Consider the following 65603-nt stretch of genomic DNA (forward strand, 5'->3'; position numbering starts at 1 on the left):
TGCTAAACATATTCCGAAGTTGTTACTTCGATTTATCCGGACTTTAATCGAAAGATTTCTGTCAGGATATGGGTTTTAGAACTCTAATTATGAGAGTACAATTAGGTTTACCTATATTTGAACTAATAAGAACACGTAAATATTTGGGTACTTTCAAGCATACAAGATAGATAAAGTTGGTAGGGTAATGTACATGGGACATTCTATCCCTATGAAAAGATGTGTGGTTGCAACTTTTTGTGTCTTACAAGATGGAGGTATCTTAGTGACCAACATGATCAAACATGACTTGATATATCAACCAGATGCATGAGAATCCATGTATGTCTATTTCATATTACCATATTCTCTTCCTACGAGGACCTCTTTATCGAGCAATTCACATATCAAACCCCTTTCAACAAATCATACATTTGATGATTGAATCTCTTTTTGTTACAAAACATGATCCTTTTTGGAAAGATAGTATAGCTTTTTGACTTTTCGCCATAGTTTCTTGCAATTGGTGGGGGATAGGTCCACTTGATGGACTATCTTGCACCAAGTGGATCTCTCCTCTGGGATGGGGGAGGGCCACACACACACACTTACATAGGAAGTTCTATGATGTGGATGAATTACACACCTCTTTGACTATACACCTTTTTAGATAAATTTACCTTATCTTGGGCTTAAGGCCATTCTTTGTGTCTATCTCTCTTTTACTTTCTTTGTGTTCATGCCCTAGAGTCGGCTCTTTTTGCTTGCTCGTGAGACACAATCCCTAATAACTCACCTGGGATCCCAATATATGGTCCACGGATGCTTGGGCACATACAAAATTGCTTATTAATACAATTACATACATGCTAAGTACTGCCTCAAACACATGCACATACACATCACCTATGATATGCAATGGTCATACATCGGGGGTACTTCTCGCTCTCGGTTTTTTTGTGCATATGTACCCTTGTTCATCAATTGATATACTCAGTACCTAGAACAAAGTAGTAGGAAAGAAAATCTCCTCCTCCGAGAAAAAGTTATTAGACACTACCCAAGCATTGATGAGCATACATGGTAAGCATTAACGCACCCAACAATTCTTTGGTATATTTGACAAGCTATTAATAGTTGGTTACTATATTCCACTTCTTATCTATCTATCTCTCATGCTTCCTATACGATACATACTCTCTCTTTGTTCTCAGTCTACCGTGCTCGCTCTTGCATGATGTAATCCACACGATCCAGTGCTGGTGTTCTGGAGATAATCCTCAATGCGGGGGACCATGAAGGATTGGTGTATAAAACCCTTCGGTATGCCTCACTCCGTTTACGAATCTCACTTGGCCCTCTCTGTGCTCTGGTATGAGAGTTGGTTGTTTTCTGCATTGATACGATCCTCTTTCCATGCAAACCCTTTTTGGGTTGGTGCTTGGTCGTCAACCCAAGTTAGGTTGGCGGTCATCCACTTGGCCATCATGTATAGTGCAGGTCCTCTATATTTTTCACATGATATTCATATCGAGCCCACCCTTGATACTTGCATAAAAGTTTATTGAACACACACACACACACACACACACACACTTGCAGGCACGATCATCAAGAAATTCCTCCCTTGCTTGGGCTCATACACCTAAGGCATCATTGATCTTATTGAAGTATCATCATGGTCTTCGTCATAACATTCACATAGGCTGTCATGGGAGATGCTCTCAGAAGAAGATTTATCAGGTAGATGGTTTCACCTAATTAGAATTTCTATGTTAATTTGTAACTTTGATCATTTTTTAACGAAACAATGATTTACTCAAAAGTCAGCATACATATAATGCACTCTTTAAAGTAAGTATAGTTTTTGTTGTCTATCAATATACACCTTATGGAATTTGAGATTGATATTGTACGAGTGATGATAAGACTTCATAAGCCATGTCTCAAACCCTGTGGTGGTTGGCAAGCAGGTGCTCTTGCACAACAAACATTTGGAATATACGATGTTGAGCTTCCAACTTTTTTGATTTTGGAAGAAATCGTTCAGAGAAAATGGTGTGCATTGGAGCAAATATTGTTTCCTTGTTCTTTGTATAAACCTAAATAGTACTTTTTTCTCTTCAAGAATCAAAGTTAGACTGAGGTAAGTATGTTTTTGGGATGCATGAAGGTAGTGTTATCCATTTTTTAAAATAAAATTGAGTATATAGAACAAAAACATCAAAATAGAGGATATAAGCAAGCCTCCGTTATAAGGATATGTCATACTTATATGAGAATAGTGCAAAGTGATTTCTTATATGTTGTAAAATCTTTTTTATGGTGTGACCTTAATCCTCCTCTGAGGGTCTCTACAAGAGATGGCATACATTTGTGAGCTTTTTTGACATTTTATCCAAATTAGAGGGGAGATGCTGCCAAAATTTTGTAAATCTAAGTAAAATAGGAGCTTTAAGTGTGTCAGCTACTAGGACATATGCCTAGCTAACATATTAGTAGATGATTGCCAGCAAAAAGGTTTTAGGAGACTTCTCATGTTCTATGTCTACCGGACATGCTGCTACTTTTTCATCACATTATTATTTTTTGGGTAGGTTTATTTCATGAATAGCTTAGATGATGGTCTATTTATGAAAGAAGCTTTGAGAATGCTCTGTTTTTTTAATTCTTAAGCGATAAGTTATTTTCCAAGCTAAGGATAATAAATAATTTTGCAATATACATAAGACTCTACAGTCAGAGGTTATCTTACTTGAAATCTCAACCTAATGGTCAATCCTAAGGGTAAGTTGTAATCTAGGTCTACATGGATGACAACTCGATCTAGTGTCGACATATGCAACATGCACAACATAGCCAGTTCTAACTGTTTGTTTTTGTATGGATGCAAGTAATAGCTGGATTCTTCTCCTTGTAGGTTTAGGGGAGGCGACAAGATGACAATTTGTTATGATCAAAGATCATATTGACTATCAGATGCAGAGTGTTGTATTTGACAAAGATAGGACGTATTCTATGCACGAACCATGTATTCACTTTCATGATGCCTTGTTTTTTAATGTACTATTTAATGCAATTGTTTAAGTATGGTTCAATTATGAGGGTACTTTCATACATAAACACACACACACACTCTCTCTCTCTCTACTAGTGTTTGGTCGGACTAGTACCATACTTAGCAAATGTATTTAAATAATACATTAAATACTAATACAATTACTCCAATCTATCATGACTTCAATCAAACAATTTCTCTCAAGATATGGTTATTCATACCCTAAGAATTGGAGTACGTACTTACTTGCTTTATGCTAAACATATTCTGAAGTTGTTACTTCAATTTATCCGGACTTTAATCAAAAGATTTCTGTCAGGATATGGGTTTTAGAACTTAATTATGGGAGTACAATTAGGTTTACCTATATTTAAACAAATAAGAACACGTAAATATTTGGGTACTTTCAAGCATACAAGATAGATAAAGTTGGTAGGGTAATGTACATGGGACATTCTATCCCTATGAAAAGATGTGTGGTTGCAACTTTTTGTGTCTTACAAGATGGAGGTATATTACAGTGACCAACATGATAAAACTCGACTTGATATATCAACCAGATGCATGAGAATCCATGTATGTCTATTTCATATTACCATATTCTCCTCCTACGAGGACCTCTTTATCGAGTAATTCACATATCAAACCCCTTTCAACACATCATACATTTGATGATTGAATCTCTTTTGTTTACAAAACATGATCCTTTTTGGCAAGATAGTTAAGCTTTATGCTTTTAACCATAGTTTCTTGCAATTGGTGGGGGATAGGTCCACTTGGTGGACTATCCTGCACCAAGTGGATCTCCCCTCTCGGATGAGGGAGGGGCACACACACACACACACACTTACATAGGAAGTTCTATGATGTGGATGAATTACACACCTCTTTGACCATACACCTTTTTAGATAAATTTACCTTATCTTGGGCTTAAGGCCATTCTTTGTGTCTATCTCTCTTTGCATTTCTTTGTGTTCATGCAGTAGAGTCGGTTTTTTTTTGCTTGCTCATGAGACACAATCCCTAATAACCCACCTGGGACCCCAATATATGCTCCACGGATGCTCGGGCACATACAAATATTTCTTATTAATACAAATACATACATGCTAAGTACTGCCTCGAACACATGCACATGCACATGCACATCACCTATGATATGCAATGGTCATACATCGGGGGTACTTCTTCTCACTCTCGGTCTTTCTGTGCATACGTGCCCTTGTTCATCAATTGATATACTCAGTACCTAGAATAGAGTAGTAGGGATGAAAATTTCTTCCTCCGAGAAAAATTTATTAGACACTACCCAAGCATTGATGAGCATACATGCTAAGCATTAATGCATCCAACAATTCTTTGGTATATTAGACAAGATATTAATAATTGGTTACTATATTCCACTTCTGATATATCTATCTCCCATGCTTCCTATATGATACATACTCTCTCTTTGTTCTCAGCCTACCGTGCTTGGGCTTGCATGATCTAATCCACACGATCTAGTGCTGGTGTTCTGGAGATAATCTTGAACGTGGGAAACCATGATGGATTGGCGTATAAAACCCTTTGGTATGACTCACTCGGTTTATGAATCTCGCTTGGCCCTCTGCGTGCTCTAGCATGAGAGTTGGTTCTTTTTGTAGTGATACGCTCCTCTTTCCATGGAAAAAGGTTTTGGGTTTGTGCTTGGTGGGCAACCGAGGTTAGGTTTGCGGTCATTCACTCAGCCATCATGTATAGTGCAGGTCCTCTATATTTTTCGCATGTTTTTCATGTCGAGCCCACCTTTGCTCCTTGCATAAAAGTTTATTGAACAAACAAACAAACACACACACACACACACACACAGAGGCAAGCATGATCATCAAGAGATTCCACCCTTGCTTGGACTCATACACCTAAGGCATCATTGATCTTACTGGAGTATCATCATGGTCCTCGGCATAACATTGACATAGGCTGTCACACGGGAGATGCTCTCAAAAGAAGACTTATCAGGTACTTTAGAATTTCTCTTTTAATTTGAAACTTTGATCATTTTTTAACGAAACAATGATTTAATCAGAATGCAACTTACATATAATGCACTCTTTAAAGTAAGTTTTTGCTACCCATCAATATACACCTTATGGAATTTGAGATTGATATTGTACGAGTGATGACAAGACTTGATAAGCCATGTCTCAACCCCTCTGGTGGTTGGCAAGCACGTGTTCATTCACAACAAACATTTTTTGAGCTTCCAACTTTTTTGACTTTGGAAGAAATGGTTAAGAGAAAATGGTGTGCATTGGTGCAAATCTCGATTCCTTGTTCTTCGTATAAACCTGTATAGTACTTTTTCTCTGAAGCATCAAAGTTAGACTCAGGTAAGTATGTTCTTTTTATTCATGAAGGCCGTTAGCACTCAGAGAGGCCACTTGGTTGGTAGTAGGCCTAATGTTTCCTGGGGTCCCATGGCAGAGGGTCCAGCACGCACTTTAGGTTGTAGAGTGCGCAGGTGATGGAAAAGGTAGGAAAGAGGACTACTCACACACACTAACACACATCGAGACACACACACACACGATCGTTACCCTGCAGTAGCCATTCAACGTGCTACTCTCACTCTTATTCCTTTTGAACTATTATCCGAAGTATATTTACAACATAGTACAGTCAGTGTTCGGCCGCCCATAGCACAACGGCCATATTCTTTAACATCATATTTTTTAATACTCTCCCTCAAGCTTAGAATGAGCGTGCATATGATGGATTCCCAATGCTTCCAAAGTAGCAAAACTTCTCCTTTCCAAGAGCTTTTGTAAATATATCCGCAACTTGATCATTTGTCTTCACATAGACCAAATCAATCTCACCTGCCAAAACGTTTTCTCTAATGAAGTGATAATGTATTTCAATGTGTTTGGTGCGAGCATGGTAAATTGGATTCTTTGCCAACATGATGTTGCTAATATTGTCACAATATATAATGACACTGTCAAGATTGTTAAAACCAAAGTCTACCATAAGTACTCTCCACCATGACTCTTCACATACTGCCAAAGCTGCTCCACGATATTCAGCTTCTGTACTTGATAATGCTACAGTTAATTGCTTCTTGCTACTCCAACTTATCATACCATTGCCAATGGAAAATGCATAACCACTTGTAGATCTTCTATCCATAAAATCTCCTACCGAATCTTCATTTGTGTAACCATAAAGACAAAGCTTCCCATTCTTTTCATAAAACATTCCATAATGACAGTGGCTTTCACATATCTCATAATCCATCTCACTGCATCAAGATGACTTTTACATGGCTTTTGTCTAAGTTGACTCACAGCACCCACTGCATAACTCAAATCTGGCCTTGTTATTATCAAGTAAATAAGACTTCCAACCATCTTGCGATACATAGTGACATCCTCACTGTAATGTCCATCATCAATCAACTTCACATTTTGATCAAGAGGTGTATCAACCGTTTTGCACGCTATCATTCCATACTTCTCAAGCATATCAATGCGTATTGTCTTTGTATCATCCAAAATCCTGATAAAGTGTCGACAATTTTAATTCCAAAAAATATCTCAACTCACCAAGGTCCTTCATGTTAAAATCTCTCAACAAACTCTTCTTGACATGCAAAATTTGCTCATCATTACTTCTAGTGAGAATCAAGTCATCAACATAGATAACAATAACGACGATCTCTCGATCAACATGCTTCAAAAACAATGAGTGATCAGCAGTAGATTGTTTAAATCCAATCTTCTTCAAGAATCTAGTTATCTTTTCACACCAAGCTCTAGATGCTTGCTTCAAACCATACAATGCTTTCTTCAACTTACACACATAATATGGAAACTTTGGATGTTGATAACCCTCTGGCTGTATCATATAACTTCTTCTTCCAAGTCACCATTCAAGAATGCATTATCGACATCCATTTGCTGTAACTTCCAACCGAACATACTTGCCATTGCTACCACCAATCTGACTGTTGTCATCTTTGCAACTGGACTAAATGTCTCATTATAATCAAGACCTTTTGTTTGTGCATAACCTTTAGCAACAAGCCTCGCTTTGTATCTTTCCACACTACCATCTGACTTGCACTTGATTTTTTATACCCATTTTGAACCAATTGCTTTCTTTCCACTTGGCAAGCAAACCAAATCCCAAGCGTCATTCTTCACAAGAGCATCCATCTCATCATCCATAGCTGACTCCCATTTTGATTTTCCAATTGCCTCTTGAAAACATGTAGGCTCTTTATGTTGCACACGTGAAACCATGTATGCATAATGTGTACGCATGTAACCGTTGTGTCAATCTATCACTGGATAACGCACCCTCTCTGATCTTCTCAATTGTGGTGCACTCTTCTCTTCAACTCTTGCATATGGGGGTACATATTTCTCAGCATGCTTACTGCCAGGTGTCCTCAAATGTGGTAAACCATGCTATTCATCAAAGCTTTCATCTCCAGAACTCTCCTCAACCACTTTCTTCTTGCCTTTCTCGTCTTGCTTCTTATCTCACAAACGACCGCTCCATGGGTTGACACTTCCTGTACTCTCCTCTGCCATATGTGGTCTTGAAATAGTTCTTGTTGATGGTTCTAGCTTATTAACAACATGATGCACATTCTCTTTCTCTTCATACTCATCTTCTATCATCACTGGCTTTGGTTTATACCATGGTTCATGCTCACAAAATCTGACATCACTACTGACATAAACTTGTCGTAGGATCATAGCACTTGTAACCTTTCTTTTCAAATGGATAGCCCAAGAATATACACTTCACTACCTTTGGCTCCATCTTCTTTCTTGCTTCATTTGGCACATGAACATAGCGAACACATCCATAAACTTTCATGTAAGAAACTATTGGCTTGATCCCATAAAGTCTCTCATAAGGTGAAATTTCATGAATGGCAGCTGTTGGTGTTCGATTCATAATGTGTACTGCTGTATGAAGTGCTTCAACCCAATATGTTAATGGCATATTCATCTCATTCATCATGGCCCTTGCAATCTCTGCTATGACTCTATTCTTTCTCTCAGCAACTCCATTTTGTTGTGGTGTGTATCTGCAAGTAATCTGTCTTCTTATGCCTTGTTCACGTAAGTAATCATCAAAACTTGTGTGACATGTACTCTCCACCTCCATCTGTACGTAGGCATTTAATTTGACAACCATTCTCTTTCTCAACCATAACTTTGAACTCCAAGAATACCTTGAATGCCTCTGACTTTGCCTTTAGAAAGTAAACCCATGTCATTTTGTTGTAATCATCTGTGAATGTGATAAAATATCGACAACCATTTGGTGTAGCATGATCACAAGGTCCCCAAATATCTGAATGAACAATTTCCAAAGGACTTTGGCTAATTCTCCCCCTCTTTGGAAATGGTAAACGAGATTGCTTTCCAAATTGACAAGCTTCACAAACATGATCAAAATTCAATCTGCCAAACATTGGTAACCCACGTACAATTTGATTTGATTGCATATGCTTTAGTCTTCTAAAATTGACATGACCAATCCTCTTATGCCATAACTCTGCCCAATCATCTTGAGTGGCTGATTTGTTTGCATATATACCGTTGTGTAAACATGGATCTCCAGCATCCGATGAGAACAACCGACCTTTCTTTCTTCCACGTGTCAATATCTTGCCTGGTTTGCCTTTGTGAAACTCCTCTATGAAGCAGCCATAATAGTTAAAACGGGCTTGCAACCCTTGATCTGTCATTTGTCCAACTGATGCTAAATTCTTTATGATTGAAGGCACATATAGAACATCTCCCAATGTGTTGTATGTCTTGTCTTTTTCTAGCAATGGAACTGAACCAACATGCGTAATCAAATGCATAGTATCATCATCTGTAGAAACAAACTCATCCTCTTCTAACTTCTCTTTTCTGTCAAACCATTCACCATGATATGTCATATGATTTGTGGCACCACTATCTAAATACCAATCATCTGTATGATGTGGCTCCACCATGCTTCCAACAACATGCTCCATAGGAAATAAATGTCCACTCGATCTATTGTCATATATATTTTGATCATGAGGATTGTATCTAGCAAATTTTCCTCCATGTCTTCCATAACCTCGGCCTCTTCCACCACGATCACGATTTTGATTTAGCCTTGTGTAACATTCTCTTTCAAAGTGACCATAAATGCCACATCTGTTACAATATCCATCTCTTTGAGGATGTACAAATCGTCCACCTCCACGTCCACGAGGTTGGGCTCTCCCCTTGCCTCTATGGCTTTAATCATTGTAACTTTGAATTTGTTGGTTTTGCCATTGACCTCTTCCAGCATTGTTTCCACGGCCATAGTTTCCTCTTCCACCTCTATTGTTTCCACGACCTCTAGAGTAAAAAACGTGATCTCTGGAATTGTTTTTTGATGTAGAAGGACCTGACTTTCCTAACTTCACCTCTTCTTGCAAACAAAGGTTTACTAACTCTTCAAAATTAGGCATGTCTCTTCAAACAGATATAGATGTATCCAATGACTTATATTCCGGTCCCAAACCATTCAATGTCACTGAAACTAAGTCATCATTTGGAACTTCAACATTAATGCTCGCAAGATCTTCCTGTATTTGCTTTATCTTTGTCACATAATCTGATATTGATCTATTTCCTCACCATACACAATGTAACCTTTGCTTCAAGTGAACTTTTCGTGGTCTGTATTGGAGCTGTTCATCCTTGCTAGTATCTCCCATGCTTCCTTTGGAGGTTGATCCTTCTTCACATGTGGTATAAAGAATTCACTAATGCACAGTGAAATCCAATGCATCACTTTCCTTGAATTCTCGATCCACTTCTTGTAAGCTTCTACTCCTACTTGCCATGTTTTATGTGCTTCAACATTCTCTCTGTTTGGTTCCAAACCAACCTCGGGACACTCTTGTTCACTTGTAATGTAGTCCCATAAACCTTTGCCCATGATAAAGTTCTCCATCCTGTAAGACCATATGTTGTAGTTCTCTCTGGTTAGCTTCTCTCCAACAATCTGTGTGACTTGAGTTGAACTTTCTGCCATCTTCACTCTCTCAATTGCTTCCAAAGGATTTTGACAAAAATTTGGCAGAGTTCTATTTGTATTTGGACAATATCTCAAGTGACAATCTCAACCAAAGTGCTCATAAACACTGACAGAAAATCTCTCACTGCCAAGGGAAAATCCACTGACTCACTTTGCCACAGACTGACTCAATACTATGCATAAATACTCTAAAACAATGTCCACATGGACCTATATGAAAATGCAATCCATACGCTATCCTGTACCACATATCCATACATCCACCTTCATCCCATAGTCGTAAACGACATATGAGGTCTTTAACGGGGCCAGTCGGGGGTTCGCTCCAATACCTAATCCACCTTGCCAAGGTACCAAAGCTCCCAAGGAAAGGCTTCAAAAAACCTCACTCGACCCTCACAAAGGTTGCAGTTTTCCAAAATACATTAACCGCATATCCATACATAACCACAAAGTACTCAATCTGACAATATAACCGCCTCAACTTCTTCCCACAACCTTTCTTACATAGGCTGTTGTCCATAACGGACCCACAACAACCAAACATAATCTTTGATAATAGAATATCATGATGCAAAAGCTCTATGTCGCTCTCCAAAACCTGTGTAAATGTTGAATTCTTCACCTGTAACCTGTAAATCTACTACCCAGTGCAAAACTGAAAATCTCATATGCCTGTGTAAGCTGGCTGTTTGCTGCTGCAGAAAATTTTTGTTGCAGATTTTGCAAAATCTGAGTATGCCAATGCATCCAGAATGCCCAAAAACATAAAGATAGACTCCTGGATCACTGTATTCCGAGTCGGGTGAGGGAGTTATGACCAAAAAAAACTCTCTTTTTTGTTGTTTTTCAGAGCTGCGGAAACTTGTGTATTGACTACAGCTCCTTAAACTGAGCTCTGATACCACTTTGTAGAGTGTGCAGGTGATGGAGAAGGTAGGAAAGAGGACTACGCACACACACTAACACACATCAAGACACACACACAATCGTTACCCGACAGCAGCCATTCAACGTGCTGCTCTCTTCTTCTTTTTGAACTATTATCCAAAGTATATTTACAACATAATATAGTCAGTGTTTGGCCGCCCATAGCACAACGGCCATATTCTTTAACATCATATTCTTTAACATAGGTGACTGGCTACAGTTCTCAGGCTTGTCAGAGGAGCTGCAGGGCATCCAGCTACAGGGCATGAGAGGTGCAGAGCATGTGTCAGGACATCTCAGAGGCAGTACCAGCTGAGTGGCTTGCTCCTCTCAAGTCAGCAGCGCCCAGATGGATGGGGGCCTTCACACGACTGGAGGTTCTCATCGCAGTTTGGGCTTGCTCAGAGACTGTACCCTCCCTCTTTTTTGAGCTACAGGGTGAGGGTCGGTTACACCGAGTTTTAGTAGAGGCCCCATAGGTGGCAGAGTGCTATTTTCAAAGGATCCGAGTTGTGGGCATCTGTGGGAGGACTTGTGTCATAGATCTTGACCCAACAACTCTAGAGACTGCTGGCATTTGGAGACTATGGGCTTGGAAGAGCTATCCACTAGCATGAGTGCAGTGGGATCCTGGAGAGTGGTTTTGGAGGGATCATTTCTCCTCAACAGACCATCCAGGTGTCCCTTTCTTGTTGTACATTGTTCGACTGGGACATCACATACTAGTAGCTCATAGAGAGCAGCACCTCATTGGCAGGAGGAGGGTCTCACAGTCGAGTTCTTGTCAACTTTTTGGGAAAGGTTGTGGGACTCCAGACAGCCAAGGTGAGTCACTTTGTTCCAGTGGCTGGTTGCACATTGAGCTACAGCAACTTGGAGTTGGCTTGTACATAGTGGTTTCTCGGCATCATGTGCAGCTTGTACCATCTTGTGGAGAGTCAGTGTCACTGTCTTTGGGACTATCCTTTGGCACAGCGGGTTTGGCTTCGTGTTCTTTGACTAATGCCATCTCTTTCCACAGCTCGGCAATACACTTGGGGGACAGTTGCTTGGTCCACTCTCACGGGCCCGGCACTTCATTTTGAGCTATCCTCCACCAGCAGGATGATCGTGATGCAGGGGGTTCGATCTACACTCCAGCCTGCTATATAGAGCTTACTCCATAGGAGTGGTGCAATGAGAGAGAGGAGTGTAGGGAGCTCATATGTGGCCTGACACTCTAGTTCATCTGGTGGGCTTGCAGCTTTCGCATATTTGAGTCTCACCAAGTACCACCAGCTGAGACTATTTGGGATCTTGGCTTGAGCTGATCCATACTCTCAGAGGACAGTTCGAGAGACTCCAGGGTAGCTCCGACCGCAAGCGGGAGCACAGAGAGGCTTTCCTTTGACTCTGGTGCCCTGGGCCTTTTTCCACCATGGTCTAGGGTGTGCTCAGATGGCACTATCATCCACCTCTATGGCTCTTCCCTCCTCCCATCTCTTGATTTAGCCTCATTGTACATATGTTGTTTTTTCATTGGGATAGTCTCCCTCTCATGAGTGTTGTAGCCCTCTCTTGTAGAGGTGGTTGTAGCCCTATGGGCAGTTTCATTAACTAATAGAAGGATCTTTTTCTTGGGAAAAAAAAATTCTCATTTATATCCTGGCACCAGCAAGAAAAGTGTTCATCTCAACTTCCTCATGCATAATCTTCGACTCTAGCTCTTTAGGTAGCAATGCAATTACAGCCTCATTGTGACTTACATAAAGACCAGCATGAATATCCCAAGCTTGTTTTGTAGATTTTGTTGAACAAATGTGAGGAGTAGTAGTGCGCTTCAAAGACAACACAATCAATGCATGAGCGTGCGCATCTCTTACATCCCAACAAGCCTGTTCAGTCATAGGCAAAATATTTCTAACAGCAGCAATCATGCCACCAAAACTTGCAACATCCTCAACATCGCCTACATCCTCAGGACTAGGACGTACATCAATGCCTTTCACAATATTCCAAACGCCCTTTGACACAAGGACGTGTTGGATCATGTAAGCCCACATAGGTTAATTTTCCCCATCCAATCTATCCTCAGCAACAAACATCTTGAACACATCTATGTTGTTGTCAACCATGGAAAATGCCTGCACCTGATGTGAAAACTGTTTGAAAAGAGGAGAAACGAAGCGGGACCAATACATGCTATATAACACAACCCGTAGAAGATTTTAAGCTGAATGTCATTCAGCAAAACATATTCCTTTTTGTTAACTTTGTATGTGGGAAATGTTGCTGTGCAATGCAAAGGATCAACATCTTCATCCTCAATGTCAACATTCTCCACTTTAGTGATGTTTTCTGCTTTAAATTTTGCAATGTCTAGCATCTCAGTGCTTTGTAGCTTCTCTTCCTCTTCATGGAACTCCATCTCTATCTCCTCTTTCTCCTGGTCCTCCTCAGCCTGGGAAATCTGCTTTGGAATCTCTTTGCCCTCTGGTGTTGGGAGTACACTGAAGAAAATGATAAGTCCAAGGTCAAAATCTACCAACTGGCAATGCATATTACCATGAAATTTTGCAAGGCTTTATGATCTTTTGCCAGTCTGGATGAAGGCTTGACCACTTCTTTGCAATACCTGTCCTTGACAAGCTACCTGCTTTGCATATATCAACAAAATGAACAAGATTGTCAAGCCTGTGATCTCTGATCAATTCTGTATATATCTCTTTCAAGTCACTAATTTGTGTAGAGAAGCCATCCACAAGTGCTTGAAGATCAAAGGCAGCATTAAAAATCTGTTTGACACTTTGAAATCTTGTAAGTTCATTAACTTTGTAAAGAAAAGACATCAGCCTGTCATCAGCGGTCTCTTGTATATCCTCTGTATCCATTATGACAATCCACAAATGCTCAGCTGAAAAAGAGAAAAGAGAAGTCTATCAAGACATTAACCACCCTTCTTTATATCAAGTCTACAAACAAATTAAAAGCATAAAATTGTCAAGCAAATTAAGCGCACAAATTAAGCGCAAGCAAAAAAGAATTACATAAAATTGTGACATGCTAAGTTTGTCACTTGCTATGCGAACTTTGAGAAGTTAAGAGAAACTCGGCACTCACTAACTACGCGCACAGAGTGACACTTGGTACGCGATTTCCTATTGCTAGGAAGAGGTTGACGTCCCCCAAAATCGCGCACGGGTGTCGCGGTGTGTCGCTTGGAGGGTTGGAGGCTTAAATTCGAAGCCTTGTGAATGACAATAAGCGAAAAAACGGGTTGGGTAGGTTCCTTTTATGGCCAAAAACGCCGCCTCGGGGGGTGTGCAAATCGGTTGCCGCCTCGAAGTTTGGTCCAACGGCTAGTTTTTATGCGCCTAGGGATTTGCGCCATGCACCCTATATAAACCTCCTCAGATCCCAAACTAAGCGCATTTTGAAGGAGGTTTTACCCGGTTCTCGCACTTCCACAACCCAAAACTTCGAGCGCTTTGACCGTCACACCGTGCGCGATATTCGTAAGTGAGAAGACTTTGCCTCCTTTGTCATTTTGCGTACAGAGTTTCAAAGCAATGTGTTCCACTATGTCCACAAATGTGATCATGTTTACGATGTGTACCGCAATGTGTGCCACTATTTTCACCATGCATACAATATGTGTCTCAAGAGGTTTAAGAGGTTTTCACCGCTTGGGACTCCCGTCACCCCGTGCGCGAATTTGGTAAGTGAGAGGACTGTGCTCCCTTCGCAATTTCGCGTACGAAGTGTCACCGCCTATGTGTAATGCTCCGTCACCCCGTGCGCGATCACCGTAAGTGTGAGGACATTGGTCCCTTTGTGATTTCGCGTACGGGGTGTCACCGCAATGTGTTCCACTATGTACGGAAATGTGTGCCACTAAATATACATCGTTTACTTTTTTTACTAATGTTTGTTGTGTAACAATCATTCCTATCCCTTTTGAAGATGGCAAGGACCAAGAAGACTGCAAGGAAGGTTGATAAGCCGGTTGATAAGCCTCTATCCAAAGATGAAGAAGAAGCTCAGCCTAGCAAAGCTTTAGCTGGTACTTCAAAACCAAAGGAGAGCATATCTCAGAGGAAGGACCCTAAACCAAGCACACCTGACCCTCAACCAAGAAAAAGAAAAACTACACATCAGAGGAAAGCTTTCAAGCCAGTGCAGCTTAAGCCTCTCCTTACAAAGAGAAAGTTCAAGCAGGGGGTCAAATGTCTAAGAGAGATAAGGAAGGCCATAAAGGCCATCAATCTTGCAATTCCCAAACTGCCCTTCCAAAGACTATGCAGACAAGTTGCAGAGAAGTACAAGATTGACATGAGGTGGACTAGAACTGCATTGGCATGTATCCAGGAGGCTTCTGAGGACTTTATGATTGAGCTTTTCCAAGATGCCTATATCTGTGCAGCTCATGCCCATAGGGTTACTTTGATGGACAAAGACATGATCACCCTCAGGAGGCTGAGATACAGGTTTTCAAGAATGTTGGAGCCTGTCCCTATGCATGATATTAAGGCCTTTAATATTCTCAACATTCCTCCATGGAGGAAGCCCAAGGAGCCTGAAGTAGGAGTAGTTGATATTACTGAAGAAGAGGAAAAGGAAAGGAAAAAGAGAGCAAAGGAAGACAAGGAAATTGCAGAGAGAAAGGAGCTTGACCTGTTGGAACCTCAACTAGTGCCCCTCTTGAGGAGTGTCAATCCTACTGGTTTTATTGTCGCTCTATTCAGTGAGGAGGATCCTAGGGAGGATTACAATTCACTTGACTCTGAGACCTTGGAAATTCTCAAGGACTTGGACCAAGGAGATCAATTCTCCACTCCTTATCACATGCCTCAGGTTGTTTTTGTTTTCCTATGTATTTTTGTTTATAGCAAGAACTCTTTATATAACAATATCTTGTACCAGGTTAATGATGCATACATATGAGCCAGACCTTCAACAAAAGGTGGAATTTTTAGACCCTTCTATCTCCCACTTTCTCAGGGCAGAGACAAATATTAGAGAGCTCACAAAGTGGTTGATTCATGTGGACTTGGAAATCTGTGAAATTTTCTTGATTCCTTATCATGAGAGGTAAGTTTCCTACCTACACCTTGTGAAGAGAATTTACTAATTCATGTTAGAAGGCTAACTGAGGCTTGTTTTTATAGCTCACATTGGAGTTTAATTGCAATTGATATTGTGAAAAGAAAATGCTACTTTGTCAATTCTCTTGCTGGAGTACATGGTCAAGCAAAATTGTAAGTATAGTAGCATACACATTTTGTAAACCACAAGCAGAACCTCAAGCACATACTTTTAATAAAGAATTTTGGACAGTGTTGCTACAAGATTTATAGAGACACTGGAGAATTGTCCACCCATGCCAAAGATGCTGACTGAAATCCAATTTTTAGTTGTGAAGGTTGGAATTCTTTATGCTTTGTTCACTTCAATGGATTATCCTCAAATATTTTTTCCCATAAATACATGTAATGAGTTGCAGGTTCCAATCCAGCCCGAAAGCCATTCATGTGGATGGAGGGTAGTGACAAATGCCAAGCTCCTCTTGGACTTCATATACTGTAATGACAATCAGAATATAGAAGTATAGCATATTTCATATTTGCTAGCTGTATTTTTTCTCATTTTATTGTTCCTAAAGCTTGCTTTCTATTGCCTTGTATAGATCAACAGAGAGTGCTATAGTGAGAACCATGTATGGTTGACAAGAGCAAAGATTATCAAGTATATGATTGAAGCAAATGGACGACTGCAAGAGGTATTTAAAGATGATGATGCTGAAGAGCTAGAAAAGGCAAAGGGGAAAGCAAAACTAGAAAAGGCAAAGGGGAAAGCAAAACTAGAAGAGGCAAAGGGGAAAGCAAAGCTAGAAAAGGCAAAGGGGAAAGCAAAACTAGAAGAGGAAAAGGGAAGTGAAGAGGAAGAAGAGAGTGGTGAGCAGGAAAAGGCAAGTGAAGAGATGGATGATAAGAGAAAGAGGAAGCAGCCCTCAAGCCCTCCTGCCAAAGAGCCCACAAGAAAATCTCCCAGGACAAAAGAGCCCACTGCAAAAGCACCAACCCCTAGGGACAGGAAAACTCCTGGCAGAAAACTATTCTAGCTTTTTGTAGCCCACTTGTATCAAGATTCCCACTTGTATCCAATTGTCTATTCTATAGCCCTTTGTATCAAGCTTGTATCAAGATTTTTGTATCAAGCTTGTATCAAGCTTTTTGCAGCCCACTTGTATCAAGCTTCCCACTTGTATCCAATTGTCTATTCTATAGCCCACTTGTATCCAATTGTCTATGTAATTGCAAATATTTGAAATTGAATACATTTTGATCACCTTGTTTTAAGACTCTGTTACAAAATCAAATCATTGAAGTAAAATCATTGATGTTTGGAAAAGTTGCATTTCAATAACAAAATAAAGATCCTTTTAGATCTTTATTTCAATAAGATCCTTGCAAGTCATGTGATACAAAACAAGATCCTTGCAGGTCATGTGATACAAATAAGATCCTTGCAGGTCATGTGTTACAAAATTGCCTTAAAGGATGTTCAAGGCACCAAATGTACAATGCCATCCAAGATGTCCTTGCACTGTAGCCTCTTTTCATTCCTTTTTGATACCTACAAAAACAGCCCAAGTTAAATAAAGAACCAATAAGAGAACAAGAGACCTTTAGGGATAACAGTTACCTTTCCACCATTTATTTGAAAGCAGAATGTTGTGGGCAGTTCAATTTCATCATTTTGCAGGTCCAATCTCAATTGATGTAAGCTACACATGCCTCTTATCTTTACAATTGACAGATGCTCATTGTTTACCCATATATCAATGTCTTCTATTGGGCTGTCAATGAAGTCCTCCATGTCTTGATCAAGTGGAGTTAGCTGACCACCAACATAGTGCCATCTTCTGTAATAAAATGACATAATGAAGTTTTGTGTCCCTATCATGTATTTGCAAGCAATTGAGCCAGCTTGCACATTACAAGTGATTCCATTCACTGTTTTGGTGTTCCAACCCTCATCCACAAATTCAAGTACATTTGCTGAGTCTAAAGTCTTCACTGAAAACATTGTTCTAGATTTTCTGACTTCAGCATTAGAGAAGAAGTCTACAAAAACTGTAATGGGCATGAATATAGAAATTCTACTCTGTTTGCTTTCAAACACTTTTGAATCTCACAAAACAGTTTGCACCTGTAGCCCTCACTTGTATTTGAGCTAGGGAGTGACCATTCTCCACTTTTGAAATCAGGCAAGTCTAGCTTAGTTGTGGCTCCAAGTTCTCCAGTCCTTCTAGGTGGAACATAATAATGGTCAAAGAAGAATATTCCATTCTCTGCCAATGAACCCTTAGTCCTTCCCTTGTATATTTCTTCACCAATTGATCCATGACACACATCCAGAATATTTATAACACATTCTACTGGCTGCCATTCCATACAACAAATAACCTTATACAACATGCATTACAAATAAGAATTTAAGTTAAGAGACTTACAGTTTGGTCTATGTAATGGCAAAGCAGAACTCTCTGAGTCAATATGCAGATCTTTATGCATGTACACATGCTGCACCAGCACCTCTTTGATTGATTTTTTGTTGTCGCCAAAGCTGAAATCTTTAACAATGCCCTTCCATCCCCCCAAGAAAGAGTTTTCGGTGGAAGACTTTATTCTCTTGTTCTGTTGCATCAGTATCCACGTTCCTTTGTGTATAGTTATTGGAATCCATTCTCCATTTTGATCGGTCGTGTTGTAAGTGACAATGGCTTCAATGGAAGTTCTTGGTCGTTTTGATCGTGATGAAGATTCCATGGTGAAAAAAGAAATGAGCAGAGAAGTTTAGCCTGAGTTCAAGAGAAGAATAAGCAGAATGTGCAAAAAACGGTTCAAATCTGGAAAAGATCATGAGATAGAATCCAAACGTTGTTTTATGATGACGACGTGCAAAATGAAAACAATATAATATGAGAAGTACGTCTTTCTAAAAGCGACAGCTATTGAATGCCTTTGCACTTTTACTTGTTTACATTGCTATTTACCAACTCAAAGTTGCGGTAAAGATAGAATATTTGCTTTTTTTGTGAGTTTTCAAAAATAGAGGTTCCGTAACGGAAGCTCTTCAACCATTGGTTGAGACCACTCTCTCTCTACACGCTAAAAGGCACAAAAATGACCTCAAAATTCCCCTAATGAAGGAGATAAATGCTCAAATTGACGATAGGATGAGTACACTAGAGAGAACTATCGTAGAGCCACCTAGAGTGACTACTCTACAGATTGCTACTTGTTCTACTGAGAAGGTGCCACAGATTTAGGAATTTTTTAAAATGAGACTCAAAACTCAAGTAATTTTTTTTATGGGGGGACCCTTTGTGCCATACAAAAATGAGGCACTAGCACATAAAAATGGGGCTCAAACTTAAGTTCAAGCCTCACTTGTTGTGTTTGTGTGGGATATTAAGAAAAGAATCTAAGTTAAGTTCAAGCCTCACATGCCTTTCCTAAACTAGCAAGTGGACATACTCAAACTTAGTTCAGGGCATAGCACAAGGATGTGAGGTTCAAACATAAAGATCGAGCCTCGCTTGTTGTTGCTCTGTAGGGTACTAAGTTAACAATTGAACTTAGGTTCAAGCTTCACATCCCTCACCTAAGCTAGCATGTGGGCATGAGGCTCAAACGCAGCTCAAGGAAATTCTATTGTGACTAGAGGTTGGTATCATAAATTTAGCCTTAATAGATTTCCATAGCCTCAACACATAGCTATATTGCTTTGTGTATATACACAGTACAGTGACCAAATTGGAGGATGACTTTTGAATTGTTGATATGAAAGAACAATGACTTAATAAATATCACTTCCATTAAATATTGCACCACTCAAAACAATATATTTCAAGACGTTTTAAAGAGAGAGAGACCAATGGATTCAAAAGCATCATCGAAGACTACAGTATTAAGAAAGTGAAATAACAAATGAGAAACAAAAATGGACTTGTTTACAAGACCTACTAAAGCATTTTTGTGTTGAGGGGATCTCAAATGAGGATGGTGTTTAGAAACACCAAGATAACAAATGAAGAACAAAAGGATATAAACAAGCACCCTTAGTTATGTAGGCAGTTCATAATACGGGGCTAACCCAGTACATATGTAGTCCTAGTGACACATTATTTATATTTTTTGGCTTTCTTGAATTGTCGATTTCAAATAATACATCTTGTATTCTAGCATCACCTTGCATTCCTAGACAAAAAAGTGATTCCAGCATGATTCACATATTGTGATTCCAAAAAGTCTCCATCCAAGTGCTAGTGTTAGTGCTCAGCAAAAAAAAAAAATGAGTCCCTTCAAAGAGAGATATCAAAACTTTGGAGGAGACATGAAGAATGTATCTTCAACTAGCATCAGATATGAAACTTTTCAACACATAGAAAAATTTTCTTAACTTCACCATATCGTTGTGAGCGGGATGAAAACACACACAACACCTCTATAATGACTCGACACACACTCTTGGTATGATACACACACACACACACACTATGGGGCACCACTCGGCTTACACAACCCACCTGGCTGAGACAGGGAACACACTGATGGAGTGAGAGGAGAGAGACTACCCATTTACCCACTCCACACAGAGAGACACACACACACACACACCCAAAAAACTCAGCTCAAAAGAGGAGAATTTCTGATGTTTAGATACAATTGAGCTTGGGCCAACACCAATGGGGCAAATAGCTCACACAAAATGTGTAAAATATGCAAGATACAATCACAAATTGGAGCAAAAGTTTTGCTCATAGGAGAAACTTACACAGTCAAAACAGCAAAAAAACAGTGAGAAATTTGGAAAAATGGACAACGCCATTGTGTCCAGAACAGCCCAAAACCCCATTCTACAATATCAAAGTGCTCAAATCCGACCTCGGATGAGCAGTTTACGGCCAAAACAGGCTCCAAAAACAGCAAAAATACAGTTGCGGCTATTCCTCCTCTTCTCTCCACGTTTTTTCTGGTCTTCTCTCAGGTTTTTCAGCTCCCACACTTAGCTTTATTACTTGGGCACCCTTGGCCTTTTAGTTGAGCTCAAACGGACCACGAACACGCCAAAAAGTGGCCTCGCAGTGCATAGTTGTCACCCTGCTGCATCCATCTGCACACCTGGCACTCAACTTTTCCAATAATGCATCCCGCAACCACGTGAAGTGGCCCCAAAATATGGTCCTCATGATGACCTCTCTCCATAATCATCACAAGGAAACATCCACGTTGTGTCCGTACTTATCAACGTGCAAGTATTGACCCCATTCGACCTCCTGACGCCACTAGATGTCATCTGGCGCACCTGCTTACCTCATGTCATCGGCCCGCGGATAGCTTCCTCGAGAATTTTTACGCACTACCAACTCCTCATTATTATAGAAAAAACACATTGGTACTGATGATAGTGAAAATTGATGCACTGTGTACATGTTGTCCTACATGTACACATGTGGGTCCCACGTAGCCACCTGGCTCTGAAAAATGGGCAATTCTTTATTTGATGCATCATGCATGTGTATATACATATGTGCAATCCCTTTCTCCAAATAACTCCTAACATAATTTGCCCATCCCCTAGCCTGCTAGATCGTTCATGATCAACAGCAGCAAAAAGAGATATGAGACTCGCCGCATCACAAGTCTCCTCATTCCTCACATGCATTTCTTGCTCCACAGATAGCTCATCTTGCTCCACCATCATGAACCTGGCATGATACAATTTAAGACGCCATCCATTTACCCTTGACTTATGTAGAATCCCATCTAGGTTAGCCAGCTGATATGTACCATTCGAAAAACACTCCACTACCTTGAAAGGGCCTTCCCACTTAATTTGAAACTTCTTTTGGAAGGTGTTGTCCAGCTTACTGTTGTAGCACAAAACCAAGTCATGCTTCTTGATACCCTTAGGCTTTTGACTTTTTCATTTATCTTTGCCAAAGACCTATCTTGCATCTGCCCATAATGCTCCAATGCACTCATCCTATCCAGTTGAACCTCTTGTAACTGTAAGAGCCTCTCTTTGAATGCATCACTAGGCGGCCCAAGCAACTTCTCTAGCATTTTTACTGCATGCAACTCTACTTCCACAGGCAATAGTGCTTCCTTTCCATATACCAAATGAAATGAAGTAAACCCTGTACATGTCTTCACCGAAGTACGGTAAGCCCATAATGCACTAGGCAATTCCAAATCCCAATTCTTTCCTTGGTGCTCTGTCACTTTTGAAAGGATTTGTACCAACTCTCCATTGTATCTTTCACTTAAGCCATTACACTGCGGGTAATAAGGAGTGGTATGTTGGTGCCTAATCTTTATCTTCACACACAAAAAGTCTAGCAGTTTAGCTCTAAATACTGGCCCCTTATCTGAAAGTAACTCCAATGGCACCCCAAACTTGCAACATATTTCATCATACACAAATTTTGCAACATCCTTTGCAGTGATCTATTTTACTACTATAGCCTCTGCCCATCTAGAGAGATAGTCCACTGTAGTCAAAATATAGCTTTTACCCCTGCTAGGTAACGGGCCGATTGCATCAATCCCCCACTTTTCAAACACATCAAACGCCATCATGGTTTTTCATAGCTTTGGCTTCAACACTCTCTTCCCAAATGCTTGACACCTATTACAAGACCTACACCAATGGTGAACATCCTTGCGCAAACTAGGCCATACACACCCCTCTTGCAAGATCTTATGCAAGGTGATCTTTAGAGAAAAATGTCCACCACATGCACCTTCATGATTCTCTTCCAACACTCTATAAAGCTCCTCCTGCCAAGGTACACGTCTCAACACAAGATCAGCCCCTTTCATGTATAAGACGTCACCAATCAATTTGTACCTGTATGCTCTACGTACAAAACCATACTTTTTAGACTTTTGAATGTCCTTCGGAATGATTCATGTTAGCAAAAACTCTTCTTCTTGAGCCAAAACTTTCCCGGCCATGGTAAAGAGGTAAATTGGTTCTCAACACAAATAGCTCCCCAATCATGCTTTGAGTTGCTTCATGTGCCTCTCCATTTAGAGCACGTTCAATGTGTCTGATGCTCCATGCTTCAAACTTTTTTAACATGCCTTTAATTCTGAAACACATTTCCTTCAATGAGGTGTTCTTGCTCTTCCACACACCCAGCACTTGCTTCACAACTAACAAAGCATCACCTTTTATGCTCAACCTTCTAATCCAATGCTTCAAACAAATGTGTAATCCGGCTTCCAAAGTAGAATATTCAGCCTCATTGTTACTATGCGCATCCAATTTGAACCCTCTCTTGCATACTAGCTTCCCCTCTGGATCATAAAGTGCTATACCCCCTGAAGCTGCATCATGGCTCTTTTTGTATGAGCCATCAAAGAACAACACATATGCATTACTAATCTGTGGCACTTCTTCGACTACCCTTCTCACCACCTCTTCCTTAACAAGGAGGGGATTCTCCTTGTAAGTCAACAAATCAGCTAGGGTAGCTCTTGTACTGTCTTCCACTAGAAAAGAGAACTCAAACTCTTGCAGCTCAATTACCCATTTATTCACCACATTTGACATGTTAGTGCCATTAATTAACTGTGGCAAAAAGGTGTAACTTGTCAAGAGAACAAAAGGTCATGGTAGCAAGTAATGACGAAATCGTCGACAAGCAAATATTACACTGGCCATCACTAGCTCTACTTCTGAGAATTTTCTCTCTGCTACCAGCTTCACTCGCCTTTCACAATACACTGGCTTCATATAATGGCTGCCCTTCCCCTTTTGCAATAGCATGGATCCAATGGCATCATCCCCTACTGATGGGTTTACATAAAACACTTGCTCCCAATCAGGAGCCTGCATGGCTGACAACCCCCCTAACACCTCTTGAAACACTTCTTCACACTTGTCATCCCATTGCAATGGATCATGCTTTGCCACTTGTTGTAGTGGATAAATAAGTTGTGAAGACGATGGAATGAACCGCGCCATGTACTTCGCTTTGTGTATAAAGGTTGCCAATTGCTATGTACTTGTAGGTGATGGAAGAAGAATAATAGACTTAACTTTGTCTGGATCAGCCTCAATGCCATTTTCTGACACCATGTGGCCCAATAACTTTACCCTTGGCTGTGCTAGATGACATTTCTTTGGATTTAGTTGTCCTCCACATTCATCATATCGATCCAATACAATCTGCAACTTCTCATGGTGTTCAGCCCTACTGCTGTAGACACAAAAGTCGTCCATAAAAGCTTTAACACAACTATCAATGAAAGGTTCCAATACCCAATTTGCTTCTCTTGATAGAAGGATGGTCCATTTGACAACCCAAATGGCAATACCGTGTAGCAATAATAGCCCCATGGCGTAATAAAAGTTGTCTTTGTGCGGTCTTTAAGAGCAATCTTCAATTGAAAATAGCCTGAAAAACCATCACACACACTGTACCTCTCATAACCTACCACTGAATCCAAGATCTGATCAATGAATGGAAGAGGATATGGGTTCTTCTTAGTAGCTGCATTTAAGGGCTTAAAATCTACACAAATCCTCCACTTCCCATCCTTCTTTGGATTGACTACTACTGGACTCACTCATTCTGTGGTCTCCACTGGGACTACGAACCCTGCCTTCAATAACTTGTCCACCTCTTCCCGCAAGGCTTCCATTTTCTCTTGACCCATCCTTCTTAGCCTTTGTCGCACTGGCTTAGCACCTTCTTTCAGCTCTATATGCATCTCTTCTCCTTTGAACCCTCTGATCTCTTCATATGAAGTAATGAACAAATCAGGAAAACTAGCCAGCATGTGCAAATATATCTTCTTCTCCATAGCTAAGAGGTCTCCACTGATCATTTGTGTCATCAATTCCTGCTTCTTTGATAATTCAACCTTGGTTTGCATCAGTCCTTCAATCACTTCATAAGGCCCTTCACTTTCATCTTCAACCTCATTCGCAAATGCAACTAAACCAGACTCCTGGATTTCTTTGTCCATCAAAAGAAATGCAACATCAGCATCCTCATCACTGCTGGTAGTACTGTCACTGTCCTCATCAGTCACTGTGAAATAGTCTTCATCACTAGACTCATCTTCATCTTCATAAAGCTCCTCCAATCGTTTCCCTGTGTCCATATTATATAGCTTCTTGGCACCTGTCTTTCCATAGAGGCTAATCGTACCACGTCACCAATCTTGAACAGCTCCCACTGCGCGTAACCATGGTCTGCCCAGTATGATAGGATATGCTCCCAGTCCCGCTGGCATCACATGAAAATCAACCACTACCTTTGCATCATATGCCTCCACTTCTAAGCTCTTTACAACACCCAAACATTTTACCTTTTGATGGTTTGCCAATCTGATCCGAAAACCTGACACCCCAGTCACTGTTAGACCCATCTTCTCAACGCCTGAATGTGTTATGACACATATTTGTGCTCCACCATCCACATAACCTTGTCCCAGATTTTTTCTTTTATGTCACACATCTACTATTGGACAAATGTCTAGTATCTCATCCATCGCCAGCACCTTCACTGAACCTCTCTCTGGCTCTTTCTCCATTGGGTTAACCATTCTCTTCCACTGTCTCTTTAGCTTAGGCACCATCTCTATAAGCTGCCCAAAAGTAACATATGCCTTCCTGCTTGTAAGATCCTCCTTCAAGTCATAACTTAATTGCCCATCCCCTAGTGGAAAATCTGAAACATGAAACTTGCGTCGAGCCCTTCTTTTCCTCTTGGCCTTGACATCCTTGCCTTCATGGCCCTTTCCCTTCTTCTTACTAGGACCTGGGGCACTTCCTTCCTTGTCCTCTGTGGTCATCTTCCCAATAGGCATTACTAATGTATCCTCTGGCTTTGATGCCTTCTCCAAGGTAACCACACTTATCACTTTTTTCTTTCCCTTTTCCTCCTAGGTTAATCCAGTGGTTCCTTCTTCTCCCTTGATTTCGATGCCATAATCATTTGACCTAGTTAGCACCTGTCTTGGCAATGGATACATGTCTCCCCTTATCTTTGGTGGCTTATCACATTGTGGGCTGATGTGGCCCAACTCTCCACAACTATAACATGTAGGCGTCTGCCTCGAGAACCTACCATTGCTTTGTCCAGCACCATTCCTAGGTCTTTCTTCACCTCCTAGCTGATTTGCAAAACTCCCTCGACCTCCATTATTTCCCACTTGACCTAGCATGTTTAGGCTGACATTCTTCATTAAATCTACCACTTGCCTCATGTCTTGCCTTAGCCCATCATCTTGCACTGCTGTAGTGACCACTGCTGGCATAACCTGAGGAGTAACAAAAACCACTGGTTCATGATGAACCCCTGGCATGCGACCTTGTAAAGAGTTTATAGGCTAAAACTCAGACCTCATGGGCAAAGACTCTACCCCTAACTGGCTCATTTTCCTCAGCTTCCACTCTTTTTCCTTGCTACCTCTAGTGCATCTTCATATGTCCTAGGCTTCTTTAGCTCCACTCTCCAACGTATATTCTCCCAAAGACCAACCAAGAACCTGTCCTTCTTCATCATGTCAGGCGGGGGTACTTGTGGTGCTAAGGCCTTGCACATCCTCTCCCATGCCAATGAAAACTTACGTATGTACGCATCTACTGGCTCACCTTCCTTTTGCACCAAACCTTGTACTTCTTGCCACACTTTGTCGGGATATTCTATCTTCACAAACTCCACTTCCAATCCATGCCTTAGATAGTCCCAACTCAATCTTACAGGTGGACTCAACTCCTCTTCAAATGCTTTAGACCAAACTCGTGCATCACTCTTCAAACAAATCTAGAGAAGACGTAACATCTGTGCAGGGTCATGAATCTGGTTGCTAATGCAGGCAACCTCCATCTTTCTTAAAAATTCTTCCACATCTTCATCACTTCTTCCATGAAACTCTGGATAAGAGAAAGCCATGGCTACCCAAGTTACGATGCTTTGAGAGCCCCTTTGAACACAAGTGCAAGAACCCAAAACTTTTAACTGGCTCAATCCCCAGAAACTTCAATGGAGCTTGTCTTTGAATAAGGACAAACACATGCACAACAAATGAGTTTTCATAGTTAATCATTGGAATTACAACAGGCGAAGGACATTCCAGGATCTCTCATAATCTTCTTGGCCCGAACATAAAGACTATGCGCTGCTGGAAAAAAATCTTCGTGGACAGATGAACATTTATCTGGATTCTCTGAGTTAAATGAAAAGGAGTGAATTGAAGGCCATTTTGATCATCCATTAACGTCAACCATGCAGTTCCCAAGAAAGCACACCTATCTTATCCTCTGATTTTGCCAAAATTTCAGTAGCATAACAGCATAAATGGCTTAAAAGACCAAAAAACCAGCCATTATAACTTGGAAAATTTTTGGCAGAGTTTCCCCAGAAGTAGAACAGTAAGAACCCAAAATATAGACTGTATATGTATTCATAAACTGCCAACAATAAAACCCGAGCATCAAGTAGGAATCACTAGTACATAGCCTATGGCGAGGTCACGAAAAGGGTGCTCCAGCCACCTGTATCACCGAAAGCATCTCACATTTGAGAATCCCCCACCTCAATAAAACCTCACGCTATCGATCCTCTCACGAAAGCTTATGCAAATCTCGTATAGTCAAGTCTCAGAAATGACTATCTTCCAGACCAAGTCTCAGAAATGGCTAGGACTGCCAAATAAAACCAAATATGGCTCCACAGAGGCGTACAATGGCAGTTTCGACAAGTAACGTACAATACCAACAGACAATGTGCTCAAACATGCCCCAAATGATGCATACCCACGGCAGCTGCAAGTGACTAGTGTATCACTCTACTCCAGCTACTTGTACTTGTGTGAATCACCTGTACATGTACTTGTCCCTATCCCTGTAACCTGTAACCTGTAACCTGTAATCTGCAACTTGTAATCCCGAAGTTGAAGGTACTCGAAGAAGATCCTCAGTGAGGGCACCAAAAGAATGTGAGCGGGATGAAAACACACACAACGCCTCTATAATGACCCGACACACACTCTTGGATGATACACACACACACTATGGGGCACCACTCAGCTTACACAACCCACCTGGCTGAGACAAGGAACACACCGATAGAGTGAGAGGAGAGAGACTACCCATTTACCCACTCCACACAGAGAGACACACACACACACACCCAAAAAACTCAGCTCAAAAGAGAATAATATCTGATGTTTAGATACAATTGAGCTTGGGCCAACACCAATAGGGCAAATAGCTCACACAAAATGGGTAAAATATGCCAGATACAATCACAAATTGGAGCAGAAGCTTCGCTCATAGGAGAAACTTACACAGCCAAAACAGAAAAAAAACAGTGAGTAATTTGGCAAAATGGACAGCGCCATCGCGCTCAGAACGGCCCAAAACCCTAGTCTACAATGTCAAAGTGCTCAAATCCGATCTCAGATGAGCAGTTTACGGCCAAAACAAGCTCCAAAAACAGCAAAAATACAGTTGCGGTTGTTCCTCCTCTTCTCTCCACGTTTTTTCTGGTCTTCTCTCAGGTTTTTCAATTCCCACACTTAGCTTTATTACTCGGGCACCCTTGGCCTTTTAGTTGAGCTCAAACGGACCCCAAACACGCCAAAAAGTGACCTCGCAGTGCATAGTTGTCACCCTGCTGCATCCATCCGCACACCTAGCACTCAACTTTTCCAATAATGCATCCCACAACCACATGAAGTGGCCCCAAAAGATGGTCCTCATGATGACCTGTCTACATAATTATCACAAGGAAACACCCACGTTGTGTCCGTACTTATCCACGTGCAAGTATTGACCCCATTCGACCTCCTGACACCACTAGATCCCATGTCATCGGCCCGCGGATAGCTTCCTTGAGAAGCTTTATGCGCTACCAAATCCTCGTTATTATAGAAAAAACACACTGGTACTGATGATAGTGAAAATTGATGCACTATGTACATGATGTCCTACCTGTACACATGTGGGCCCCACGTAACCACCTGGCTCTGAAAAATGGGCAATTCTTTATTTGATGCATCATGCATGTGTATATACATATGCGCAATCCCTTGCTCCAAAAAACTCCTGACACCGTTATATACCAAACTTGTCAACCCACAGACCAAGATGAAGCAAAAATTACCAGGCTAGGAGCTAGACTAACGAGTCTCTAGTTGAAGAGGATCACATCAATTTTAGCATGGTGAGGTAGAGACTTTTGATAATGGTTTCTAGCTAGAAAGAGTTCTATTAGAGCACTCATGAGGATTGAAATTGAGTCTCCACGTCATGAGCCCCAAACTAATGAGCTATAGACTTATGAAGTGTGCTATCAACTAGAAAAGGTTTTGCAAGGTTTTCTAACTCATGAGGCTTGAACTCAAGTTCAATCCTCAATGAAGTATACAAGAATTTTGCACGTGTTTTCAAGCTAGAAAGAGTCTTACTAGAGTGCTCATGAGGCTTGATTATCGAGTCTCTACGTCTTGAGGCTTAAGAGTCAAGAGACTTTAAAAGATGAATTTCAATTAGAAATACTTTTTTAATACTTCTCTAGCTCAGGAGGCTCTCACGCTTAGTGCTATAGATTTTCTTGCAGATAGTTTCTAAGTAGAGAGATTCCTCTCATGAGGATTAATAATTGAGTCTCTAGGTAATGAGGGTCAAAATCCTCATGACATAGAGACTTTTGAAGATGGCTTTCAACTCATTTTGCAAAAAACTCTAGATCATGAGGTTCTTGAACTTAACATGATCAACACTCTTGTAGATGATTCATAGCTAGAAAGAGTCTGACTAGAGTGCTCATGAGGTTTGAAAAGTGAGTCTCCTAATTATGAGGTTCAAACTTAAGTTCAAGCCTCATGAGCTAGAGATTCAGATAGGATTGTAGATGGATTCCACCTTGGAAGAGTAACATTAGAGTGTTTATGATGCTTAGAAATTGAGTCTTTAGGCAATGAGACTCTAACATAACTTCGGGCCACATGCGGTAATGACGCAATTCAAGCCTTATGAGATATAAACTCTTTCAGACAGTTTGTAGGTAGAAAGAGCTCTACTAGAGTGCTCACGAGGATTGACTATGGAGTGTCCAATGCGGGAATAATAATTCACATTGTCACCTAATCTGCATCCTAGTGGCACAACGGCCTGCATTCCAATGAGCATCGTGTGGATTTGTAATTTCCCAACATTCTTGTATATAATTCCACCCCTTGTACTCAATTATCAATGGCTTCTTTTTAACCCATCAATTCTTGTAATCTCTCCTGCGTACCTTTGTCGTGTCTTAACAACCTCTCTCTTTCTATATCTCCATCTCTCAAATTCCTTCCCTCTCTGAGGCTCCTGCCTCCTCTACATGGTATCATGGTCGCAAAGAAGAAAATCCTTGCTCCCCTTTGAGAAGCCCCACTGTGTAGCCTCTACACATACCCTTGGTAGCAACTACCCTTTGTGAGCAGCCCCATCATGCAGCCTCCTATGATTCTTCTACTTTGGGCAACAAATCTTGTCAAGACCCTTTGGGATTCCCTGCAATGAGCTGTTATGGAGCATCACCTTGTGCTTTCAAGCCCCAACATTTCCCGGCTCCTCCAACCTTGCCTCAGTTTTCACACAAGGTGCAGCCCCTTCTTGCAGTCTCATCATGTGACCTCAAGCATGGTTCGCATGCTTTGTTAGAGTTTCTAGCTACTTGTTGCAGGCATTGGAGAGCACCTCTTGGTGGTTGCCTCCTTCCTATATGCCATGATGAAGCGGAGCTCCTCAAGCCTACCCAACCCCTTGCCACTAATGTTGTTGGTTCCGCTACCATCATTGAGGCCAACCTCCTCTGGTTCAATGTACCCAATCATGGATTGTTGCAAGCATTGTCCATGCTACCTTTGAAATTACTTGTTTGGTTAAATCTGCAAAAAACCGGTCCCTTGCAGGTGCCGCCAACCCAATAGTATCCGTCCTGATTGTTTGCACCACCAAAGCCTTCATTGGCATAAACCAATTTGGTTGTAGGCAACATTGCAGCCCCTTCATGCTCTAGCCATAAGGCTACAAGCAATGTTCAAAAACCCCTTCATGATCAACTTTCCCTGAGTGCGATCCATGCATGTATCTTCACATGGCCAAATAGCTAGCAAGGCTACCATCCATTTGAGGCATTCAGTGCCTCACACTCTCAGTGCACTCAACCATGCTCTTGTATGAACAAATATTGCGCATTGAGGACAAAGTCTAGGTCCCCTCTAGCACCTTCTTGTGTGAAGAAGTTACAATGGAGGCTACTGCTACAAGCAATGTTGCATCTGGGGAATGTACCACTACATGGCATTGCTTCGCACCACATTTAGTATCACAATTTGATGATGTCCACAATGGTTTTTGTCTTTAGATCTAGTCTTACCCTGATTAGACTAGATCCCCTCTAGCACCTTCTTGTGTGAAGAAGTTACAATGGAGGCTACTGCTACAAGCAATGCTGCATCTGGGGAATGTACCACTACATGGCATTGCTTTGCACCACATTTAGTATCACAATTTGATGATGTCCACAATGGTTTTTGTCTTTAGATCCAGTCTTGCCCCGATTAGACCCAACAACGATGCAGAAAATGTGAGAAATCCATGGGTTGTAGGTAATCAAAGCACCTCTTTCATTGTTGGTTGCACATGCCACTTTTGTTAAAAAAAAACCACACACTAAAACCTGCCCAACACCTAATAATCTCTTTGGCAGTGAGCTACCTCGCAAGCCTCCTGCATTAAGCGATGTTATCCAGCCTTCAAAGAATTTCAGTAAATCCAAGCTATGGCCTCTCCTTGAATCTAGTGTGAATACCTCCTCAAATCTATTTTTCAAGCTGGATTTACTTTATGCTTACATAAATTGTAACCTTCCCTCTTAAGCATCAGTTCCACCCTTTACCTGGGGAAACCCTCTTTCACACTGATGCTCAAGTCAATGATACCACGTTGAATCCCTTTCCTCTGACACTTGTCAATGACCTTTCTCTTTCATTGGTAGCTAGAGTGCTGCAAAGTGTCTTGCAAACACCAAATGTTTGCCTATCCTCATTATCTTCCATTGCTTTTCACCCTGATGGGCAAGTTGATCATCACTCAACCCCGTTTTTTGAGTAGCTCCCTCCCAACTACCTCCTTACAATGCCAAAATTGCTAACAATACTCCTTGACAACCTATAAAAACCTATTTGCCTCAGCCCTCCCTCAACACCCCAGTCCTATCCATCTCACCATACCTATAGCAGGTGACCAACCTCTATAATCGTCTTTCCGCCAATACACCTTATCCTCGACATTGATTCACCCAAACTTGGATTCATGCTTTCATCTCATTTGTGAGGGTGAATGTGTGGTTTACAAGCTCATGAATCACTCATACAATGGACTTTGGCCAAGTCATTCAAAGCTCGTCCAAAGCAGCAATCAAAGCTATTGAACTTATTCATTGTAAAGTAAAACAATGATCCAGGTTGAAGTTTTTTGAAGATGAACCAACTTCAATTTTGCATGAATATGATTGTACAAACCAAATCAAACATTAGATTTCATCTCTCACTATGCACCTACACATACCTTTGTATGGATGATGTGTCCTACAGGGACATGTGGGAATAATAATCCACAGCATCACATAATTAGCATCCTAGTAGGTACAACAGTCCACATTCCAATGAACATCACGTGGCCTTGTAACTGCCTAGCATTCCTATATGTAATTGCACTCCTTGTACTCAACTATCAATGGCTTCTTTCTTGCCCGTCATTTCTTGCCATCTCTCCTGCGTACCTTTATCTTTGGCTTACCAACCTCTTTCTTTCTCTCGTAGATTCTTTCTCTCTCGCAGGCTCTTGCCTCCTCTACATCCAAGTCATGGAGCTCGAACTTAAGTTCGAGCCCCGGAGCTAGAGATTGATTGCTCAACTAGAATGAGTCGTACTAGAGTACTCATGAGACTTGAAAACTAAGCATCCAGGTCATGAGGATCGAAGTTAAGTTTGAGCCTCAGGAGCTATAGACTGTATTCTCAACTAGAAAGAGTATTTGCAAGTGTATTTGTTCAAGAAGCTTCAAACCTTAATCTTGAGCCACATGTGGTAAAGAATCAATTCAAGCCTTGTGAGATACAAACTCTTCCGGATAGTTTCTAGGTAGAAAGAGTTGTACTAGAGTGCTCATGAGGAATGAAAATTGAGTGTCCAAGTCATGAGGCTCGAACTTAAGTTCAAGCCCCAAAGCTAGAGACTAAATGCTCAACTAGAACGAGCCATACTAGAGTACTCATGGGGCTTGAAAACTATGCACCCAAGTCAAGAGGCTAGAACTTAAATTTGAGCCTTGGGTTCTATAGAGAGTATTGCAAGTGTATTTGTTTCAAGAAGCTCTTGAGTGTAATCTTAAGACACATGTGCTAAAGAATCAATTCAAGCCGTGTGAGATACAAACTCTTCCAAATAGTTTCTAGGTAGAAAGAGCTCTACTAGAGTGCTCATGAGGAATGAAAATTGAGTGTCCAAGTCATGAGTCTCAAACTTAAGTTCAAGCCATGAAGCTAGAGACTAAATGCTCAACTAGAACAAGTCATACTAGAGTGCATGCTCATGAGGCTTGAAAACTACGCATCCAGGTCATGAGACTCGAACTTAAGCTCGAGCCTCACGTGCTATAAATTGAATTCTCAATTAGAAAGAGTATTGCAAGTGTCTTTGTCTCAAGAAGCTCTTGAACCTAGTCTCAAACCGCCTCATGTGCTAGAAACTTTGAATTCCGCTAAAATATCTAGCTTAGGAGGCTTGAAAATCGAGTCTCCAAGTCATGAGGCTTAAACTCAAGTTTGAGCCTCATGAGCTAGAGACACATGGGGTTGGGGGGGGGGGGGGGGGGGGGGAGGGAGAGAGAGAGAGAGAGAGAGAGAGAAGTGATATAAGGACTCCTTATTATGAAGGGATTCTATAACAAGATGTTTACATAAAACTTGGCAACAACTTAGTTCATGATTTTCAACACCTTCATCTAACCATGACTTATGACCAAGAGAAACGGCATACCTTGGTCCTTGAGCTACTTCCACCCACAACAAGAACTGAAGGCAATCTTGATGAAGCAAGAACCAGCATCGATTGATTGATAGTGCACGGTTGTAGTAGGCAGCAAAGCCTTTAGGGCTCTTGGCTAACTTTTGCTAGGCTCTTTGAGCATGTGTAATAAGCACATCATGATGCAAAGGCAAGGTTCACAAAACAACTATAGCATAACAAGATACTTCGATGCAGGCATCAACAATAGCCCGGGTTCTTGGTTGCACAGTTCATGAAAGAAAGATGATGCTCAGTCTATGCCGCAACTCATGGAGGGCGAAGAGGAAAAGAGGCAAAGATCATGACACAGGTAAAAGAACACTCTTGGTAGAGGTGAAATGGCTTCTCAAGGTAGCGGCTGGTTTGGTATCATGCCACCCTTCATGGCAAGCTCACGGCAACACAGTTGTCATCACAGGTGCATGGCAGAGTTCATGGCGAAATTTCATGCTCATTCTATGATGCAGCTCATGGAGGGCGCCTGAAAGAGGAAAGCACGCAAAGATCCTGACACAGGATAAAGAATGCTCTTGACAGAGGTGAAATGGCTCCTCAAGGTAGCGACTTTAAGTTCATGGGGGGCTCGATGCATAGCACACTAGGTGGTTTGGTATCATGCCACGCTTCATGGTGAGCTCACGGCAACACAGTAGTGAGAGGGCATGGAGGACATGTCGTCACAAGTTCATGGCGAGCTCAAGGTTTAGTATCTTGCCTTAGCTCGCGGTTTGGTTTCTTGCCATAGTTCACGGTGAGATCACGGCAGCATAGCAGCGAGAGGGCATGGAGAACAGAACGAGTCGCATGTGTAAGCTTAGAACGGCACAGTTCACGGCGAGCTCACGGCGAAACAGCAGCACATCACAGGTTTTCCATCGTTAATTTCAAAAATCAAAACGAACGTTCAATTTCAAATTTGACGGTCGTATCCGTCAACTTTGACAAAATTCAGTAGTGTCTTTTCTGTGGTTCCTCAAGCTTGCTGAAAGTTAGAAAAAACATGAGGGGTCCAATGTATCTTAACCAATTGAAACTATAAAATGCATGTTAGATTTTGGGCTTGCCTTTCAGGAAACCAGAAAATTTACACGTTGTAGTATAAATACCGGCAAAAGCTTCCAATTTTGACCTAAAAACGGGGAGAACTTCAAGTTTGCCCTTAATTTCTTTGGTTAGGGAAAATGTATTTTTCTAGCCCTGGCCTCGAACTTTAGCTCGAGCCTTGTTGCCTTTGAAAATTTTATGCCCGTGGTTGTAACAGAACGATCAAAGCCAGTTTGTCCTACACAATTCAAAACCTAGCGTAAACAAATCAAACTTTTCAAGATGCTGCAAAGACAAAGGCACACGACGACACGAGGAGCAGAATGCATTGGGCATGGGCAGCGAAGGAGGAAGCGAGGGGAAGAGCCAGTCAAAGAGGGATGCAAGCCAAGCAGGGAAGCTTCTCTGTTTTAATAAAGATTGCTCATGGATTTTTCTCCACGTGAGCCTTCACAGTGGATTGGCTTAGCTCAAAAACCTCTATTCGTAGTCACGAGTAATGGGGTCAATCTCGTTAAACATAGTTTAGGGATTTTGGAGATTCCACCAACCCTGCATTCTTCAAAATACGTCAAGTGGGATCTTAGGAGATTCCAGCCATTAAAAGAAAAATTATCAAGGTAGGCCCTAGTATGTATCAGAAGTATGTTTATATAATATTTCATCATACAATCTCATGAGCTTTTGTGAAGGCGACACCACATATATCTAGCTTGGTGTTGTTGGGGCAAAGGATCCCCATGTTGATGCAGAAGCTCATAAGTCCGAGTTTCTTACATCAAAAATGTCTAAAATCTCTTGCAAGTTTCTTCTTGTTTTAAATTTTGACTTTTTTGCTTTTATAGTTTTCTAATTTGGATGTTTAAGTTAAAACTCAAGTACCTAATCGAAATTTTGAACTGTGGATGGCTCTTGAAGCCTCAATCTCTAGTTTGAGCCTTACCAAAACAGTGTACAAGAGAAGTGCTATGAAAGTTTTTCAATAAAAACATACATTTTAATCCTTCTCGTTTCCAGTATGAGAGAATTTCAAAGTTTCCAGTAAATGTTCAAAAGATGTTTTAGAAAAAATCTCAAAATGCATCCCACACAGTGAACTACCACAACATCATAAGGTTTCGCAATGGATGCATCACATATCCCTCGAGGTACTATTGGCCCTTATCTTCAAGTTGTACGAGGCTAGGTATGTGCATCTCAAGAAAAATATTATGGTGTATTTCTCTATACAAAAACAATGACAAAGAATCCACTGAGTTCCTACATGACTTGTAAATTTCTACACAAAGCTTCATTTTGGAATTCTAGGTTGTTTGATCTCGTAATCTAGTACCAAATTCTAGCATGAAATTTTAGTGGTGGGTGGCTCCTCGAGCATAAACCAAGATTAAACATGGCATGATGCTATAATCTTCACAAAAATTACTAGGACATATTTTTAGCACATCAACTTTGATTTCATTAATTCCATTTTAAGGTGTGAGACTACCATTTGTAAATTTCTAGTGATGTTCATCTATGTACAAGTGTCGGCTACCTCTTATCAATTTATACATGCAACATGCTTTTGGTTTTGGGTTGTTTGACCTTGTAATGAGTGTTCTAGCTAACTCAAGTTTCAACATTTTGACTTGACTAGAACTCAAGTTTTAAATTTTTTTCTTGTAGAATAACTACTCCTTGGGACATACAAATTTAAGGAAAAAAGACTCCTATTCTTTCATTGTGCGACAAACAATAGAAATGCTTTCTCTATCACAAACTAACACATTACAAAATTGAGTTTTACAAGACAAATAACTAGCTTTAAAGAAGTGACATTGAAAATGGAAATTCCCACACCTAACCATCTAAGGCTCCCCTCCAAGTTACTTCAAATTCTACCATTACTTCTAGAACAAGGCAAGCTATGTTAGCTACATTTATGTTAGCTTTAAAATTTCAAAACTCAATGTTTCCCATTCCTTTACATACTCTTGATACTATCTAAACATCAAAATTTTCCAAGTTCTTTGTATACTTCTGATTCCTAGCACAATGCAACTTCTTTGAAATAGTAGAATTAGACACCCAACCATTGACAACAATGCAACCTAGCAAATTTAACACCAATGGTTGACAATGATCTAACCTAGCATAATGCAGGTACCTCTCAAGAACATGGTTCACAAAATTTTGTCCCAAAATTACGCATTTTTTCCCAAAATTCTTAAATATGTCTTAGGTACAAACTAGTGAGATTGCTCCTATGCTAGAGATGAGACCTGAGCCAGTAGAGATAGATAGTGTGCCAGTTTCTATACTTATTTATGATTCTAGGTCACCTATCATAAAGGTAGATGTCCCACCAGAGCCTACATTTTGTTCTCCTTTTGCTTGAAATCATAGATATGTGGGACCGTGTTGTGCTTGATCCCCCTTTTAGACAACTCTCTGCAAATTCATACAAGAGTTGTTCTATGCGTGAAAAATCATCTCTATTTAGTGGTTGGAACTACATCAAGGTTGTTCTTTCCAATGTCATCCCAATCCTTCGTACTGGGTGTGAAAATTTGCAATTTGTTCAGCTCTCAAAACTTGTTTGAAGAGTGAGACATGAGCATATGTATCCCTTGACCCATTTTACTTGGTCTTGACACATTTGGCCACTTGGCATGGTCTCTTTTTTTTGTGGTTCGGTCACCAATCTGACCAATTTGGGGTCTCTTAAAAAGATATATCTCGCTCTCTCTTCTCATCTTGGAGAAAACCTTGGTAGAATTATCTCTAATATATTCTCTAGCATCATTTTTTGGGAACCTATTTCCGAATCATTGTGTTTTGGTCTCAAAGATCACCGATGCACTCACACTCAGCTAAAAGTATGTATAGATTGGAGTACCCTTGTATGGATATCTTTCTGGGTCAATTGGATCAACAAGTTTCTATTCTCATCCATGCTTTTCTACCATCAAGACTTGTACTCCTTGGATATTTATATATGTGAATACATAGAGGTTCTTATTGCCTTCAAACTATCTAACATTGGGTTCTACCCACTTGTAGAAATTTTGATCCCCATCTATGAACCTATACAAGCCCTCAAGAGTGTAATCCATCAAAACTCTCATGGCTTCATTGCTTTTGATGAATCTCACATTGAGTTTGTTGATCAACGGATGCTTCTCCTCTAGGTGAGTAGAAAACCCTAGTGGTGTGGATGATTTTTCATGAGTAAGGCTCACTCAATACTCTCAAGATATTCTTTGACAAGCCCACCTTGGCTTAGTGAAACTTATCCCTTGCCCGTGGTCAAGTCTCTCAAAAGTAAGGTCTTAGTCACCATTTGGTCTATGGAAACTGGTTTTGTGTACCTTAAAAGTTTGGAATTAGGAAACCTGGAAAAAAATTGGCTTTATCCTAAATAGCTCACAAACTTTTATCATGGCTTGAGAAATTTTGGTGAGCTTCACTTGAAACAACACTCAAAACAGTCTCAAGATAAGGACTTGATAACTTTTGCTTGTATCTTGGTCTCTAGAGGAAATTTTTAGCTCAAACTTGAGATATGAGACGTAGTCAAGCATATCTACAGGCTCATCAAGTCAGAAACACCTACTATGAAGAGATATATGGATCGGGATCCATGTTTTTCTGTCAAATTTTGACAGTGGACAGACAAGGTCATCTACAGGCTGTGTATCAATTTTCACCAATTTGTGAGGTGGGGTACACGGATCATGATCCATGTTCCACCACTTTTGGACTTGATCTCTATGTTGGTTTTTTTCAAGCCTTGGTCCTATATAGTTAGTGTGTCTAAATCTATGGGAACATGCCCTCACTTTTGAGACATTCCTTATGTGGAGCTTTAAATGGTGTCTATAGTTAGTTCAATCCTGTATACATGTAGAATCTTAAAATAATAAAAAACAAGGTGATGTTTTGTGAGTTGTCAAATTTTGCTCTCTCTCTCTCTCTCTCTCTCTCTCTCTCTCTCTCTCTCTCTCTCTCTCTCTCTCTCTCTCTCTCTCTCTCTCTCTCTCTCTCTCTCTCTCTCTCTCTCTCTCTCTCTCTCACCTTCTCCTTCCTCTGCATGATGCACCTCCCACCATGGCTCCTTGCCATCACCCACCCTAGCCTCATTGCACCTTGTAGTGGTATCAAACCTCAGGAGGGCGTCTAACATGCTCACATTAGAGCTGCTTGATGGTAGTGCTAGAAGCGGCATCCTTGGTTGTTTTGCAAGCGGCTTATCAAATTCCCATCACTAGCAATACAAACCAAGTGAACATCATTGTCTACATGTAGCATATCAAAATGTTGTAGAGGAGTTACTTGGCAAGGGTGAATTTTCCCAGCACTCCAAAATGAAATTCTCTTGATACCTTTCCTGCATGTGTTCAAAAATGATGTCTAAGTAGTGGTTCAAGGTGACTACGTTTTGACAGGTGTATCAAAATGCTCCTAGTTAGCACATTGATAGTTGGCAATGTTTCTGACAATTTTTTAGCATACAAATGCGTCCCTCCTTTGGTCTACATGTGCAACACGAAGACAAAGACAAAGACAAACAAGCTCTTCAAGACACTGTAATAGTGAACAACCATTCTCATCATCACAATTTGTGAAGATTCAACTATGGCATCAAAAGTCGACAAATTCAATAGATTTGGCTTTCATACCTGGCAAATTAAATTCAAAGGCTATCTCATGCACAAAATTTTGTGGAGTATCGTCAAACCTCTTTCAATGGACGAAGCACGCACATCAATTGCAGTTACTAGAGAGTTATTTGTTGAGAAATAGAGAAAGGACAAGCAAGCATTGGGTATTATTCTAACTTCTCTAGACGAGATGATTTTACTCATTATTTGGATGATATTACATCTACTAGTGATGCCTTGATAGAGCTAGAGACTCTTTTCAAGCCAAATATTCAATGATGAGGCTAAAAATGAAAATAGCCAACTAAATGGACTTAGATCGTCACAAAACTTTAAGGGAAGCTTCACTAGGCCTTAAGGGACAAGTCTACAAAGTCAACCATCATTTTGACAAGGTACATGGATCACGATCCATCGTGACCCGAGTCACAAAAACTACAACAGACAACCCAAATAGGTCGTCCTGAGGTCTAATACCACTCTCCTATGGTTGAAACATAAAAAAATAATGATTTAAGAACTTAAATTTGAAGATTAGGCTCATAAACACGTAGTCGTGAACCACAACGGACTTTTCAATGCTTATATTTAATTGAAAGAGCATGGAAAGAGGAACACAATGTAAGTTTTGGAATTGAAATCGGATTATTCAATCATTGGAAAAGTTGATTACAAGTTGGAGTTGCTTGGCCGCTTGAGCATACGTACACCATAGGTCTTCTTCTCTTCCAAAAGATAAGCCTCCCTTTCATACTACACTTATTATCTTTTATACCTAGGGCTTTCTAAATGGCCGGTGATTGGCTCACATGGGCCTTTAAAAAGATCATGAAAGAATTACAACTCATAGAATAGACCTACTACTTTGGAATCATAATTTACACTTACTGTAGCTACAGTAGCTTGAAAAAATAACAGAGTACAAATATATCAAAAATGTGGTGTTTGACTAGGTGGATGCCCAAACGCTAAAATGGCCTGCTACTTTGGAATCATAATCTACACTTGTTGTAGCTACAGTAGCTTGAAAAAATAACAGAGTACAAATATATCAAAAATGTGGTGTTTGACTAGGTGGATGCCCATATGCTAAAATGGCCAAACATTGTCCAAACACACAAGGTTGGCATGATTGGACCTCAAGAAAAGAGTTTCATTTGTACTGTTCAAAGTTGATTAAAAATTAGGTGTTCATGCTTTCATGTTTCATTCAAATGTAAGAATGAGCGATCATTATTGGGTATATTGTATATATATATTACTAAAAGTTTGTTTTGTATCACCCTTTTTGTTTTTGATTTTCTATTGAATGATTATTTATTTTTTGTTTTGATTGTAGTCCGTCTTCTTCTAGGGGAGGTCTTAGAAGATGCGATAGGAGTGTATCCACTCCAAAATGTTGACTTTTTGGTGGATTCATTGGGAATCATAGATCTTTGGTCCTTTGCCTCTAGGAGTCTTGTTCTTCTCTCTATTCAACTTTTTGCTTTAGAACATCATAAATGTGTTGTCGAAAAGACCATCTAGCTCTACCTTCTTCCATCTGTGTCACTTTATTTTCTTGAGTTCCTTGGATTTGATATTTTTGAGCTTCGTGTCAAGCTTGATATCATCTTCTTCAGATATTGCTTCATCGACATTTTTAATATGCTACTAGCTTTGCTAGCCATTCTTCTCTAAGTCGTTGAGCTTCTTCCATTGACCTCCATACTTGTGCCTTTGGGATCTGTTCAGTAGGTTGAGCCTTCTTGTGGATCAATGGAACAATAATATCTTCTTCTTCTTCTTCTTCTGTGGATTGATACTCTGAGGGAGTATCACGGTCTCTTGGCTTGACTTCTCGATTGAACTCAAACTCTGAGTATGTGGCTTTGCTATCTAGTGTCTTGGCCCTTGAACTCTTCCTCCTGGGTCTTCTCTTTGTAGGTGTGGTAAAGGAGCTACCCACCAATTGAACAGCATGTTTAGCTTTATGTAGGAAATCAAGCTGTGATTCTAATGCAGATAATTGATCCTTGGGGGTTCACCTCTTAGACATGTAGGTTTCCATGTGAGTTCAAATGAATGGGTTTTTTAATTGCCAAAATTTAAAATTTTTAACAAGATTATATTAACAAAATGGATTTCTAAATTGATTTTAGAGAAAAACTCAAAAGTTTTTGGAGAAAAAGGGGTCATTTTATTACCTCAAGCATGTAAGTAAAGGGGTCTTTTAACTACTCTTTGAACACATGTTGTATGAATAGTTTCTTAAAGGTGCACCCCCCGAGAATTGATCTATCATCCCTAGGGTCTGATAAGCTATCTTGGTGAGAACTGGACCAGCATTCATGTAGGTCTTATTCCTGTTGTTGCCCTTGAGGTTAGCTTTGACTAGATTCTTGATGATGTACTTCTCAAGATCACATTGGATCACCCTCCTCTCTACTAGTCCCATTGCCATCACCATGGCAATGTGTATAATTGGCTCTATTTATCGTGGCGGCTTCTATATTTTGAGATGTTGTGAAATTAGCCGTAAGGATAGCTCAATATCTAAGTAGATCAGATCCTTGTAGGTAAGTTTGTGACCTTGCTGCTTAATAAAGGCCTTGTCATTATCTATGGATTTGGTTTTGTTCAGTAGATTGTGGTTGCCGGTGGGAAGGTTGAGAGGTTTGTTGATGAGCTCATCCGTGATTCTCACTTTGACAATTGTACCATCTTTGTGTGTCAGTGTTGCTTATGCATTGTATAGAATAGAGCGCATAAGATTGTGTGCTCTCTAGAAATCAGTCCCCCATGGTGGTAATTTGAAAAAATTGATTAACTATGAGTATCTTAACCCTTCTATTACTTCTCTCTATTGGTGCAATGTCCAGAGCTCTCCTAGAAAGATGGTCGTTTTGACTTTGGTGCCATTTGTTACCTTGAACTTTTTTATGGACACATTAGTAGGGATCTTGGCGAACTCTTCATTTGTGACATGAGCCTCTTGATTTAAGATATTTCCACTACCTCATATGAAGCAGCTTCCCAATTCCTACTGAGGTTTTTGTTGAGGCATTGTGCTATCAGAAAATCAATTGTTTAAGCCTAGAAATTAATCAAAAAGTTGTCGAGAAAGTAAAAAGCACGCAAACTTGACCATAAAATGAAAAATGAGCATGACTTGATCAAAAAAAAATCTAAATTTGACCAAACTTCACTATTGCAACTAGGATAACTATGGCACGAGGTCATTGGGTTATAAGTCAATTTTGGGTTTGAGGTACATGGATTGCGATCCATATTGGAACACATTTTGGAAATTTGATTGCACCATTTGATAAAGTATGTTATGGTGATTCTATGGTTCACAAATTTTGTGATTTGGATCATTGGTTAGGGATCTATGCAAAAATTTGGAATTTTTTTGCAAACTTAGAGTTTTTTGGCACTTTTGCTAGGGTTTCGATGTCCAAATGACTTTATCTTTTAGAATTAGGCTTTACTTGGCATTTGGGAGCTGATGGTTAGGTTTTGGCCTAGAAAAGTGAAAAAGGTACATGGATCACAATCCATGTTTGGTCACCTTTTTGAATGAAACTTTTCTAGTATATCATATAGCCCTATCCTAGCACACTAGTGAAATCTTTTCAAATAGTATATCACCTTTTTGAATGAAACTTTTCTAGTATATCATATAGCCCTATCCTAGCACACTAGTGAAATCTTTTCAAATTTGGATTAATTTTTCCTAAGTTTACCCAATTTCTCACTATATGGCCCAATTTTGGTCCGTCCGACTTTACCGGATTGGATTTTTTATGCGAACATTGATTGATCCCTATGGTAGACTGATTTGAGTTTTGGAGTTTTGATGGTTGGAAGTTGAAGTTTACTCCTAAGACTAGCTGTCTATCAATTTTCATATCGTTTGAAGCTTCTTCGACCACCCTAGCCCTGTTGGAAAATTTTGTCCATTTGACAAGCATTTTTGCATTATATTGTGATATATTTGGGCATACCATACATTTCATTCCATTACCTTTTGCCTAGCACTTGGCACTCTGAAACTAGTCAATACTAAAATTAAACCACCTTTGCATAAAACCTTGAGAACTTGCTCTATCATGGCATCATTAGCATGTGCAAGAAGTGTCTACTTAATTTCTACCAAAAATGCCTCTCAAGTAATGGATTCCAATCCATGTTTTGTGGCCAAATCTCACCAAACTTGGTGGAAAGATTCTTGATAGGTTTCCTAAGTTATTTAACATAACATTTTGGAGCTTGGATCATTTTTGCATCCCCTAGGTCCAAATAAGCATTTGCAGACTGACTTTCTAATTTTCCAAGGTTTTGGGGCCAAATTGTGTCCATTTTCACTCAAATTTTCAGGATGGTATCTCCTAGTTGATATCTAACTATGGGCCAAAATTTGCATCAGTACTATTGGGTACATGGATCACGATCCATGTTGGGAAACTTTTCCAATGTGAATACACAAGCTTGTAGGCATGGTTGACAGGATTCTTTTGCACAAATAATCTCTAAATTTGAAGGTGAAGGAACATGGATTGCGATCCATGTTCCACCCCCTCTTTGCATTGTGGTTAGATGACCAAATTTTGCCCACAGTGTGGGGAGTTCATAGATGAAATATTTTTAAATTCAAAGTGGTTTTGGTGCCCCTATGATCCCCCAATAATTTGTAAATTTTTTGTCTTGGATTTGATTCACGCAGTTGTTTTGGTGTTTTTTGTGCAGTGTGGGCTATACACATTTTCGCTTGACCAAAACAGTAGCAGCTCTCTCTCTCTCTCTCTCTCTCTCTCTCTCTCTCTCTCTCTCTCTCTCTCTCTCTCTCTCTCTCTCTCTCTCTCTCTCTCTCTCTCTCTCTCTCTCTCTCTCTCTCTCTCTCTCTCTGTGTGTGTGTGTGTGTGTGTGTGTGTGTGTGTGTGTGTGTGTGTGTGTGTGTGTGTGTGTGTGTGTGTGTGTGTGTGTGTGTGTGTGTGTGTGTGTGTGTGTGTGTGTGTGTGTGTGTGACAAATGTAAATGAGCTCTACCTTGTCCCAATTTGCCTATATGTGCCCGACCTACCTAGAGTGCTTATTACCTTGTTTGGCTTGGTTTATCATACCATACCACCTATGGCTCAGACGGTCCATCATTTGGATTCTTGGGTGCCAATTGTCCTCAATTTAGCAATTTTGATCGGTCACAAGTTGGCCCAAATTTTGACTTGTGCCAATCCTTCCAAACTTGATATGCTCGAAGATCTTGCTTCCTAGTTTAAGCATTTGCTTTCACGACTTGATTCCAACTTTCCTAGCTCAGCTTATTAATTTTAGATCCTTATTAGATTAAAAAAGAAAGAAAACTATATTATTCCATTACACTCATATTTACATACTCTTGCTCTAGGCATCATGTCTTTCAAAGTTTGTCACTATGGCCCATTATTATGCCTGATAAGAGATAAATTATGATGAAAAGAAACAAATGAAAAAAAATTAAACGGCAAAATATGCTTTGTGCACTATATAGATAATTTATCGACATCTTGTAGCTTAAGATCTTGCAATAAGCTGCCAAAGCTACTCGTACTCCCCCCTTCCCATTTTGAGTTGTCACGGATCAAAATCTGTGCAATGTGCATGGACACAACAATGTGTCTATGCAACGCCATGCAATGTGGACCTATTATGCCAATGGAGGAGATGCATTGGGTAACAATATGCAATACAAGATGTGGGTGCTGAATTGAGTGTTGTGTGGGGATTGCACTGACGAAGCTCCATCTAGACGGTGTTTTTGGAATAAAAGCTATCAGCGGCGATGCGCTTATTCTTTGATTGTAGGTTTGGTGAGTATTGTTTCCTTTATGTATATTTGACCTTATATCTTCTTTGGCACCCACTTGTATTTCTGTTGTGGAGATGGAGGAAGTGCTTGTTGCTTTGGATGCTTAGGTCTCCATGGCCAAGTTGGTTTCTTAGATACTGGTTGAAGCTTTGGTTTTCCCTTGGGGGTCCATTGATACCTAGGTAGGTTGGAAACAGAGTTGGTCCACTTTTTTTACTTCCCTTTCCAGGTATAACTATTGTGAGGGGTGCAGTGCAATTCTTTATTGTTTGTGGTTGAGTAGAGCTAGAAGGCATATTTGAAGCTTGTGTATGGGATTGTTGAGTAGATTTAGGCTGCAATTCAGGTTGTGGTTCTATTTGAGCTGGCTATATGTTTTAAATATGATCGATTGGTACCAAGGAAGTGACATAAGAGGTTCCATTGAGGTTGAACTTTAAGGATTCCTCTTGTCAATGGAGAACTGCTTTGTATCCATGAGACACCTAATATGATGGCCTCATCGAGATCAGTGTTCGCCATTATGTGAAATTGGTGTGGGAATTGATGGATGTCTATATTGGTTGCCACATTGGCCTGTCCTAAAGTGACCATTGTCCCTTTGTTTGATTCTCGTAGCATGATTCAAGTTGGCGTCAATATTGCCTCTGACAGCTTTAGGTATGTTGAATACTTCAAGGCATTTATGCATGCTCTAGTATCCACAAGTGCTCTTTTTGTTGATCCATTTACCTCCAAGCCAATCAAGTTCTATTTGAATAGCTTCGATAGGAGGAAATGGGGTTTTGAGTTGTCAAATTTGAAATGTGTTGTGATGCTCTTTGCGCTTTAAAATTTGCAACTTGGCTACTTCCTTTGTGTGTTCTTGAATGGCATGAGTAATCCGCTTTTGTTCAGCAGTTTGATGTATCTTTTTTTGCATTTTTTTGGTTAGTGGGAGATGGTATTTCTTTGACTTGCAGCCGCTAATGAAATTAGGCATCTCCTCTTCCTCTAATGTTGTTGCAAATTTAATGGCGCCATTGTATTCTATGTCGCTAATCACAAATGGGCCTTTTCCTTGCTTTTGCACCTTTTTAGAGTGTTGTTTTAAGGTGTAGACTAATATATAGTCCCATTTTTTAAACTCCTTGTTGATCACATGTTGATCATGGAACTCTTTTATGTGCCGCTTAATTCCCTAGATTTTCTAGCTAGACAACTCTCTAAGACAATTCATGTTGCGTACACCCTAAGTTTTTGGCTATGCGTAGTGTAGGAATCAAGAATTTCATTGGCAATATGGAATTGATTACAAATACCATATTGAAATGTGTTGTCCCAAGTGTTTTTTTGTAAGCAACTCGATATGCCCAAAGAGCTGAATGTAACTTTTGGTCCCAGTTTGCTCTGAATTCATCCACTCTTTTGGTAAGCATTGTGCATAGAATTTTGTTTGTGCTCTCTGCTTGTCCATTTGCTGGAGGGTGATATGGCATCAATTTACAATGGAGCACCATGAATTCTTTCAATAAGAATTCAATCACATCGTTTAGAAAGTGAGTCTCTCGGTCACTCACTATCTGGATCGGTAGCCCGTATCTTATGAAGATGTGTTTGTACAGGAACTATTCTATTGTTTGGGCATCATTTCTTTGCATTGCTTTGACTTCTACCCACTTGGCTAGATAATATGTGGCCACTATGATATATTGAGTATCATATCTTATATGTAGGAGGTGTGACAGGTCGAACAAGTGTTTATTCCCCATTTGGCAAAAGCCCTTGCTCCCATCATAGGTTGTCATGGCATTTCATCTCGTCTCATAGGTGCTTTGGAATGCTGGCAATCATCACAACATTTCACATATTGTTCATCATCCATGAACAAGGACAACCACCAAATTCTGGCCAGGAGTATTGTTTTTGTAGTTTTGTCTGCAGAAAAATGTCCAACCGCCTGTCCAACATGATATTCCTCAAGAATTGGTATGTACTCACTTTTTGTGGCACAAATTGTAAGTTGTTATTTTTTCCTTGCTGGTAGAGGTGGTTCTCAATGATCAAGTATCTCTCAACTTCGGTCTGGATTGACTTCCATTTGAATCTACTGATCTTTTTTGACAATACACCTTTTTCTAGGTAATCCACAATGTACTTATTCCACTTGGGTGTAACTACCACTCAAAATAGTGTGCATGTTCTATAGGTTCCTAGATTGCACAAACGTCAAATGAACTAATATAGTCATGAATAATTTGTTGCATAATTAGGCTAGTACACTTCAAATGTCATCAATTGTTGAAATGTTTGCGTTTTTTCATTGTGAAACCCCGTTGTTTGCACATGAACGTGGCTCAAGTAGACATTCTTTTCTAATGTCTCTACAGATAGCCTCAATATCCCATCATTTCCATGCTTGTATAGCCTTCTCCCTATCAGCACAAGTGTGCACATTTTTTCAATGACTAATGGTTGCCTTTCTACTTGCAATGAGACAATGGTGAGCAAAGCCATTAGATGTTCACTCCACCTTGGTAGCATCTCGATGTTGAATAGATAAGAGTTAGGAAGATCATTGTCAACTCCTTGAGGTGCTTCCTCATGAGTCAATCTAGAAAAATGGTCAACTCTCCGATGTGTAGTTCATTTCTTGACTACTACGATGAAATAAAACTCAAGAAATATGATAAACCATCAAACAATAAGTCCTATATTGCATGGTTTTTTCACCAAGTATTATAATGTTTGATGATCCACAAAGAATACAAATTTATTTGTGAGAATGGAGTTTTGAAATTCTCCATAGTATAAACCATTCTTAATCCTTTCCTTTCTATGGTCGTTTCATTTCTTTCCCCACTATTAAGTTGTCTGCTAGAGTAACAAATGGGAAAATCCATGTTGTTCTCTCTAGGTAGTGATAAGATGCATCCAATCATGTATGTTGATGTGTCAATGTGGACATGAAATATCTTATTCCAAGTAGGATCTTTCGAAATTGGAGCAAAAATCAATCTCTACTACAATTGCTGGAATTCTTTTTTGCACTCGTTAGTCCACTCAAACTTTGTGATTAGAGCATTGAGAGGTTTTAAAATGACCGCGTATAGATAAACGTTTTGTAGTAATCACAATGGCCCATAAAGGGTTGTACCTCTCTAGATTTTGTGGATCTTGGAAGAGAAACAATGACTTGTATCTTCTCAAGATCTATGGAAATGCCATTTTTAGACACAATGTGTCCTAAAATCTCCCCTTGTCTTACCACCATGAAGACACATTTCTTAGGATTCAAGCTTAAACGATAGATTCTGCGCTTCTCAAATATTTTCTTCAGATTCTCTATTTGTTCATTTCGCAGGAGAGAACGCACGCATAAATTATCCATGTAGATTTTTAAGAATTGTCTTAAATACTCTTTGAACGCATGACTCATGTCATAAAATCTAATATCTAACCAACCCAAATTATTTTCTCATATTAAACTGATCATTTAATGTGGGAGAATAAACGGGAACAAGGGTTAGAATAAAGACATGTGCTTACATATCTATCTTAACACGAGGCCAATGGTAAAGGGGTCCAAATGGGAGATGGTCTGTCAAAGAGCAAGGCTAGCTAATGGAGCTTAAAATACCTTAGGGTTAGCTTCATTAAAGACTTCCAACGTTTAGTGTTAAAAGCCCTTTGATGTTAGGCAAACTAGCGATGAGCTTGGGTGGAAATCCAGCCCAAGCTTGAGGTGCTTGGTGTGCTTTGCTGACTAAGGTGCTTGTCGTGCTTGTTGACTAAGGTGCTAATCTGCTCCATGACTAAGGTTCTTGAGGAGGTGAGGTGTTCCACAAAGTCAAGCATATCCCTACACAAGGGGGGGCAAGCCCTCATTGTAGGGGCTAGAGAAAGAACACACACACCCTCACACAAGGCAAGATTGGTACGAAGAAAGCAAATAGGACACTTGTCAAGCTCCTCTTCATGTTGCCTCATGGTGTGCCTAAAGCCTATTGGTTGGCCTCCCAAGGGGTTCAATGATAATTTAGTTAATTTAATTAATTGTCTATGCATTTATCAAGTCCTCTCTCTCAAAGGGAAAAGGGGGACACTTGTCCCAAGGCTACCCTTGCTGCTTGATATGCACTAAGCCTGTGATTGGCCAAGATCAAGATCCAGATAGTGCTAGAAGAGGGGTTCGATAAAAGGAAGGAGGGGGACTAGCTTGGGGGGTTCTCTCTCTCTCTCTCTCTCTCTCTCTCTCTCTCTCTCTCTCTCTCTCTCTCTCTCTCTCTCTCTCTCTCTCTCTCTCTCTCTCATTGTGTGAAGTGCAAAGTGCAAGAGCTCCATCTCTTTCTCCAAGCTAGTAGAGAAGTTGAGAGCCTACACCAAGACTCTTGGCTATGGAATTCAAATCCAACCAAGATCCATGCTTCAATGCTTAAGATTTCCATCTTATCCGTCTTCATTACTATGCTATTATTTATGCTAGCAAAAAGAGTGATGATAAGTGAGGAGCTATTATTTATATGCTATGCTATTGTTTATGCTAGCAAGAAGAGTGATGATAAGTAAGGAGCTATTTCTTTCTCCTAAAAATGTTTCTTCTTCCTCTTCTCTACCCTCATTCCCCACTAGCTCTCTCCACCTTTGAAGATGTTTGAGGCCTTGGGACTGAGGCTAGGGATGGTTAATGCTTTTCACAAAGTCTATGTTATGCTTGTGATGCATGAACCTTTCCATTATTGCATCACCTAGGTCACAAGGAACACAAAGACTGTATTGTACCAAGTCTCTCTTGATGGGAGAATTTATAATACAAAGGCCTATTGGAGAGGGGACCGGCTCCACATAAATCCGGTCCTCAATTGTTGTCAAGATCTCTAAACTCTCTCTCTTGCCAAGTTAATTAAGTATTATGGTTAAGTTTCTACCGCTAAATAAGTTCACCCTCTATGTTTTCAAAGTAGTCTCACAAAAATGCTCTCTTTAATTCTCCTAATTCCGCTATTCTCAAAGTTCATAGGCCATTTCCATTAAATTGGTATCAGAGCTATTGGTTTCTCTTTTCTTGCTTAAGAAGAGAGGTCCTTAAGTTGTCCATGAAAGGTTGGGCATGTTTATTGCAATAGGGTAAGTGGGACGAGGATCTATTATCTTGGTTGAGAAGGACTTAGTTCAAGGTACACCGTTGGGAGCTATAGTTTTAATAATGGAGCCTCTTGGGGCTTGCCTTTGGCTTAACCATTATTGAGCTACAAGCAAGCTCAACAGGAACCATAATCAACCGAGCAATGTTAGACACTCTCTACCAGTCTTTTCAATCAACAGTGTCTAAACTACGGGTGTGGCTACTTGAGAACTAATATGCAAAGGTAAAGAAGAGTAGCGACTAAGGTTTCTGAGGGTACCAACGAACAAAGTAATCTATACATAAGTTTAATTTTCATGGCTGACAATAACCAAGAGAGTAGAATATAAATTGATAACTTTGATTTTGCACATGAAGGTGTTTATGATGATGCCCCCATGTTTGTCAATTATCTTGATACTAGGTTGCAGCAAGCTTTGGGCAGCCCTGCTTTGCAAGCCAAAGTTACTCAACAACTTCCTGCTTATGGTATTTCCCTTCCTCTACAAGAGGACAGAGAGCTTAGGAGGCCTCTTGATGAGACCCCCAAAAGAAGACACTCTCCTATACGGGAGGAGGAATCCAAAGAACGAGAAAGTAATGAATCCCTAAGTTCCTCAGAAGATGTGGCTCCACAAGGACAGCGGTCTAGACGATCGCCAACTCCTCCCAAGAGGAAACGGTCAACCCACATTCCTTCTCCTCATCCCTTCAAAATGCAAGAGAGGAACAAAGGAAGAAAAGGGCAAGAAAGAGGTCACCCTCTTCTCCTTCTTCTTCACCTTCCTCCTCCTCTAACAAAAGATATGGCTATTCTCCTAGAGAATACAAGAGGGGAGGACATCGCAAATCTTACCCTGCATGGAAAAGGTCACAAAAGCTCAAGAAGTTCAAAGAGGGAGGAAAGAGTGTGTCTTTTCTCACCTATGATGGCACCTTTGGTGCTACCAACAAAGTATTGGCCTTCATCCAGCAATTTGATGCAACTTTTGGAGATGAGGGCTTCACGGAGTCCTCCAAGCGCTAGGCCATGTAGCTATGCACTTCCAAAAATCGGCTCGTCAATGGTAGGCTAGCCTTTGTGGCAACGGCAAATCCCCAAAGACATGGAAAACTCTACGAGTTTCCATCATGAAGCAATTTCTTGCAAGCGATGCAAAGGCCAAAGTGCTTACCGAATGGTGGAATTTGAAGCTTCTCTCCCATGAGTCTATCCAAAAATATGTAGACAAGTTTTGGGATTTCCATCTCAAGGCTACTTTCTTTCAAAAGATAGACTTCACTGAGCAAAAGCAACAATTCTATGCAAGATTACCTAAAGAGATGACCGAGTATGTCAACTCTCAACGGCCTAGTTCTATCCCCGAGGTAATCCACCACACCATGGTTGCTTTGTGCATCAATTTCCAACAAGGGGCTCGAAGGAATATCAAGCCCATGGAAAGCAAAGACAAAAGTGTTGCAAAGGGAAAAACCATGGTTCAGCCACATGGCTGCCAACATGAATTTCCTTAAAAGGAGAATCTACTTTACCTACATGGAAAAGAGCATGTATATAGATGCTAGTGAGTCTGGTCGTACTATACCACTTGTAAATCCTCTTGCTTTTGATAAATCAATGAAGAGCTCAGGCTGCATTAGAGCTTGAGTGGTCGTTATTTCAATCTTTTTGTTTCAAATTTGGAATGCAAATACGTTAACCATCTTTGCTCTAAGGTTTGGTTGTTCTTCAGTCTCAGCACATAGGCTCGCAACATAGCGTCTAAGGGCTCCAATACTTTTTTCACCAAGACTAAACCACCTAGTAAAGTTTTGGATGACTCTGCTCCTTCAATCTTTTCTTTGTTTTCTTTTTCACATTTGACCTGCTCTTTTGTTGTAGCTCTGTCTCCAAGGCAGTCTTTTCCCTTAGCCTCTTAGCTTTCATTTTATCTCTTTTCGCTTTCCAAGATTTTCTTTGAGCCCCGATCGTCAAACTCTCGAATTCAATTCGATCTAACAGTTTTGGCTCTTTCTCGACTGGCATGTTTCTAGCAGCTTCCTCAGCTTGAGCTCTAGTTACCACATTGATAGGAATTGTTGCGGCTTGATTTCAAATCCACTCAAACAAGACAAAACTCTAATGACATTCATTGTTGCTTTTCTTTGATTTTAGGATTTTAGCACGGTTTGGAAGGAAATAATCTACACCACAACCCTCACAAAACCCAAAAATCTTTGTTCATTCATCCTTGTGTGGACAAAATCGTGTCCAAAGGTTACCTCCACATTTTTAGCAATGACCTTCTAGTTGAGTGGATTATTGTGCCCCTATTGGTTGTCCTGTCCTAGGAGGCTAATCTCTAGGTTTGTAGTTCTGCTTTGCTATGAACATGAGTGTATTTCCATCCATAGTGTAATGGTTCTTCATTCGGCTCTCTCTTGTAGGTTTCCACTGGCTCTTCATATAATAAGACGTTGGCGGAATTATCTATTGACTTGTGATGCTTCTATAGGTTGTATATATTGAACAATTTCCCTATTGTCTTGAGATAAAGGATGATGTTGGCCCAGCACAAGTTGTGGCTTATATCCCCCTTGTGCTACGTTATTTGGTCCTATTTGGTACCTCGGTGGTGGTGGAAAGGTTGCATCCCTGGAGGTCCATATGGACTTTCCCTCATATAATTTTGGTTGTAAAAACACTCATTTCTCTTGTGGTTGGTGTATTTCTGCTTGATTGCACACCAGCTCAAAGCTCTTGGTACATTCGTTGCTTGTGGTGATTGTTGTCATATATTAGGATCTTGGGGGGGGGGGGGGGTCACTTCATAATTATGTGACATGTGAGTGCAACAGAAGGGGTTATTTCTTTTTATTTTCTCTCACATTTTCACATACACAAAGGGTGCATTTTATTTGCCAAAAATTTATAGATAGGGAGTTTTAAAATTCATCCTTGAACACATGCGATATACACAATTTTTACATAGTGACCGCCCTCCCCCCCTTCCCCCACGAGATTAGGATTTTGTCCATAGGTCTTCTGATCACTTCCTTGACCACTTGGTCAACATTTGGTGCGATTGAAGCAGGAGCACTATGTTCAATTCATGGTTTACTTGTGGTTGAAGAGGCACAGCTAGTAGTAGTGTTTGCATCTGCCGCTACCTCTTTGTAAATTTTGTAGTTGTCAACTAGATATAATGCTTCTCTAGTGACTTGCTCAAATATTGTGCATTCCTTCAAATGAAGATCTTTCTTGAGAGTTTTGTTTTTCAAGCCCTCTATGAAGAGAACTGACAATCGCTCATCTTGCGGTAACTCTCTAACTGGATATGTTTCAATGTAGTGCAACAAAGCAAAGCTTCCTTCACTTTTTTTTTCCTTTTCTTTCCTTACCCATTGTAATTTTGGCAACACACTTTGCCACTTGATATGGTCGCATCCGTCACATTTTAGCTACTATTCTCATAATTCTAGGTTCTCCTAAAACAACGCCTCTCATTTTGTATTCACCATTGGGAACTCTAGTTGCACAGTTATTCTCTTATCTGACCGCACATCCCTAACTTCAATCTAGGTATCTGGAACTCTTGTTGTATGGATTAGTCTAGAGCATCACTGCCCCAAGGAGTTCACTAAAGTATATGTAACATGGTACGTGTGTTCAACAGAAAGGATTTTAATTTCGTGTAAATTTAAAGATTCATGTGTACAAGAGGGGTATAAGGGGTAATTAGAATCCATTTGGTAAACACACGTGATATACAAAAAATTATACTTAGTGAACGCTTTGGGATCACTTTCGTGATGTGTGGTCATTGGAACCTAGAACTCAAGGATCCCATCAATCTTGATCTTTTCTTTCGTTCTAACAGTACTCACTCTTGCAGTTTTTGGTCTCGTCTCTAGGAGTATTGGTCTATACATGCTAGGAGTGATATAATACTGATAGGGAGGTCCTCCAAAGTATGTATATCTCTCCAACTCCTTGCGGTCTACAGGAGAGTATCTTCGCCCATACTTATCAAGCATGATTACATGATTATCTCTCTCTTCTTCATATGTAAAAACATAAAAGCTTTTTTGCTCCAATGTAGGGCTCATCGCACTTATAATAGAGCATTTTCTCTCCGTTGTCGTAATTATACAACCTCACATGAGTATTATCCATGTTGATTTGAGTTGTCTCATTCACTCACCTTAGCTTAGCATTAGGAATGTCTAGCTTTGGTGACTTGTCTTTAGGCTCGACATCAACCTTATCCTTGGTGCTTGTCAATTCTCACTTGTCCACAATGTAGGGATTATGCACTACTATATACATGGTACCCTCGTCGTCAAAGTATGGATCACCAGTGTTGTCCATATGCACTAGGTCTTTCCTCTAGCTTCACACAATAGCAATCCATACAGTCTTTGTAATTTTCTGCACTATGTTCATTTTCAAACTAATATTTCAAGCGCAATGTTTGGTGGATACAGCGTACTGTCACCTAAAAACCCGGCTACACGCCACACTTCTCTGTATTCAATCCTTTTTTTTTTTCAAAAGAAGCCTTGTAATTGTGCTAATATTCCTCTTGAAGTGCTATTATTCTCTATTGCCCACTCAGAACCTACGAGCCTTGTAAAGTGACCAATGGCAGAGGGAAAGGGTCCCAAGTTTTGAGTCAAAACCCTTAGTTTGAAAGGGAACATTATCATTATCTAGGAGGATTTTTGGACGTTGATTGTGAGCTCCAAGTCTGCTACTATTTGTAATCAATCTTTATCTTGGATTGGTAACTAGAATTTGATTCCGTTTAGTGCATTGTGTTCCTTATCTCTTGATCTTCAATCTAAGTGATTCTCAGTTTTGTTGTGGTTTGCGACAACCTGTTTGTGAGCTAAATGCGTAGATTTGAGTGCTAAAATGGTTATATTTGACCTTGGAAGAGATACTATAGAGCTACCTTTTTGTATACTTTTGTTGTTTGCAGTTTTTTGCACATTTTTTGCGATGGATCGGGATTTTGGTACCTTCACAAATGACCACAGGACTTGGTAAGATTGTTTCTTTAGGTGTTGTAATAACTCCTCCTTACGTTTTGTTGCTATCGGACATTGATTGGATGCCGAAAAGGTGTGATGACCTAGAGCAATGAGGTTGGACATAGACTGATTTTTGGACTAGAGAGTGATAGATTTTATAAAACTAGTTAATCGTATAGTTTCGTAGGTTCACTTCATGAGACTGACAATCTCAAAGAGTCTCCGTGCCCCATCTTGAGTCGCTTCCCTGAGTATTGACATATGCTAGTGCCAGATAGCTATGCTATAGACGTCCATCGCGGTGACCCACTAACATTGGTTGCTGCCCGAGACCATGATCCATAGGTGGTGAGTGACCTAGTCGTACGAAAAAGCTTCCTTTCTAGAGATTTTGACAACCATTCCAATTACAATTTAGACTGTAAAGCAACTAGACGAGGGTTTAGTGCTTGGTAGGTAGAGACTGGAGTCAAGGACTGACCAGTTCTTCTCTTTAAGAGCAAGGAGAGTTGTGAGTGAGATATAAAAGGTATTTCATTCTTTGTTTTTCTCTACGCTTGGTAAGGATTTCTTATCCATCTATTACATTGTTATTTTTTTTGTTCCTAGATTCATTTTAGTTCATAGGGGTAGGTTAAACAACAACTACAACCATCAAATGGGGCTGAAAGCATCAGGGTAAAAATTGTCCGAAACCATATTTGGGTACAAAAGACCATAACTCACAAAAAGTGAAAATTTGACGGTCAGAACATCAAACTAGAATCAAACCCAAAAAGACCTTGAGAAAAGGGATAACCAAGATTTCTAAGGAACATGGATTGCGATCCGTGTACCTTTATGACCAATTGACTAAAAATTTTCACCAATTGTTTGAGCTTGATTCCAGATACTAAGAAGTTTGACAGAAATAGACTGCTAAAGTACATCTAAAATCAGGAAATTGGATCAATCTACAAAAAACCTTGGAAATCTAGTAAACACCTAGGAAATTGAACTTTTAGAGTTCCAAATTCAAAAAGGGGTGAGATTTGGCTTGTATAGGCAAGAAGGAACTTGCAGAACCAAAATTCATCCCAAGGTGCTTCCCAACATGGATCGCAATCCACGTACCTGTGAACATTTTGGGATATTATTTGACCATTGCGTCTCTGATAACTAGTAGATCAACTTTTGCAAAAGAGACCACAACAAAAAAATGCAAAAAGCTGATAAAAAATCCACAAAACAGCTGATAGCCAAAAATCGCAAAGCAGACACAAAATCTTGCTTTTGGCTGGGCAAAAGTGGTTCAAATCCAAAAAGAAATTAGGAAAAAGTATCACCATAACCAAGAGTATAAGGTGAATAAATCTCATGTCAAAATGAGGTCCAACATGGATCGCAATCCATGTACCTCATTTGCATTTTGAGCTGAAATTTGACAAGTGGATAACTAGTAAGATTTGAAGAACATTTCCCAAAAGACTATTGTCAAAAAAGTTCAAAAGTGGGTCAAAGGGCAAAAAACTGACCAAGGTAAAAACCCTAAAATAGACCTAAAATTTTACTTTTGGTTGACCTAAAAAAGTCCAAATCCCACAAAAATTGTATAGCAAACATTAGTGAACCGAGAGGAAGTTGTGTGCCAAGTTTCAGAGCAATATGGCACATAGGTACATGGATCGCAATCCATGTTCCTCTGTCACAGTCTGATACCAAACTTGCACCATAGCTAGAGCCCATCACAAGGAGTCTAGTGGTTTTTCCAAAAGTGAATTTGGATATCAAAAACCAAATCAAAAGTCCAGTATTGTCAAGCATATAAAGCAAGTGCCAAAACTGACCCTATTTCCAATCCAGAGGTCCATTCTCAAAAAAATTTAGTACCAAAGGACCTACTAATCATGCTGATTCTGTTAGTACCAAGAAAAGTTAGCTCGGCCTCCCAACATGGATCACGATCCATGTTCCTCTTAGACATAATGAGATCAAATTTTCACCACAGATAGAGATAGTCTCCAGGACCCTGGTGGTCTTTTCAAATTGAATTGAACTTGAATTGTGTATGTTACGAGCAAAATTGTGAAGTTATTAAAAGTGTCAAATAAAGTTTTATCTATTGTAAGGTTGGCTAACAAGAGCGGCTATAAACTCATAGCCATCAAGCATTTTTTGACAAGTTACAAGTGCTAGAGAGTATGGCCTAACAAGTAAGACAAATTGGAGAATACAAGTTAGCTAATGAAGTAACAAGGTTTGGGTTTTGTAAGATCACTTCTTCATGCATTTGCAATGAGGAAGATTATACTAGAATAGGAATCCCAGTGTAAGAGACCAAGTGAGCAACCACTCAATTGAAGGTAGTGTAAATCAAAATAAACTGCATCCGCTATAAGCCATTTTAGAGGAAAGTTTCTCTCATACTTCATGAGAAAGATCATACACCATACTGGCTGAGGGATTCAAGAGGGTGAACTTTAAGGAAGGAACTTCCACAAGGGCAGGTCCTTCTCAACCTGCATCTGACATCAAACTATTGTATCTAAAATTTTGATATTGAGAAAAAGCTTAAAGCCAAAATCTATAAGCATGGAATGAACCGCTATTGTGTTAAGTTAATAAACAAGCCAAGCAAGTTCAAGGACCTTGTAGATGTGGACTATAACGGAGACAGATACTTTGATCGGGAAGGAATGATGTATCTAGATGTACACAACCCCTTTATTGTGGACAAATGGGGATTGATTGGCACCAAGGACAAAGTAGATGAGGAGTTAGTGGATGAGCCGCCCAAGTTGGACAAGCAAAATGATGTGCTCATGTGCACTAACAAAACAGAGCGACTCAATATAGACAACACTTACATGGGACTAATACCACAAATGGGGTGTGCTCACAAGCAGTTATTCCAATTTTGAAAGTAGAAGAACAATGGCCACAGGATCTATGGGAGGATATCAAAAACAAAAAGTGACGCTTGAGTCAGTCTCTATCACTGACATCCATTTAGAACATGAGTTCTACCCGGGCGATATCCGATCACTATATGATGATGCAGGTATAGAAATGTCAAAAGACAGCAAACCTCAGTCTTTAAAAACTTTACCTTCGTTCATTGAGAACCATGAAACAAGATCAAAAATTAGAAAAGTACCATCTCAATGGAAATCTAGTCCTAAGCTGATGAACACTAAAACTCTTCATGATTTGATGTTGTCTCCTATTTGTTGTACGCTAACTCTAATTGAGTTATTGCACGTAAGACCTCATCTTTGGGAAGAAGTGGATTTTTTTCGAAGAAAATAGGGTTGATAAGTCTACAATCAATCATTCCTCCAAAAACATCAAATAACCAGACGTCAAAATAGACTAAACCAAAGCCAGTACCAGTGAATAAGGTGGGAGATTACTGTGAAGGAGAAGAAGGGAACACTACCTTACCTGTGGAATACAAAGTAGTAAAAACGGTTGCTATATTAGACAGTGGGGTCGGAATTGTCATAGCAACCAAGGCAATGTGGGAAAAATGGGGAAAGCCTGTTCTAAGGAGAACCCAATGGAACTGCAATTAGCTGATGGATACCTGGAGAGACCTATTGGTATTTTGGACCAAGTTGTACTATCCTCTTGTGGAATTTCATATGAACATACCTTTGCTATAATGAATTTTGATGAGAGAAGAAATTTTGATATCATATTGGGTAGACCATTCATGCCTCAGCTCAAAATGGTACAAGATTGGGGCTATGACTATATCTACTTTAGACACAAGGATGTCACTACAAAGATCAATGTCAAAGATCATAGTAAAAGAGATGTTGAGCAAACCCCTGAGGAAGAGTTAAACTCCACAACTGAGTAGGAAGGGGAAACACCTGCTTGGCTGCAAAGCAAAGTGCATATTTGGATGTGTGAAGCTTCAAAGTGTGGAAGTTTAAAAACAAAAGATTGTATTCACGACACACTAGTACAAGATGAGATGTACCAGAGCCTTTTTTGGAGAGATGTTCAAACGATTTGGATGGCAGCAAATAATGGCCACCCTTGATGTGTGTGTGAATGAGATAACACTGACCAAATTTTGTGACAAGAAAGGATACGATATAATTCCATTCCAAATAATGAGTGTCATCTTAAACGCAAAATCAAGATCAAAAGGACCTGACATGGAGGGAGTTACACATTGTAAACACATAGTAAATGAGATCTCCATAAGAGACCTTAATCAAACTGATGAGGAAGCATTCCAAGACTCCATGGACAAACCTTTAGAGGACAATGCGACGATGCGCACTCTAGTAGTTCCGATAAGGACATCGAACAAAGGGATCAACAAGTGGTCTTTTACCATTTTTCCAACCAAAACCCACAATGAAAGCTTAAGCTATCAAAAAAAGAGCACAAACATAGATAATTGAAATGAACTTCGAAAGAAGTTTGGAGAACAGAGTTGGAGATTGACAATGAATCCAACAATGATAGGTTTAACGCACCTTCCCACTACAAAAGGTACATTATTCAAAACAGAAAGATTGTAGTTCAGAAGCCCAAACGAGATCCAAAGGAACCTGGAACCTCATACAATGGGCCAGAAAAAGGCAAGTGTATAGACCTAGCACAAGCAGGTGAGGAACCTAAGCCAGCATACATTGCCACGGACCTCAAAGGAGAAGAGGAGCAGCTATTGATAGCAACATTTCGACGATATTTGCATGGTCATACAAAGATCTACAGGGAATAGATTCAAAAAAAATTCAACGCAGGATACCCCTTAAGGGTGATGCCAAACCGCGCAGACAACGTCCTTATACGTACAATGAGATCTTTGCCAAAAAAAATTTAAGAAAGAGATAGACAAACTCAAGGATGCGGAGTTTATCTATGAGATTGAACACACCGATTGGGTGTCCCAATTGTGGTAGTGCCCAAAAAGAATGAAAAGTTACGGGTCTGTGTGAACCTCAAACAGGTAAATGCTACTACCATCAGAGACAACTATTCCCTACCAATAGCAAATCACCTAATTGAAAGAGTTGCAAGGAAAGAAACTTATAGTTTCTTAGACGGGTTCTCAGGCTACAACCAATTCACCATAAAACCAGAAGATCAACATAAAACAACTTTTGCAACAGAATGGGGCATATTTGCATACAAAGTGATGCCTTTTGATATGACCAATGCCCCTGCCACTTTTCAAAGACTAATGAGTCATGCATTCAAGGAGTATCTTAGGCAATTTTTGGAGATATACATGGATGATCTATGCGTGCATTCTCAGTTGAGGAGTGAGCACATAACACACATAGAGAAAGTCTTTGAAAAGTGTAGATCTTATGTATTCGTTTAAATCCTAAACAATGTGTCTTCATGAAAAGACAAGGTAAAATCTTGGGACACATTGTTTCCAAAAATAGGATTTTCATTGATCAAGATAAGATATAGGTAATCGGTGCACTTTTGAGACCAACCAAGATTTTAAAAAAGTACGTGCATTTAGGGGTCATTGTGGTTAGGCGCTTCATATACATGTATGCGGTAATAGATAAGCCTTTGTATAATCTCATTGCCAAATTTAAGTGGATGGAAAAATGTAAGAAGGCTTTTCACAAATTGAAGCGAGGATTAATTTTTGCTCCAATTTTGCAAGCCCCTGATTGGAGCAAGATATTCCATATCCATGTAGATGCATCAGCCTATGTCATAGGGGCATATTAGCTCAACTTAGAGAGAAAAAAATGGATTTTTCCATTTGTTATCTAGTAGGCAGTTAAACAACTCAGAGAAAAATTATACCACTACGGAGAGGGAAGGCTTAGGAATGATATATGCTATCAAAAAATTAGACACTAATTTCTCGCAAACAAGTTTGTTTTTTTTATAGATCACCAGGCACTGTTGTATCTGGTAAACAAAACTTGCAACACTAGGAGGATTGTTTGCTAGTTTATAATATTGCTTGAATTTGATTTCACCATATATGTACACACATGTCTATCCAAATCCTTTGACAATTTTGTAAGAAAATTTTCATTTTGTATGGTCATGTCTCTTCTAAATTTGACACCATTGATTTATCCCGCCATTTCTCACATACAAAATGAACATCTTCGCAGACACGTGGCAGTTTTGTAGCATGTCTAGTAGGTGAGTGACAATTCAGCAATTGTATGCCATTTGTCATCTAGAAAATAGCACTTTTGCATAAGGGGTGCCATTTCCTACTATCATTTCTATGTTTGTATGTGGTAGAACAAGTAGGAGCTCAACTGACATTGATGTTAATTATTAACTTTAGCATCGCTTGACTTGTTTCAAATTGAACATTCCTAAAGTAGATTTCTATTTTCTTATGTGGTAGAACATCTTCTGAAGGGGCCCAACTGACTTGTTTCAAATTGAACATTCCTAAAGTAGATAGGGATGTGAAATTTAAATAAGAGTGAGGAGGAGGGGACTGATTGAGCAAGGGGGTATTATAAGTGTAGGGGAGTCTTTTTGTCATGCATGCGTTCTACTTTCCTTTTTGTGTGATTGGTTTTGTGGTTTATTCAATGGTAAAGGCAATGTTTGAAAAGTGAGAGGAATCTTGAGACTGATATCGCAGTCAAGAGATCATGTAGACCATGTATGCTAACAACCTTTAAACTCTATAAAATGATGTAGATATAGACCAAAGCCTAATGTTGGTGTAGCTCTCTGTAATAAATTGGAGCCTACTACATGATAAAGCACAACATTATTCCTATCAATCCTCTTCATACGAATCAGGAGATTATTCCTGTGAATGCCTTAGGCGATGCTGTGATCAATATCGTTGATTCACCAGCTCCCAGCAGCCAGTGCGACCCCCAACATCATATGCATTGCCTCTGCGAGCAGCGCGGCGCAATGACCCGCAACAACTCCGGCACCGTCTTCCAACTTCAGATTGTCTCTTGCTCTGACAACCGCCCGCAACCTCCTTCCACCCACCATCCCCTAGCTGCCGCTTCAAAACATCGCAACCAAAGGGCAATCACAATTATGACCCTCCTGCTTAGCCTCTTGTCCACCCACGTAAAAACCAAGCTCTTGTTCCAATTTGCAATGGCGTGCTTTACTATTTTGGTGGAAGGTATCTTCCAAGGTGTGAAAGGGCATGCCTTTATTTGTTTGTGTGTCTCATCCCTAGCATCTCTCATTCACATGGCCCTCTATTTAGCCCTTCTAGCAAATGGGAAGGACACCCACAACATGGGCAAGGCACCTAGTGTTGTTCTTATCTACATTCTCGTCCCCAACCTTGTGTCCGTGATGGCCATTCTTCTCGCCCTCTTCTTCATTGCATGAGCATATCTGACATATGTGTAGTTTGTGGTTATGTATGTCATTCATGAAAAGAGCAAGGCTTTATATCCACAAGTGCTCTAAAACCAACTACCATTAAAAAACCTAGTATATTGGATGGCCTTGTGAAACTTTCCTAACATAAGTGCATGCTATTTTTACATACTTAGAAGAGAAGATCCATAAGAGCGTGATACAACATCTACAAGTTTCTTATTTCAAGATATCCAACAACCTATTTGCATTCTATGCATATGCATTTGGTAATTTTAAATATACCATACATTATATGGCAAAGAGTTGGCACAATCCTACCCCAATATTCATAATCATACAGGGATGTGCCCTTCCTCCCTATTCAATGACATCTCGAATGCCAAACGTGGCAATAGCCAATCTGCAACTAATGCAAATCAATGGTCAAATATCTCAACATGAAGACCTTGGAAATACTCATCACACTTTGGCATTTTCTAAAGGGATATGTCTTAACTTCCTATAGGCAATGTGCAAAACATAGGTTTTGCAAAAGCAAGTGTCTTTGGTGAAGATACACGATTTATATGTGAATCTATTAGAAGTTTGTTGTGAACATGAAAGTTATGAGTTACCTTCCAGTGTACATGCAACAAAAGTCCTTAAACCCCAAGTTTTTCGATCATGGAATTTTCTTGAATCTTCTTTCTCATGTATGGTAGAACTTCTTGAATGTGTGCAAGATTTTGTTGCAAACATTAAATAGTTCTCAATCCTCCTTTTTTTGCAATAGCCTCATTAGCAATAAGAGGAAAGCCCCCAAGTCGCAAGAGCTGAATCAACAAATAGATGGAAGACTTACACGAGGAAAAAGAGCCATTTCTGTAGAGAACATTTGTAATGATTGGCTACTTCAATGATTGACCATTAGCTCAAGCTCTTCACATTAGGTATTGTATCAAAAGATGAACATATTGCTCTTGAAATCGCTAATAGATGGTTCCTCGTCTATTGTTCTTTTGCATCATACAAAGAAAACTGAGAAAGAAGCATGGATATGAAGCTTCACAACATCTTTTCAGAAGTCATATTTGTCTTCTAAGCATTTAAAGATGATTATCTGCAACAGTCATCCAAAAGCTCCAACAACCCATGACCCATCAAGGAAAGCAATGCTTGGTCCTATGTTTGGACTTATACACAATCTTGTCCCCTACTTGTATATTTGGACTTATACACCCACAATGCAAGTAATGTCTGGTCCTTTATGTATGCTGCATGGATTGTCTGCATTATTTTAGAACATGTTTTGTTAAGACTAATCATGTTCTAGTAACATCTAAATAGTGCCCATGAAAAGCCAACCTTTAGGGTACTTTCCACCTACTTGAATTTTTTTATAAAAAAAACTAGCTTTATATTGCACATTTTAGTGTAAAAACTAGCTTATTTTCATTTTAAAAATGTGCACCATTAGAACAAAGACAAATAATCCATGAGGAGCCCACATATCCTCTACAAGAGCATGGGAAAATTACAATGTATTTACATGGTATACAACGATGTGTTGTGCAGTTGCACCAGCAAAGGGTTGAGCTCATAACCTTGGGTAAAATACAATCCTCTCAATTTTGACACAAGAATTGGGAGAAACTTTATTGTACATTTACTTCTCGTTCAAAAAATAAACTTATGAAGATTTAATTTTTCATTTTCCTCATAATGATGGGTAATGAGGTTGTAGAGGTAGTGGTGTAACATAGAAGGTACATGAGGGAGACTGAGCGTCGAGATGTTTGCACACATAATTTGATCAACAATACATCAGCTCTTTGTTCATAAAAAGGAAATAAAAAAGACTTACACCCGGAAGATGCGTCTTGAATTGTGTGAAGCAAGTTGAAGGTGTCATTGTGGATGTGATGAGTGGTGAAAATCTACACCAATAGTAGCATAAACATGTTCTTCTAATATTTCTCTTGAGGTCTGTCATGATACATTTCTTCTTGCAATGCTATACAACTTGAAAAAATTTTAACACCATGTAGGTTTAATCTCAATAATCAATCCGAATACATTGCTTCAGCTCAAAATTAGCAACAATATTCAAGGATACTACCACATTAGCTAAAAAGCGAATATGTTGAATATACATAGAAATCTCCCCCCCCCCCCCCCCCAAAAACAAAAAACAAAAAACTCTTGCATTGTCTTGCTCAACAATTGCCCAAATTACATTTAGGATCACTTGCATTTCTCAACGAAGGCTCTTAAATTTCTCCAAGATACGCCACATAAGAAGCCAGCAATATTCAAATCAACCAACAGAAGCATCATGAAAGGTCCAAAAATATCATGAAGAGACTATCAAAATATGCTTGGTGCATTTTAAAGACCACACCACATTACTGTGCAAAATCAAGATGTATATTGGCTTAATCCTTTAAAGCAAGTTGAGCTTGATTATATCAATTAGAGGCATCCACAAATGGATGAATTTCGTAA

General features: G+C 39.9%; 1 protein-coding gene and 1 long non-coding RNA gene across 2 annotated transcripts; one reads left to right on the forward strand and one right to left on the reverse strand.

Moving 5' to 3' along the window:
* Positions 1-17939: 17939 nt before the first annotated feature.
* On the reverse strand, positions 17940-34278 carry LOC147428340 (uncharacterized). The gene is made up of 2 exons (XR_015186020.1): positions 34146-34278; positions 17940-18882 (listed from the first exon to the last, which is right to left on the reverse strand). It is a non-coding gene; the product is annotated as an uncharacterized LOC147428340 (long non-coding RNA).
* On the forward strand, positions 34172-35981 carry LOC147428341 (uncharacterized). The gene is made up of 2 exons (XM_086497156.1): positions 34172-35042; positions 35437-35981. The coding sequence occupies exons 1-2, from the start codon at positions 34959-34961 to the stop codon at positions 35686-35688; spliced, it is 336 nt and encodes a 111-aa protein (XP_086353282.1). The 5' UTR covers positions 34172-34958; the 3' UTR covers positions 35689-35981.
* Positions 35982-65603: the final 29622 nt, after the last annotated feature.

Source organism: Adiantum capillus-veneris, chromosome 23 (genome assembly GCF_014529385.1).
Source record: "Adiantum capillus-veneris isolate H3 chromosome 23, ASM1452938v2, whole genome shotgun sequence".
NCBI lineage: Eukaryota > Viridiplantae > Streptophyta > Polypodiopsida > Polypodiales > Pteridaceae > Adiantum > Adiantum capillus-veneris.

Bases quoted from the DNA above. Each gene is read 5' to 3' on its own strand.
- LOC147428341 (XM_086497156.1), top strand. From the start codon at position 34,959: ATGGAGAACAGAACGAGTCGCATGTGTAAGCTTAGAACGGCACAGTTC. The intron at 35,043-35,436 runs GTTTTCCATCGT...TGGTTGTAACAG, and splicing joins GAAACAGCAGCACATCACAG to AACGATCAAAGCCAGTTTGT.